Here is a 72,089-nt window from a genome sequence, read left to right as displayed (position 1 = left end):
ATTCATATTATTGTAGAGAACTATAGTGCAAACATATTAATTAGAACTTAAATAAGAAGAAGCGACTGTGGGGCTCCTCACTTGATACACCCCATCATCCCACACCAACGAACTTGGCAGCACAATTTTTTCTATGGTGCCACTGATTGTCATGATGAAGCATTGCTTTTGCCCTAGAGCTTTGAATGTAAGGACACTCGGCTCAACCCCAACCTCAAGTCCTGGTGGAGTCACCACAGTTGCCTTGTAAGTGGACACCAGTGAGCCAACATCGGTGACAAACCTATGGAACACACGAGTGATGGCTTTACCACTTTGGGTAGATAGTGCAAAAGAAGGTGTGTAAGTGATTTTCCGATCACACTGCCAACTTAGTTATTCAGCTGGAGAATACTGGCAGAATAGATGACACCTGGCTGACCTGCAACAGAAAGAGAAGATTCCAGCGGTGGTTCGTCCACCCGGGGGCACTCCGACGATCAAGTCAGTATATCTCTCAAAGATAATCAATAATGCTAAATTCACTGTTCAGAATATCCATTGCGCACCTTAGACCCATGGGGGTGCCTTTCTTTTATAGTTAACCCAGTCCTAGTCCCAATAGGAGCCTAGCTCTAATGGACTTAAGATTACTGCTAATTTTGGACTCCTAGTAAGATTAGGATAAACTCTCTAAGAGTCTTATCTTTACCCAAACTGAAGTCTTCTCCCATTCTAGGACTCTTGTCCCTTATCCGCTTATCTCAGATTTCGATATCCTCGAAGATAACCCCGGCCTTGCCGAGATCACCTCGGCGTCATAACCTGGTTACATGGCACCTCGGCTGACACGTCGGCGTCACCTTGGCCACGTGTTGGGACTCAGAAAATATATCCCCACAACTGCCCCTAGGTTCTATTACCTCAGCATTCTGAGGTGATGGAACCTATATCGGTACTTCTTGCCAGTACATCGGCTTAAGCCGAGTTCATCACTATAGGCTGACATGTCTTGTTAAAGATCAAGAATTCCAAGAGATTCTTCACGCATATGAGCTGTCATGCATCACAATTCAACCATTTCAGCCACGTGTCCTTCTTTTACTGGATCGTACTCGGTATGCGTTTTGCAAGTCGTCTTGCGCTTTTATGCGTCGTCTGATGCACTCGTTGTTCCAGGCGCATTAATGGCCTTTTTTTGCCGTTGTTTCAAGTTTTGACAAAACTTGTTTCCCCCTCTTCCATCTTTTCACTTTTTCCTATCGTTTCTGAGGCTCTCTCTCTCTAGCTTTTTCAAATCTTCCATTCTTTCAAGCTTTCAAGCTCTGCCACCGTTGTTGTTCACCTCCTCCGGCGAGACTTTTGCCACTCTTTTTCCGTTGCCGTCGTTCGCCTGACTTCGGCGAACTCAACACCGGCTTCCTTTGTTCTGGTAAGTCACTGTTCCTCTCAGTCTTAGTCTCTTGTTACCTTACTGATTTTTACTGTTTTACCTACTGTCTTTGCAATCTTGTTCATATTTATGATATTTCATCTTGCATTTTGTATTCCACCATATATTTGAACTTGTTTGCTTCATGATTTTGTTTTTGCCCAAATCATCTTCTTGAATATACACTGTTCACACTCTTGTTAATTTCTGCCACTATTCTTGGCCTATTGCCCTTCGTATTTGCAATGTGCTTGATAGTCCATCTTTGTTCTTAATTCTGAAGTGCGTTCTTACTTTTCTGTTTTCTAGATTTGTGCCTTCAATCTCTGTTTCCATAGATCTAGGCTTGGGATTTTGTTTGTAGAACTCAAAACAATTGTTAGGGAAAATCGAAACGATTCCCCAAAGATTTTGTGTATCTTCTAGTTGTAGCCGAGGTCCATAAAGCCCTTCAGGAACACACCCTTTTGAAATCCAACCCGTTCAGTTAAGCCGATATCATGGGTATGTGGAAGCATAGGGTAGACACCTCGACAAAATTAGAATACTTTAGGCGAGAGTTTCCATCCCTGCCGACATCCATCTGAGGTTGGCTGGGGATGACGACTCCATCATGCCCACCACTGATTCTATGCCCTTCCCTGTAGTGGCCTTTATCGAGTGCGGACTTCGGTTCCCACTGGACACCATTTTTCGTGAAATACTTCATTACTATAAGTTGAACCCTATGCAACTTGCCATCAATTCCTATCGAGTTATCAACGGTATAATTGCCTTAGCGAAACAAGAAAATACTAGGATTACCTTAGCCGACATCCAATATTGCTACACCATGTGTGGCCTCAAAAAAGATACGGGCTATATTTACTACCTTAAGCTGAGGTCCACAGAATACAAAATCGTAGTTGACCTTCCAGACTCCAACAAGGGAGCTGGGGATGATTACTTCATTACCTCGGGGAACTGGAAATTCGCTCCAGACAAGGACCTCCATCTTTACCCTCTTCCTCGATCAGTTTTTGTAAAGGGCAATGGTAAGAGCCCTGTGTCCATATTACTTGTTTGTTTCAAAGTCTTCGATACTCTATTTGTTTCTAATGTCTATTTTTCTTGCAGCTCTTCCTCAGCCACCAAAGGGCTTCCGTCAGTCTTTCTTTCCCAACAAAGACTTGAAGAAACTACTGAATTTGCCAGTCCACAAGCGGAAGGCCCCTTTGCTTCTCAACTTCATCCCCACTTATAAGTCGGCTCTTCCTGACATCCCAAAAAAAAAGAAGAAAAGCCTTTCCCCCCCTTTTGCCACAATTCCACAAGTCGTGTCCACATCTTGGACAGACCAAGGATCAACCTCTGATCCAGCCGAGCAGCCGTCAACCTCGGTTCCTTATCTGATCCCAATATCCCAGCGCCAACATCGGCGACGAACTGTTTTTCCTGCCGAGATGGGTCGCCAGAAAGCAGTTGTAAAAGACCTCTTAACCAGCATCCCTTCTGATGTTGACGCTCAGCTAACGCAAACCTAACCTCCACTAAAGCAAAAAAGAATAAAAAAGGCTTAACCAAAGGCAAAGGTGACTCAGGTTGATACTGAGGACACCTTGCCAATTTCCAAATTGGCTGAAAGCGAGAAGACTGCCTTTGTCCCCGAAAAGAGGTTTGCTGAAACACACCCATCTAAATCCATCAGATCAAAAAGGTCGAGGTCATCTTCTGCAATGACCACGGGGTCTCAAAAGCATGATGTCCCCTGGGCCCCCAAAATCACACTGGAGGATAAACCAGTTATGGCTAGCAACAGTACCGACGACATTCATGTCGCCGTTGCCCTTAGTACCGCTCTGCTCCTTCCCGGCGATCTCGACCGAAACGTCGAGGTGAGCAAATATGAGAACTATGCTCTGATGCTCCAACACTCTGTTCAGGTAAGTCTCTTTATTAGGAGATTGTTCTTTCTTTCTTGTACTTAGAAATTTTTCTAATATCTTTTGTCTTGTTCAGTTTCAGGCCGTTCAGCATGCGCATTCCTTCTCAGTTCAATCTTTCCAGAACCGGGAGAAGCCGGCGGAGAAGAAGAGGGAGGTCTCCAGTCTTCAGAAAACTAATAAAAACTTGCAGTCAAAGATGAAGACCTTGGAGGATTAGGCCCAGGTCGCTATCAAAGAAAAGGACGATGCCGAAGAAAAGGTTGGTGCTATTGAGGCGATAAACAAAGTCCTTCAAGCCCAGCTGAAAGAGGCCGAGGACAAAATGGCTGAGGCCCAAAAGGAGCTTCAAGACACCCTGGCCACCAAAGAGGCCGAAGTCGAGGCCGCTAACGAGAAGGCATATGCTGAGGGGGTGGCCGATGTTACGGCAGACTACAAAAAGCAGGTGAAGTAGGCATGCAACAGGGGCTTCACCCTTGGCTGGAAGACCTTGCTGAAAAGGCTTGATGTCCCCAAGGACTCCCCCCTCAGGAATGCCGATGTCCTTCCTTTGCCTTTCCCCCTAACTCCAAGCCAACCCGCCGACAATGACGACTCTGAGTCCGAGAAGGAGGTTTTGGTGAGGAAGTCAAAAGACGTTGCTGGGGCCAAGTCTCTTCCTCAAAATGAGCAAGTCCTAGACTTGACTCAAGACGAGGAGGTTGAGGAGGTCCCCAAGGAGGCTACCCCTGAGCAGGCATCATTGGACGTGCCTCTCGCCGACAAGAGCCTTGACCAGACCCTTCAAGAGATTGATGTTGAGCTTGCGACCGAGAAGGTGGCCGAGATGTCCTCCCAGCAGTCTTTCGAGATCCAGACCCAGCCTGCTAATGATGCTAAGGAATCGTAGTTTTGATGTCTTTTTCCTTTGTTTTTTACACTTTGTACTTCTTTGTTTTTGGGACAATGTAAACTGTTTGTATGGTCGATGTGCCTTCTAATGAATACAACTTCCTTCTTTCTTGAATGTTTGCATGTTTGTCTTCCCTTTATTGCTTCTTGTATGACTTTCATACTTAGAATATATCTTTAATATATACTTCAATCTTGTGCAATCTTCTCGGGGTGACATACCTCGGTTATACAAACTGACGATTTACTTCGGCAAGTACCTTTCTTGGAGCGACCTTGGTTTCAACTTGTAAATTTTGTATAAAATTTCAACAAGTGTTTAACCTCAATCTAACTTCAACTTCAAATTTCAACAAGTGTTAAATATCATCTCGGTTTAACTTCAACTTGTAAACTTTTCTCAAGTTTCAACAAGTGTTTAACGTCATTTCGGTTTAACTTCAACTTGTAAACTTTTCTCAAGTTTCAACAAGTGTTAAACATCATTTCGGTTTAACTTCAACTTGTAAACTTTTCTCAAGTTTCAACAAGTATTAAACATCATTTCGGTTTAACTTCAACTTGTAAACTTTTCTCAAGTTTCAACAAGTGTTAAACATCATTTCTTCTCTCTGCCCCCTAATGTGAACCTAAGTTCCACTTGGGGTCTCATTATGCATGTATTCCAGAAACAACATTATGTATCTTTATCAGTCACAAGTATAGAAGAATTCTGCTAAAATTTCATTCATTACGCCGGCAATCAACAAGGAACATCTAATGATAGAAAAACTTCAGATTACAAGTATTCCAAGGTCTTGGCAACTCTTTGCTCTCATTATCTTCAAGCCGATATGCCCCATTGCCCAATACCGAAGTGATTCTGTAGGGTTCTTCCCAGTTTGGGCCAAGCTTGCCCTCCCTGGGATCCTTCTTGTTACCGATGACTTTTCTCAAGACTAGGTCGCCGATTTGGAACTCCCTTGGGTTGACTTTTTTATTATAAGCTCTGGCAAGCTGCTGCTGGTAGGTTGCGAGCTGAATTGCAGCTCTCTCCCTTCTTTCTTCTAGTAGGTCCAGATCTCGGGCTAAGAGTACATTATTAGTCCCGTTCTCTACTCCCTAGGTTCTGATCCCAGGGATGCCGACTTCAAGCGGAATGACAGCTTCAGTGCCATAGGTCATGGCAAAGGGGGATTCCCCCATTGATCTTCTCGGCGTAGTCCGATATGCCCAGAGCACACTTGGTAGTTCATCCACCCACTTTCCTTTTGCTGTCTGCAGCCTTTTCTTTATCCCATCTAGGATAACTTTGTTGGATGCTTCTGCTTGTCCATTGCTTTGAGGAAAGCTTGGGGTTGAAAAGTAGTTCTTGATCTTGAACTTTGCACAAAAGTTCTTGATTAATTTGCTATCAAATTATGTTCCATTATCAGCAACTATTGCTCTCGAAATCCCAAATCTGGTGATGATGTTCCTCTATAAGAAGTTATTCACGTCTACATCTCGGATCTTGGCTAGGGGCTCAGCTTCTATCCACTTGGTGAAGTAATCTGTTGCTACCAACAGGTACTTCCTTTGTCCAGTTGCTTGGGCCAGTTGCCCAACGAGATCCATGCCCCATTCGGCAAACGGCCAAGGGCTGGATACTGGGTTCAGGTCTGCTACTGGTTGGTGTATTAGAGGTGCAAACCTTTGACATTTTTCATACTTCTTGACATAGGCCTCTGCATCTTTCTGCATGTAGGGCCACCAATACCCCTGGGTAATGGCCCTATGGGCAAGTGATCTGCCCCCAGCGTGGCTTCCACAAATTCCTTCATGAATTTCATATAAAAAAATTTCAACTTGTATAGGATGTACGCACCTCAAAAGGTGTCCAGTGAAGGATCTTCTGTAGAGATGTCCTTCCGCTGTCAGACTGAATCTTGCCGACTTCAGTCTGATCTTGTGTGCTTCTTTGTGGTTATTTGGCAGCTTCCCTTATTTTAGGAATGCTACAATTGCATCCATCCAGCTTGGTCCCATGTCCACACACATTGCTTCACGCTCTGTAGTCAGTGGTTTGACTCGACAAGAAGTCAACCATTATTGTCCTCGCTTTTCCAGGTTGTACTGTGCTAGCTAGGTTGGCCAATGCATCAGCGTGACAGTTATCATCTCGGCTTACCTGAAGTAGTCGGCAGTTCTGAAACAAGGCCGACAACCTGATGACCTCCTTTGCGTAGGCCGATATCCTTTCATCTCGGGCTGCAAACTCGCCTGTTGTTTGGTTAACTATGATTTGTGAGTCACAAAAGACTATTACCTCATCTGCTTGTACTGCTGTTGCTAGTTTCAGTCCTGCAATGAGTGCTTCATACTCTGCATCATTATTTGAGGCCTTGAACCCTAAACGAATCGATTGTTCTATTATCTGCCCATCTGGAGATATTAGAACTACTCATGCCCCCGCTCTCTGTCGGTTTGAACTCCCATCAACGAACAGTCGAAATGAGTCACCAATATAAATGCTGTAGGGTCTGAGTTTTTCCTCTTTGCTTTGTTCTGTTGCATTTGGATGGGATTCTCCTTGCTTGCTTGGACATCGTTCACCTCTGCTCAACGGAGCCCGATGTACGATGGATTCTGGTGTAAACTCAGCCACGAAGTCGGTCAAAACTTGGCCTTTGATTGCTGTTCTAGGTCTGTACTCCAAGTCATACTGTCCCAAGGCCACTGCCCATCTAGCTATTCTTCCTGTCAAGTCTCCTTGTTGTAGCAAAGACTTCAAGGGGTGTTCTGTCAGCACCACAATTTTATAGGCCTGGAAGTAATGGTTCAATTTCTTTGAAGCCATTACTAAGGCCAGCGCCAATTTCTCTAAGGGTAAATACCTTGTTTCTGCATCGGCTAGGGTTTTACTTACATAGTAAACAGCCCTTTCCTCCCCTTTTTCTTCTTAGATTACCACTGCGCTTACTGCGTGTTCTAAGGATGCTAAGTACAAAAACAACTCCTCCCTCGGTTCTGGAATTGAAAGCACTGGAGCTGTGGTCAAATACTTCTTTAGGTCGGCCAGGGCGGCCTCGCATTCTTCTGTCCATAAAAAATTTGTGGCTTTCTTCACTAAGTTGAAGAAAGGTTTGCACTTGTCTGAGCTTCTGCTAATGAACCTATTCAGGGCTGCGGCCCTTCCAGTCAGCATTTGCACCTGTTTTGCTGACGTCGAGCTCTTCAACTCTAGGATGGCCTTGATCTGATCTGGCCTGGCCTCAATGCCCCTTCTGGTCACCAGGTATCCTAGAAACTTGCCAGATCCAACTCCAAATGCACACTTCGATGCATTGAGTCGGAGCCGATATGTCTTAAGGATTTCAAATACTTCTTTGAGGTCGGCCAGATGTCCTTCAGGTTCCTTGGTCTTAACGACAATGTTATCGATGTAAACTTCCACCGTTCTGCCAATCAGGTGTTTGAACATCTTGGTTACCAATCTTTGGTAAGTTGCTCCTGCGTTTTTCAACCCAAAAGGCATCACTCTGTAGCAGTACAGACCTTTTGGGGTGATAAATGCAGTCTTCTCCTCATCTGGGGGATACATGGCTATCTGATGGTATCCCCTGTAGGCATCCAGGAAGCTCATCTTTCCATGCCCGAAGTGGCGTCTACCAGCTGGTCAATCTTGGGTAGAGAAAAACTGTCTTTGGGACAAACTTTGTTCAAGCTGGTAAAGTCCACGCAGACCCTCCATTTACCATTCTTCTTCTTCACCACCACTGTGTTTGACAGCCATGTCGGGTAATTTACCTCTCAAATGGCCCTAGCCTCCAGAAGTCTGTCTACTTCCTCTTCCACTGCTTCGACGTGTATCAACGTTGGTCTTCTTGCTCGTTGGATTACAGGTTTTGCCGACCTATCAACATTTAGTTTATGGCAAGTAACCTCGGGGTCAATACCAGGCATCTCATAAGATGTCCATGCAAACACCTCAATATTTGCTTTAAAAAAAGCTTCCAACTCTTTTTCCTCTTCTTCGGCTAAGCCCAAGCCGAGAAGAAAGAAGCGTTCTTCATCCCCCTCCTAGACGAGGATTTTCTTCAGTGCTTCTTCACTCTTCTCGGCTGGCTCCTTGCCGACATCCTCCAAGACCTCCACGTCTTCGTCTTCGATCTCTGCCTTCTCTGGTTCTCTTATGCTGTAGGTGGATTTCATTGCTGCCATGGAGCAATTCTTTGCCTGCAGCTGATCTCCTCTGACCTCCTCAATCTCATGCTCTGTTGGGAACCGCAATAGTTGATGCAAAGTTGAGGGAACAACCCTCATTGCATGCAACCATGGTCTTCCCAAAATGATGTTGTAAGGGGATGGTGTGTCAATTACGGTGAACTATGTTGTTATCTTCCTTGTGCCTGCCTGCACCTCTAAGCTGGTTGTTCCTAGTGGCCATGTCGGCGTTCCATTGAACTCGACTATTGGGCTATTGGATTGCTCCATATCGTCTGGATGAAGGCCAAGCTCCTTGTAACATCGGACGTACATGATGTCGCAAGAGCTGCCTTGGTCAGTCAGGATGCGCCTTACTTGGCATTCCCTAACCTGGAGGGATACTACCAGGGCATCATTACGCGGGTGCTGCACCATCTCGAGGTCAGCTTCAGAAAAGGATACTACTGGCCCTTGGCACTCCTCTGCCCGATGTCTCTTCTCCCCGACTTGGTAGACATGCTGCAAGTGCTTCACCTTCTGGGTATCCCCCCTGATCTCGTTTTCGCTGACTTTTGAGTGAATTACATTAATTACCCGAGGTTCTCCTGCTTGAGGTTGCTGTGCTGGGGGAGGTGGAGCTACTGTCGCTTGAGGCAATCTTGCCTGTTCTTCCTTTGTTCTGGCCTTATCGACAAGATCTCTCAGATGGCCTTGCCTCACCAAGTCTTCCAAGTGTGTTTTCAGGGCTCTGCAGCCTTGAGTCATATGTCCGTTTTCATTGTGGTATGCACAATGTCTGCCAAGGTTTCTTCCCATGTATTCTCTTGGTGCTTTTGCTGCTGTTCTAAAATAGGGTTGATTCCGAATTTGATTCAGGACTTTGTAAATTGGGATTCGAAACACAGTTGTCACTGCCTGCGCAGCCCTCAGTTTTGTTTCTTGCTTGCTCAATCCATTGTTACCTCAGTCTCATTTTGGCGAGCCATTTCCTTTCTCTTGCTTTGCTTCCTTAGTCCCCGATGTATCTTCCTTGGCTCTGGCATACTTCTCGATTCTCGCCATAAGCTCTTCCATACTTTTTGGCAATGTCTTTGCCAAAGATTTTCGTAGTGGACAGTCGTCTTTTAGGCCATTCTTGAAAGATACGACCGCCACCTCTTGATTACAATCTGGTATTCGGTTGAACACCTCATAGTACCTTTTTGCATAGGCCCTAAGGCCTTCATCCTTACTGATCTTTAGGGCCATCAATGCATCCACCCTTAATGGCTACAGCTTGTTTGTCACGAACCTGGCCACAAGCATCTCGGCCAGGCCTTCCCAGGTCTTCACGTTTCCCTTCAGAAGTTTGTGAAACCAATCTGATGCAATCTCCTCGAACATTGAGGGGAACACTTTACAGAGCAACAACTCATTCCCACTATACAATGCCATCGCGTTCAGGTATAATCCAATGTGGAAGTTGGGGTCTGACTTACCATCGTATATTTGGAACCTCGGCATACTGAATCTCTTCGGTGCCTCAAATTTGTCCAACTCCACTGAGAACGGTGTTCTCGGTTTATCAGGGGAGTTTACCTCGGCATCGGCATTCTGCTGCTTCCTCTTGAGGTAATCTCTCAAGTCTTCTTTGCTCCGCCCAAGAGCTCGGCTATCTCCTAACTTCTATCTTTTCGGCATACTACTTTCAGCTTCATGGTGGGTCCTTTTCGATCTCTCTCCGTGAGTTGTGTCGAAACAGAGCACCTACCTCTGAACATGTCGATGTTCTTTGGGGTCTGCCTCCTTTGCGTTATGTGTCCTCCGTGATTCTTCTCTCTTTGACTCTCCTCGCCCGACCTCCCTGGAAGGTCGGTGAGAGTGTTTTTTGCTTCTGGTGTGTTGAGGGGCTATTGGGCTTGGCTTCTGCCCTCCCTTCTGGGCATTGGCCACTGGAATTGGTATGTCCTGCAGAGGGTATGATGGCTGCATGACATTGTTTTGCATCATGAAATTGACGACCGATTGCAGGTCTGCCAATTTATTTGCCATCTCTTTTACCTCTTCGTTCCACCGCAGGCATCTATCCTTCCATACTTGGAGGTCATCCTCATTGTAGTACCCACTTCGATCTGGCTTCTTTGGTACGTCGCCATCCTGGCCGACGTCTTTCTTGCTGTGATTCTGGTCACGAGTTTCTATGTTGCGGTTGTCTCCTTCGACGTCAAGGTCGATAGGTCTGCCACTCCCAGCGGGAGTATCGTCTCCAATCTTTTCCTTCTGTCCGTTGCTGGCCATCTATTCTCCTTTCCTTCTCACAGACAGCGCCAAATTGTGTGAGTGATTTTCCAATCACAGTGCCAACTTAGTTATTCAGCTGGAGAATACTGGCAGAATATATGACACCTGGCTGACCTGCAACAGAAAGAGAAGATTCCGGCGGTGGTTCGTCCACCCGGGGGCACTCCGACAATCAAGTCAGTATATCTCTCAAAAATAATCAATAATGCTAAATTCACTGTTCAGAATATCAATTGCGTACCTTAGACCCATGAGGGTGCCTTTCTTTTATAGTTAACTCAGTCCTAGTCCCAATAGGAACCTAGTTCTAATGGACTCAGGATTACTGCTAATCTTGGACTCCCAGTAGGATTAGGATAAACTCTCTAAGAGTCTTATCCTTACCCAAACTGAAGTCTTCTCCCATTCTAGGACTTTTGTTCCTTATCCGCTTATCTCGGATTCCGATATCCTCGGAGATAACCCTGGCCTTGCCGAGATCACCTCGGCATCATAACCTGGTCACATGGCACCTCGGCTGACACGTCGGCGTCACCTTGGCCACGTGTTGGGACACAGAAAATATATCCCCACAGAAGGCATATTAAGATCCCAACGGTTGTTATAAAAATGGTGTAATTAAAAAAAACAAATAGATTCATATATTCAACAATCTGAATTTTATGTTGAAAATTATAAGTAAATTGAACAGAAATACATAATAAAATAAACATAGCAAAAGAAAGTAAACCGAAACCTGCACTAGATAGTCTCCTTAAAATAAATTCGCCACCTCACCGGTTGGGTGTTGGAGGTTGTTCGACGTCTGTCTCCCAGGATACGACGGTTGGATCAGCTACAACAAGGCACCTACTAAGTAGATTTGGCAAATGAAACTAAAGAAGCACTCTCTCACACTACTAGAAATATGACTTTTTACGTCTATTTTTTTTTGCGACTGATTATTTAACTGTCGCAAAAAATTATTTTTTACATCAAAGTCTCATTTTACTTACCCTAATCGTGTTCTTAACTTTTAAAAAAAAAAAAAAAAAAAAACCAAATCAATAAAACTTGACCTATGTTCCCTTTTTTTGTTATTTCTCAAATTTGAACTCTTTCTAACTCTCTCTCTCAAAATTTGTCTCTCGCTCGATTCTCGCTCGAATCTCACTGTTTTTCTCACTCGAATCTCATTGTTTTTCTTGCTCGAATCTTAGGTTGATAAAGATTTGAAGATTTTAATCTGCTATTGATGAAGATTTTGATCGATTCTTAATTGAGATTCATAATCGGTAAGCCTAAACACTTCTCTTTGTCTCTCTCCCTCTGTAATGATTCGAGTTATGTACTACGCAGAAATGGAATCTGTCTCAAGAAGAATCTGTAAACCGAGTTATGTACTTCTCTATAATCAATTCAAAAGAATTTGTCTTTGTAATGGAATCTATCTTCTCTGTAATGTACATTACTTGAATGGAACCTAATACTTGGTGTTGTGGATCCCGAAACAGCCCTTTACACAGAGCTATGGCGCGCTTGTGCTGGTCCGCTCGTGATAGTGCCTCGTGAAGGCGATCTTATTCAAAGTTCTTTGTTTCTCTTAGAGGTTAGACTCATGAGGATTTCTCATAATGCTCTATAATTTTATCGGTTTTGTCTCTCTTGGTTTTGCATCTCCAATTTTTCCTCTTGCCATTTTAATATTTAACTTTACTATCCAAAGCAGTGAGTGCAGAAGCACAGGTATTCACATTGTTCCACTTCAATTTGCCAGCCTCAATCACATTAGCTTTACATGTTCTCTTGTAAGTCATTTACATAGACTTCTTAAGTTTGATGGACACTGATAATATATGGCCACAAAATATTTTCCATGATTAGAAATGTGAAACCTTTTCCAGTGAACCATGTGTAATTTTCTTTAAATCACAGTTTTTGAAGTAATAAATGCTGATAAAATGATTACTTCTCAATTTTAGGACACTTCATTTCAGTTAATACTCAAGGAAGACACACATTGTCAACAATATATATATATACATATATAGGCTCTCTAAAACTTCTTAGAAGCATCTAAGAACCATTCGTTTAATTTTCACAAACAGTAGGGCACGACACTTATCTTATCAAATTACTTCAACCATGATTTGATTTTTATTTTTTTTAAGTCCAAAAAATCCCTTGTGGTTATTATCCATGCTTGCATTTAACTAAATTCAAACCCAATTGTGAAATCAACTAGAGTCCAACGATAGTCAAAGAAACACAAGATGGTCCTTAGTCCCTTGTGTTGGTCATAACCTACTATGAAGCACGGATATTTCAAAAAGGTTGACATATTCATATCGTATCCGTATCAGATACCGATACTCTTTAGATACTCGCAGATACGTATTAAATACTTATTAGAAGTATCGAATACTTCTTAATTAATTTTGAAGTATCGGATACTCCAAGTCACGTTTTACTTCTCTTACGAAATTGGAATTGTAACACTTCTTGCATGACATTATAATATATTATAATTGCAAGGATAAATACAATAATATTTTTCTAATACTTTGTTTAATTATTTGATAAAAACATAGTGAATTTGTAATACCTAAATCTTAAAGGTTAGTATTTTATATTATAAAATTATAGTGTCCTTTCTCAACATTCTTTAGCTTATGTGTAACTCATTACTATTAATTTTATTATTATTTTTATTATATTTATTTATTTATTTATTTTGACAAACACATCCTAACCGTACCACTATGCTATTTTTTAAAATATTATCATATCATTGTATCATATCGTATCCATACCTATGCTTCCTAGATGACCTACAATATCAGGATGTGGAGAGAGAAGTGAGGCAATTTAGTGCAGCTTTGTATATATCTACCAGAGTAGCATGAATGTTCATATGAGATACGCATCACATATTTTATACTCTCATTTTAATACTGTTCGAAGTTTGATCTTGACATTCACTTATAGCGGGCAAAAAAGGTAGGTGATCAAATCCATGAACCGCTTGGTCATTGAGAGGGTAATTGATATGAAAATTGGGCCGAGCTGGGCAATGGGCCGTTATGGGCCACAATACAAAGGGCTGAGTAAAGAGGCTTTGAAGTTAGTCCGGTCCTAGAGCCTTGATGATTAGTCCGGTCCCAGAGAGCCTATTATTATTATCGGTCCAGGAGAGTACTGCGGATTGTTCGGTCGCCCGAGTTAGCTCGGTCGTGGCATGGTGCAGCTAGCTCGATCAGACCTAGCTAATTGTTAAGCACGGTCTAAACTAACACTATGGTTAGCACGGTTTGTGCAGGTAGAACCGAGGTAAGAGCAGTGAAAGGAATAATCGAACTAAGTATAGTTTGGTCTAGTCTGCGACTTAGCATAGCCATGTTTACCTCGGTCACAGAATTCCGACCATGGTAAAACCATCTCACTTGGTTTGTGCAGTGAGGGGGGGTGTTGAAGGATAAGCATTATCTTTCAGGAATATGAATCCTAGGAGGACTCTACATGGAGGAGTAAAAGTCCTACTAGGATTATGCCACACGGAACCTACAAAAGCTCACAAACATCACCTATGGAGAGGTAACACAACTTTGATTCTCGAATACACAGAACTTTTGTCTATTTGTCTATTTTGCTGACTTAGGCATCAGAGAGGTATCCGGCACACACCCGCCGGCTAGCTCACATTTGTGTTTTCAGGGAGTAAAGTGACGTCGTACGGAAGAGCGCAGACTTGATCAACAGGATTATACGATAAGGTTTATTTCTTTCCTGTACAATTGGCACTGTCTGTGGGAATATCAGACTAGAACAAAACCTCTTGATCAAGCTTTTCCTCTTTAGAAGCAATGGCGCACAACGAAGATTTTCCGCAGTCTGCCATCGACGGACAAACACCAGAGGGGGGGTGCAAGGCACGAAAGCCTACCTTCTATCCCTCCCATGGCGGACTTGGAGCCACAGCGGCAGAATCCCAGGAGGGATACAAGGGGGAGGAGGCGGACTAACAGCCCCCGTTACTCTCGTTCACAAAGTCCTGATAGACAAAGGCGGAGGATTGATCCTTAAGTTCTGGATGACCGCGTGAACGAGCAAGATGAATTGATAAGGAAGATGGCAGCGGACATGGAGGCCATAATGCGCCAGATCAAGGGAAAAGGGGTAGCGACAGGAGAGGGGCGCAAAGGCAATGCGCCTCCTCACCACTCAGAAAATCGTAGTAGGCATACCACGACATCGCGAACAGAGAGTAGAAGCCTCAGGACGAGCGACACTCAATCAAGGACTTCCAGAACTCATTACTCCAGGTTTGAGAGAACGAGATCACTAAGGTCTTACACAGAGGGAAGTACCTATCGGCCCTCACACGCACCAAACATCATCCAAGCAAACGGAGTTGCCTAAATCGTCTGAATTACGGACCGTGCTTGAAAAAAAGGCGCGACAGAAGGAAGATGCTAGGACATGCAATCCACACAGAGTTTCAGCCCTTCGGCGGTTGGCTCCTCGGACGCATGGAAGCGTCGAGGTTGGAATGCCAGTACCACACCTTGCCTACGAACCAACAGATAAAGCATTGGCAAGACTACATAGCTCGCCATTCGTTCCAGCGATTGAGAACGCATCATTACCCTCAGGCTTCATCCAGCCTAAATTTACCACGTACGAAGGGAAGACAGACCCTTATATGCACCTAAGCCACTTCCGCCAGGTTATGGCGGTATATCGACAAAACGAGGCTTTAATGTGCATCCTCTTCCTATCAAGCCTTGGTGACCTAGGCTTGACTTGGTTCGAAAAACTTCCAGAAGGCAGCATAGCCTCCCGGGCGCAATTGGCGGAGGCGTTCGTAACAAGGTTCAGAACGAACACCAAAACCCTGGTGAAAATTGATTAACTGCTCTCCGTCGACATGGGCGAAAAAGAGTCATTAAGATCCTACAATAGCCGCTACTGGGAGACCTTCAACCAGATTGGGAACTGCCCTACCAATCTCGCCATCGCACAGTACAAAAGAGGCCTTCCAGTCGGGAACAGACTAAGGGACTCAATCACTATGACACCGCCTCTCACGATGGAAGCCTTAATGGAGAGAGTGCACCAGCACATTCGGGTTGAAGAAGATGGCACCCGTCCTAAAGCAACGTCTAGCACGACCGCAGTACCAGATAAAAAGACCGCGGCAAAGGTCAATACGGTAGAACGTCCGAACAAAAACGGACGAGGCAGGCGGGACAACGGAAAAGACCAGGATAAAAGATGGTTGAGAATCCGCACTACCATTACCACGGTATTCAAAAAGCCAATCTACCAGATTCTAAGCGAGATACGCGATGAACCTTTCGTCAGATAGCCTGCCAAGCTAGGAGAGGCTCAGAAGGACTACGATGAAAGATCACGGTGTACCTTCCATAAAGAAAAGGGGCACCGCACTGAAAATTGTACACCATTGAGACAACATTTAGAGGAGTTGGTGGCGGCCGGTCACTTGGACAAATACATTGAAGGAGGGGTGCAGCCAGCCCTCCAGAATGACAACCACCCGAACAGAATGCCAATCGACGCCCCACCTCAAGGCTTGATAAACATAATACATGGGATATGTGAACCTGAGCGTGTATGTGAGCTCAGGGGTATGATCAAAAAGGCTAAGAACATAAGAGAGGTACTACGCGCCCAACCTACCATCAAAAAGGGGAGAACAGAGGCCACGAACGTATGTCTTTTTCAGACAAGGACTTGGAAAGAATATACTGCCCTCACAATGATGCACTGGTCGTCACTCTCCGAGTCAAGGATTTCGACGTCAAGCGGATTTTGATTAACCAAGGGAGCTCATGTGAGATAATGTACTACGACACCTTCAAACAACTAAAATTGGATGACAAAGACTTGGCACCAGCTGTGTCCCCCCTGATCGGATTCAACTCAATGCCAGAGTGGCCAGTCGGCAAGATCATCCTTCCAGTCAAGGCAGGAAACGTGACAAAACAAGTGGAATTTTGGGTGTTGAAGGTCCCTTCCACTTACAAGATAATCTTGGGAAGAACATGGCTCCATGCCATGAAATCAGTAGCATCATCCTACCATCAAGTAACGCGGTCCCCCAACGAAGCCGGAGTAATTGAAGAGGTCTTTGGAGACCAAATTATGTCCAAGCAATGCTTTGTCACGGTTAATGGCAGTCGCGCTGCCAAGGGATATGTTCATTCAATGGAAGAACCTGAGAGCAATGAACTGTTCGCAGATATCGGCAAAGCAGATGATCAAAAAGCGGTGGAAGACTTGGTAGAGGTAAGAATAGATGAAAATAACCCGGATAAGTTCTTTTTGCTCAGTTTGTCGTTATCCAGCACTGAGAGATTAGAGGTCTTGGAATTCTTGACCTCTAACATCGAAATGTTCGCCTGGACACCCTACGACATGCCAGGCATTGATCCAACCTTCATATGTCACCAACTCAATGTCCACCCATCCGCCAGACCAATCATTCAGCGCACTCGCAGATCGGCACTCCACCACGCCGAAATAGTGGCGGAAGAAGTGGGAAATCTGCTAGAGGCAGGAGCTATCAGAGAGGTGCACTACCCCAGATGGATTTCCAACACAATCGTGGTGCCAAAAAAGAATGACAAATGGCATGTCTGCGTCGACTATAAGACAGTCAACAAAGCATGCCCAAAGGACAGCTTCCCCCTACCACGGATAGATCAATTTGTAGACCTAACGGCGGGCACAATCGACTTAGCTTTCTAGATGCGTACAGAGGCTACCATCAATCGCCATGTACGAACCAGACCAGGAGGTCACGTCCTTTATAACTCCAAGAGGACTGTATTGCTACAAGGTCATGCCCTTTGGCCTAAAGAACGCAGGGGCAACATTCCAAAGAATGGTCACCAAGATGTTTGAGCCGTTGTTAGGCAGAACAATGGAAGCTTACATCGACGATATGGTGGTCAAAAGCAAGGATGAGAACGACCATCTAAGGGACCTAGGTGAGATGTTCCAGATTCTGAAGAGACACAGGTTGCGCCTTAATGCATCTAAGTGCGCGCTTGGTGTAAGATCTGGCAAATTCCTGGGCTTCCTGGTGACCAACCGGGGTAAAGAGGCAGATCCCTCCCAGATCAAAGCTATTCAGGACCTGGAGAGGCCTAACTCAGTAAAAGAAGTGCAGCATCTCACCGGCATGGCAGCCGCACTCAACCGATTCATTAGCTGGTCGTCAGACAGACTACGACCATTTTTTCTAGCATTGAAAGCCAAGTTCGAGTGGGACGAAGAATGCGACCGCGCTCTGGAAAACTTGAAGGAATACATGTCTTCTCCACCACTGCTTGTCACCCCAATACTTGGAGAAAAACTCTTCCTGTACCTGACAGTCTCTCAGCACGTAATTAGCGCAGTATTGGTCCGTGCAGAAGGAATCCAACATCTGCCCGTTTATTATGTCAGCAAAACATTGCTGGGCGCCGAAATGAAGTACTTGCCACTGGAAAAACTGGCCTTGGCCTTAATGATGGCCTCAAGGAAGTTGTCGTACTACTTCCACGCCCACACCATAGTCGTCCTCACAGCTTTCCCATTAAAAGCTTTGTTTGAGAGGGCAAACTTTTCTGGGCGAATCTTGAAGTGGGCAGTAGAGTTGGGACAATTCGACATCAAGTTCCAACCCTGAACCGCAATAAAGGCCCAAGCTTTGGCAGACTTTGTCGCAGAATTTACTCCTGGAAGTCATCATATCTGCCTAGTTGACCTGACTAATACAACCAAACTAAGGATGGAAGTTGACGCCGGAATAGCACAACCCCTGGTGCAGGATACTCAGTCGGACCCCAAGGCAGACCAGAGTAAAGAGAGCAAGGTAGAAGCGAACCATGCTACACCAAGCCAAGTCTCACCAACAAATAAAGGCTTGGTTCAATCAGCTAGCGAGGGGCAGACAGCAAGTATGGACCTTGAAGAAAACACTGGCGACATTCTTGACCCCACGGCATCATCTGATCCCTCCACTTGCTGGAAATTGTTCGTCAGAGAGATGTGAAAGCTCTTTGTAGATGGAGCATCCAACCGGCATGGTGCAGGACTTGGCATAGTCCTCATCTCACCAGACGGCGTGGTTGTGGATGGAGCATCCAACCTTGGATTCCCAGCATCAAACAACGAAGCGGAGTATGAAACGCTTCTTGCAGGTCTCAAATTAGCATCCTACATGAAGGCCACCGAACTAATGGTTTACAGCGACTCACAGCTGGTGGTAAACCAAATTTCAGGCGACTACGAGGCAAAGGATGACAGGATGACTAAGTATCAAGACTTAGTCAGAAAAGAGATCAAGAAATTTGAAGTAGTTAGGATAGAACAGATTGGCAGGGAGGAAAACAGCAGAGCAGACGAACTAGCAGGCTTTGCTTCAATGGCAGATACATCCATCCCTCATCCGTTGTTAATTGACTACTTACCAAGACCAAGCATTGAAGACCCCGAAGCAGAAGAGGTATGTTGCGCCGAACTAGACCCCTCATGGATGGATCTCATCATACTATTCTTAAAAGATGGCATCTTACCAGAAGAAAAGAAAGAAGCCAACAAAATTAGGGCAAAGTCACAGTGATTTTGGCTCTCCCCATCTATGGTATTGTACAAAAAGTCATTCACAGGACCTTATCTAAAGTGTGTCCACCCCAATAAAGTGGAAGCATTCTTGTTTAAGATACACGAAGGCATGTGCGGAACCCACCAAGGAGGAAGCTCGTTAGCCTACAGAGCCATTTCACAAGGATACTGGTGGCTATACATGCAAGCAGACTCGGAGAAATATGTGAAGAAGTGCGAGAAATGTCAGAAGTTCGCACACCAAATACATCAGCCGGCCAGAGAACTCCTACCATTGACCAGCCCATGGCCCTTTGCAATGTGGGGCTTGGACATAGTAGGACCACTTCCAACAGCACCCGAAAACAAGAAGTTCTTTCTCGCAACAACAGACTACTTCACAAAGTGGGTGAAAGCAGAAGCATTGGCATCAATCAAGGAAAAAGATGTGAAGAAGTTCGTCTGGTAGAATATCATTACTCGATTCGGCATACCTAAAGCCCTAATATCAGACAACGGCACCCAGTTTGATGGTAGAATCTTTAGAGGCTTTTGTGAAGAATACAAGATAGAATTCTATAATTCTACACCGGCATATCCCCAAGCCAACGGCCAGGCGGAAGCGTCAAACAAGGTCATCTTGGATGGACTGAAGAAAAGGTTAGAAAGAGCAAAAGGAAAATGGGCTGAAGAGCTTCCTCATGTTTTATGGGCTTACCGCACCACACCTCGACGATCAACAAGAGAAACACCATTCTCCTTAGCCTATGGCATGGAAGCAGTAATCTCGCTGGAAGTTGGCCTCCCCATAATTAGAAGCAAAAATTTTGATCCAGACTTGAATGGAGAAGCCATAGCATTGAAGCTCGACCTCGCCGAAGAAAGAAGAGAAAAAGCACTGGTTCACATTGCCTTATACCAACAAGAGTTATCTAGGAAATACAACAAGACCATACATCCAAGACAATTCATAATCGGAGATTGGGTATTGCGCAAAGTAATGGGAAACACCTTGGTCCCAGGAGATAGCAAATTAGGGCCTAATTGGGAAGGACCTTACAAAGTGGTCGGATTAGCAGGAAAAGGTGCTTACCACTTGGAAGACGAAGATAGCAAAGCAATTCCCAGACCATGGAACACTGCCAATCTCAAACTATTTTATTTTTAGCTTTACTTTAAAATACTTGTAATTTTTCTTTTCCCCAATAAAGCAAGTAGTTTTCTTTTCAGCATCAGTGTTTTTGTTCTGTAAAAATTGTTTTAGTAGGCTAGGGGCATTGAAAGAATGGTTGGCTAGAAAAATCAACACCCTTCCTAAGCCCAGGATAAGGATCCAGGCTGCAGGACGTTTGGTCGGAATAACCAAACACTTTACTTTAGGTTGGCCGGAAAAACCAATCTAAAGGTTGGCTAGAAAAACCAATACCCCTCCTAAGCCCAGAATAAGGATCCAGGCTGCAGGACGTTTGGTCGGAATAACCAAACACTTTACTCTGGATTGGCTGGAAAAAACCAATCTAAAGGTTGGCTGGAAAAACCAACACCCCTCCTAAGCCCAGGATAAGGATCCAGGCTGCAGGACGTTTGGTCAGAATAACCAAACACTTTACTCCGGGTTGGCTGGAAAAAACCAATCTAGAGATTGGCTGGATTAAACCAACTCTTAGTACTCTTCAGCCGAGGTAAGGATCTCGGCTAAAGAGTAGTTGGCTGGATTAAACCAACTCTTAGTACTCTTCAGCCGAAGTAAGGATCTCGGCTAAAGAGTAGTTGGCTGGATTAAACCAACTCTTGGTACTCTTCAGCCGAAGTAAGGATCTCGGCTAAAGAGTGGTTGGCTGGATTAAACCAACTCTTAGTACTCTTCAGCCGAGGTAAGGATCTCGGCTAAAGAGTGGTTGGCTGGATTAAACCAACTCTTAGCACTCTTCAGCCGAAGTAAGGATCTTGGCTAAAGAGTGGTTGGCTGGATTAAACCAACTCTTAGTACACTTCAGCCGAGGTAAGGATCTCAGCTAAAGAGTGGTTAGCTGGATTAAACCAACTCTTAGTACTCTTCAGCCGAAGTAAGGATCTCGGCTAAAGAGTGGTTGGCTAGATTAAACCAACTCTTAGTACTCTTCAGCCGAGGTAAGGATCTCGGCTAAAGAGTGGTTGGCAGGTATATCCAGTTAGTCTGCAAAGTTAAGACCGGGATAAATAAATCTCGGCTAGAGAATGGTCTACTTCATTCAAATTGTAATAAGAAAGCAAGTACAAGCAGGGAAGTAAACCGAAAAAAAAAAAAGTTAGAACAAAAGAAGATTTTCATTGGCAAGTTCAATGCAAATACAAAGGAGGGGCCGCAGCCCGGTTACAATTTGTGTCCAACAAAGAAAAGAAGAAAATACTGAAATCAAGCAACAAAAGGAGAAACAGTCAAGCAAACAGATCATCAAGATCAGCATCAAGTTCAACCCGGAGCCCGGTTTCATTCGGGAGCACGGTCTCGGTTGGGAGTGCGGTTTCAGTAGGCAGCTCATCAGTTAGATCTTCCATCACTGGCTCCAACCGAGCTGACTGATTGACAGGCTCATTGACGACCGGGGTATCATTAGGCATGGTCTCTTCTTCGTCATCAGAATCTTCAAGAAATTGTTGCTGTAGGGCAGCAGCATATTCCGTCATGGAGCTCGATATAAAGTATGCAGGAGCGTTGAAGACCTCAGTCTCTGGATCGTGACCGTGCTGCACTACAACCGCCCTCCAACCGCATTTGAAGAAGAGATCCTTGGCAGCTTCATATTGTTTAATGTAAGTCGCCTCCCCCTCCTTGTAACCCCAGAGCTCGGCGTCATCCACACTCTTCTTTAGCTTTTCGATCTCGACGTTCTTTTTGCCTTCAAGCTTCGCCAGCTCCCGCAGATATTTGTCTTTCATCTCGGCTGCAGCCTTTTGTTTGTCTGCTTCAGCCGAGTTAACAAGACCAGTCAGACGACCGTTCTTAGTTTTTAGCTCGGCTATTTGCTTCCTGGCTTCTTCTAGCTCGGTTGTTTTCTCGGTTACTTCGGTCATGGCTTGCCTTGCTGTCTTACGAAGCTCCAGCACGCCCTTATGAGCAATGTGGTTCTTTTGCATGGCCTGAAAAAGAATGGGAAGAGACTTGTAGTAAAACCGAATAGAAAGTCGCGCAACTTAGAAAAAACAGCAAAGGAAGCTACTTACAAGCACCATGGATTTTGTGGCCGAACGGATGGCCTTTAGCTCGGTCAAATTTTTATGATGCTCCATGTCTGCTGGTAGGCAAACACTCTTGGCAAGATTGAATGCCATTAAGTGATCTTTTTCAGCGACCACTGAGTCAGTGTCCTGAATAGCTCGGTTCTGAAAAGTGATTTTGGGTACCCACTTGGAGGAGCTAGCCCGGTCGGAATGCTCCGGTTGCGAGCTCGGTGGAGGGCTTGGTGGAAGAAGGGTTTTGTCTTCATCAACTAGACGTTGCTCGGTTTGGGTAGTCCGGGCACGCTTGCTTGGGCGAGATGAGGAAGGTTGTTGAGATGGAAGGGCCACCATGGTCTCCTGAGCCTGGTTGGACGGTGGTACCTCGGCTCGGTTGGTTTCGGTTAGGAGGGCCCTTACTCTGTTCCTCTTTGCCATCTCTTTTTCGACAGTAGTTTGGACCAAGTTGATCTCAGGCAAGGATGGATCCGGTTCTGGAGAGGCTTCCAGCAAGAAATCGATTACTCTGACTTTTCATCGGTTGCTATATCTATACGTCGACTCAAAATTCAGTAGTTTGGCCCAACTTCTTTCAAGGTATCGTAGTGCGGCGCGAAGAGTGTTTAGATTAGGGTAACTGTATAGAGACTTAAGGTAGGCCGAATCTGCATAAAGAGTACAAACTGTCAGTTCGGTTCAGGAACAGAAAACTGAAATAAAGAGAGGTATACAAAGAAGCCGAGGTAATTATACCAGGGGTTCCTTTCTTCCAGTTTATACTACGGCCTGGAATCTGGGCTTGGAGGTCTTCAAAATTCCCAGATACCCAGAAAAAATCATCATCGTTCAAATCTTTATCCGATGTGTCCTTTATTATTTTCTCTCGACGGCGGCGTATTCTTAGATAATAGACCCAACCATCTTCTTTTGATCCTATGGAATATTTATGGAAGAGTTCGGCTAAGCCGAGGTTAATGCCAGCTCGGCGGTTTAGTTCGGTTATACCATTAATTATGCAGTATGAATTTGTGGAAAGTTGGGTGGGGCATATCCTAGTTTGCCTAAGGAATTTACAAAGTAAAGGCTGTACAGGGAAACGTAAACCGCACTCCACAATGGAAATAACGTTAAAGTGGACAAAACCTTGTTTTCCCCAGGGGATGGTGTCTAGCTCGGCTAAAGAAAGGTGGCATCATCTGGGATTTGGTAGTCCTTGCGAAATTCAGCTATTGCACCAAGAGAGTTAACTAAAAACCTATACTTTCCCATTTATGGTCTAAGTTATGAATAAATTATACTTGAATGTTAGCTCGGTCGAAGGATGATGCCGAGTAGCTCGGTTGAGTGCTCAAAGGAGTACCTAGGCAACTTAAGTCTGCAAAGTGAAGAACAAAGGTGTTAAGCACAGATCATTGGACCGTGCTAAAAGAAACACAAGCAAGTTAAATGAAGTCCTAGCTCGGCTGTGAGAATTACTTCGTGTCTTAGCACGGTTAAAGGAAGGGGTCTGTTAGCTCGGTGTGATCAAGGGTTTTGTTAGCCCGGTTGAGCCTATAGGGGCAGCATTCTTAGTACGGTCTGAACTAAGAAAGCTGGTTTAGCCCCAAGTTGTAGCTCAGTCGTGGTTGAGACTTTCAAGCACACTTGCGCAGACTTAGTACGGTTTGTTAGCCCGGCTAAGTTGAAACAAAAGATGGTTTGACTTGTTGAAACTACGGGTATGTGAAATGTTAGTTGGGTTGGATAGTCTGGCTAGATGGACAGCAACTACAAACAACTTCCTAGTTCGATTACATGTGATTTTGGGATCAAACCCAGTGTTTCTACAGATTGTTTCGTGAGTTCAAGTTGTTCTATTGCTAAGTTTTTTCCAGAAAAATGCATGACCAAGCAGAAAATGTGTTTTACAAAAAGACAAAACAATATGCTGTGGATTGTAAAAAAAACAAAAACAAAACAGATTTGAGTAGCTTACCAGGTCAAGAGGAGGAAACTGAAGATGGAAGCAAAGACAGAGAAGAACACGAACTCAACAAGCTCAGGGTCGAGGAATGTCAGAGACTCGCAAGAGAGAGAAGTTGAATAGTAAAGTGAATGATTCAAAGCATTAGGGCTTGTTTTGTGAAAAGAGAAGGGAAAAAGGCGGGAACTGTTCAAAAAACACGAGGTACAAAGACGGCGTGACAGCTACCTTTAGCCAATAAGACCATGCCGCGTGTCCTTGGAATAAGAAGCGATTCAGTCTCTGTGATTGAAGAGACGTTTTGACCGGGCAGGTAAATCCGGCGTAAATTTAGCTCGGCTAGAAAAGCTAAAAGAGTTTTTTAGCTTGGTCGGAAAGGCTAAAGAAGTTTTTAGCTCGGATGGTAGACAAGGTAATCCCTATCATGCTGCGCAGATGGAATTAAGGGCAATTGAAAGGGTAATTTATATGAAAATTGGGCCGAGCTGGGCAATGGGCCGTTATGGGCCACAATACAAAGGGCTGAGTAAAGAGGCTTTGAAGTTAGTCCGGTCCTAGAGCCTTGATGATTAGTCCGGTCCCAGAGAGCCTATTGTTATTATCGGTCCAGGAGAGTACTGTGGATTGTTCGATCGCCCGAGTTAGCTCGGTCGTGGCATGGTGCAGCTAGCTCGGTCAGACCTAGCTAATTGTTAAGCATGGTCTAAACTAACATTATGGTTAGCACGGTTTGTGCAGGTAGAACCGAGGTAAGAGCAGTGAAAGGAAGAATCGAACTAAGTATAGTTCGGTCTAGTCTGCGACTTAGCATAGCCATGTTTACCTCGGTCACAGAATTCCGACCATGGTAAAACCATCTCACTTGGTTTGTGCAGTGAAGGGGGTGTTGAAAGATAAGCATTATCTTTCAGGAATATGAATCCTAGGAGGACTCTATATGGAGGAGTAAAAGTCCTACTAGGATTATGCCACACGGAACCTACAAAAGCTCATAAACATCACCTACGGAGAGGTAACACAACTTTGATTCTCGAATACACAGAGCTTTTGTCTATTTGTCTATTTTGCTGACTTAGGCATCAGAGAGGTATCCGGCACACACCTCCCGGCTAGCTCACATTTGTGTTTTCAGGGAGTAAAGCGACGTCGTACGGAGGAGCGCAGATTTGATCAACAGGATTATACGAGAAGGTTTATTTCTTTCCCATACAGTCATATTATTCCCCATTACAAAGCTCTTCTGCTTTTTGTTTGAGGCTGACAAATATTTTTGTGACCATATATTATCAGTTCTTTGTTTCTCTCAGAGCTAAGGCTCGATTTCTCATGTTGCCCTTGTCTGATTCATCTTCCTCCACTTTGTCCACCTTCTCAGGTGGCGTCTCTTTGTTATGTTGCTCTTCTTTTACAACTTTTTCATCTTGCTGAGGTGGCAGTCTCATTGGGCACCGGTGGTCGGGACAGTGCATCAGGCCCTGCCAGCTCGAGATCTGACATCAACAGTGATTTATTCCCTACGTCATCATTTTCTGGTTTTATCTCATCAATCTCTACTTTGTCTTTTTGCTCCGAGTTTTCCATATTGTCTTTATCCAGAACAGCTATCTCCACATCTGCCATTTCTAATTCCGTAGCAACTGCCACTCCTTTACTTGTCACGACTCAATCCTAGGGACTTAAAGTTGGAATCACAACTTACTAATTAATTCTAATCTTAAAAAATTAAGTGACACAGGCAAAGGCAAAATAAAAGTAAAAAAAAAAGTTAAATGCAAAAAATTAATTCCATTCTATTATTTGATAAAAGAAAATACATATACAGGACTTTTATTTATGTTTTTATTATGCAGTGACTGGCCCTCAGTAAAAAAATAAAAAATAAAAAAAATATAACAAAATAATGGATCAACATCAATTCTTGTTCAGGTTCCACTACATGAGGTTACGGGTCTTCCTTACATCTCGTCACCTAAAAGGGTAACTGCTATAAGCACACAGTAGAGTGAGAAATATTATGCCGAGAGTATAGGGAATACAAAATAACCATGGATAGTTAGTTAGGTTAAAATATTTACGTAACTCAATTTGAATAAACAAATTATTCAAAGTGGCAGACACTAGAATACAAAAATTACGTAAATAAATAACCATAACTACGATACAGAACAAAACAGAATAGCGGTCACAGAAGTGACGGTCAGAATAGAGGTCAATGGATCCATGACAAACAAAAGGCCACAAAGTAGCCAAATAAGGCCAATGGTTATTTAAGTCCCCCAAAGCGTGGGACTCCCGTGATAGTACTTACAAAATATAATTGTTTATAAGGTCATAGTCAAATATTTTTAAAAATTTTATCAAATATATCAATGGGTTTCATTTTAAACAAATAGAGTTCAGAAATTAATTCACGAAATTGAAATATTAATATATTTTATAAAATATAACTTGTATAAAATAAATTATAGTAAGTCAAAACATACGTAAAATATATTATGGTGACTCAAGGTATGATGTAACTCACCTTAAGATTAAGTCTTACTAATTCCTTCCTATTTCCGTTGGTTTTCGGCCCTTCCCTTGCTCTCTATTTTTTTTTTTTTTTGCTGATTATTTCTTTTTTTCTTTTTCTTTTTTCTTCCTTGTTTTTCCGTTTGTACTCACTTCACATTACCTCCCCCATTTTTATACACATAACTTAGGTGATGACTCATCCTATCTAATGGCCCTAAGGTGATGAATCACCTCCCCTCCCTAATCCTAGGTGGTGCAGATGGCTCCCACTCCTTCATCTCAGCAGATTTGCAATATTTGTAATTAATGGTACTTAATTTGCTTAATTATATCTACACATGCCAATCTTCTCACATTAATTAGTGATTAACTTAGCCCCCAAATAAATCTCTTCATCATATATTTGATAACCACAATGGCAAATTAATTTACATAGCTCATATAACTTGTTTATTTTATTATTTCCATTATTATTGTTCTTCTTATTATTATTATCATTAATTGTGGTTGGTTGTGGTATTAATTAAATATTTAGGGTGTCACATTTCTCCCCTCTTAAATAGAAGTTTGCCCCCAAACTTGACGTACCTTAATTTTCGAAGAGGTATGGGTATTTAGCTCACATTTGACTTTCCGTTTCCTACGTAGCTTCTTTGATATGATGATTTCACCATAAAACTTTTACCAACGGTATGGTCTTGTTTTGGAGAACTTGATTACGACGATCGAGAATCAACACTGGTTGCTCTTCATAAGAGAGATCCTCTCTAACTTCCAGGTTTTCATAATCAATAATATGTTCTGGATCTCGAAGATACCGCTGAAGCATTGAAACATGAAACACATTGTGGACATTGGATAGTTCAAGTGGTAGTGCAAGGCGATAGGCTATAGGACCAATCCTTTCCAGTATCTCGAATGGCCCGATGTAACGTGGGTTTAACTTTCCTTACTTTCCAAATCAGGTAACTCCTCTTGTTGGTGAGATCTTAAGGAACACATGATCTCCTATTTGAAATTCCAAGTTCCGTCTCCATGTATCTGTATAGCTTTTCTGGCAACTCTAAGCAGTGCAAATTCACTGTTGGATGAGTTGGATTTTCTCACTTGTGACTTGCACGATCTCGGGTCCTAACAGTTTCCTATCCCCGACTTTCGTCCAACACAGAGGTGATCGACATCTCCTTCCATACAGAGCTTCGTACAGTGCTATTCCAATGCTTGCTTGGTAGCTATTGTTATAGGTGAATTTCACTAAAGGTAAGTGCTCATCCCAGTTACCTTTGAAGTCCAACACGCATACACGTAACATGTCTTCCAACGTTTGGATTTTTCTTTCGGATTGCTCATCAGTTTGTGGGTGATAAGTAGTGCTAAACTTTAGTGTGGTTCCCAAAGCTTCTTGAAATTTGTTCCAAAAATGAGACACGAAACGGGGGTCTCGGTCAGACGCGATTGAAACTAGGGTACCATGCAAACGAATAATTTCCTTGATGTATAAAGTGGCAAACTTATTAAGGGAGTACATGATTTTGATTGGCAGAAAATGTACTGACTTCGTTAATCGGTCTACTATAACCTTTATTGCATCATTCTTCAAAAATAACTGTGGTAGCCCGGCCACGAAGTCCATAGTAATGTGCTCCTATTTTTATTCAGGAATAGAGAGTGGTTGCAGCATTCCTGCAAGTCTCTGATGTTCTGCTTTAACACGCTAACAATGTAGACATTTGGAGACATGGCTTGCTATGTCTTTTTTCATTCTTGTCCACCAGTAGTATTCCTTTAGATCATGGTACATCTTTGTGTTGCCAGGGTGGACTGCAAATCTCGAGCTGTGAGCTTCCACCAATATCTTCTTCTTAAGTTCCGAAATGTCAGGTACACAAATGCGATTCCAAAATTTTAGTATCCCATTGCTTATAGTGAAATCAAGATTAGGCGTACTCCTTTGCTTCTCATACTTTCTCTTCAAAAGTTTATCTTCACATTGGTGCACTTTAATTTCTTTAATCAATGCGGGTTCCATGGTTATATTGGCAAGCAGTCCATTGATCTTGCGGGAATTGATCTTGCGGGAAATGAGAGTACACGCCAAATTTTTGGTCATCTTTCGGCTCAGTGCGTCTACCGCCACGTTAGCTTTGCCTAGATGGTAACGGATTTCTACATCATAGTCTTTCATAAATTCTAGCTACCGTCATTGCCTCATATTCAGTTCCTTCTGTGTGAACAGATATTTAAGACTCTGGTGATCAATGTAAATTTCGCAAGTTGCACCGTAGAGATAATGACGCCAGATCTTGAAGGCGAAGACCACCGCAGCTAATTCTAGATCATGAGTTGGGTAGTTTTTCTCATGAGTCTTTAGTTGGCATGAGGCATAAGCAATGACTTTTCCATTTTGCATAAGAACACAACCCAAACCATTGTATGAGGCATCATTATAAATTACAAACCCATCTACTCCTATAGGGAGTGCTATTATAGGAGCAGACACAAGTTAACTTTTTAATTCTTGAAAGCAACGCTCCTGTTTGTCAATCCATTCAAAGGGTGTGTTCTTCTGAGTTAGCTGGGTCAAGGGTGATGTTATCTTTGAGAAATCTTGCACGAAACATCGGTAATAGCCAGCTAGACCCAAGAAACTTTGAATTTCTGACACATTAATAGGTCGTGACCAATCTACAATTGATGTAACTTTCTGGAGGTCAACTGAGATGCCATCTTTGTTAATGACGTAACCGAGGAAGTGTACACTAGTGATCCAGAATTCACATTTCTACAACTTGGCATAAAGTTTGTGATCACGTAGTGTTTGTAGAACCGTTCGTAAGTGCTGCTCATGGTCTTTCGGTGACTTAGAGTATATGAGAATGTCGTCAATGAAGACGATGACGAACTCATCAAGATAGGGTTTGAACACTCGATTCATGAGGTCAATGATGGCTGTTGGGGCATTTGTGATGCCAAAATGGCATGATGAGAAACTCGTAGTGCCCATAACGGGTTCTGAAGGTAGTCTTTTCGATGCTTTCCGTTTTGACTTTTAGTTGATGGTAGCCAGAACGCAAGTCAATTTTCAAGAATACTTGGGAGCTTTGTAGTTAATCGAACAAGTCATCAATTCATGGCAAGGGGTACCGATTCTTGATGGTGACTTTGTTCAGCTTTCGGTAATCAACACATAACCTCATCGTGCCATTTTTTTTCTTTACGAATAGTACTGGAGCTCCCCAGGGTAAGGTACTAGGTCGAATGAAACCTTTGTCCAAGATTTCCTGGAGTTAAGTCTTCAATTCTTTAAATTCCATCATTGACATGCGGTAAAGGGCTTTTGATACTGGTTGGGTACCAGGTTGAGTTTCAATGATGAATTCGATTTCCTGGTCAACCGGGGTACCAGGTAGATATTCAAGAAAGACATCCGGGAATTCTCGTACTACGGGGATTGCATCAACGGTGGGCGCCTCTTTTTGTGTATCAATCACATAACAAATATAACTACCACAACCCTTTCTTAGAAGTCATTGGGCTATCATGGAGGATATAATATAGGGAGGGTTGGAAACTCCAGTCCCATCAAAGACAAGCTCGGGTTGGTTTGGTAACCTGAAGGAGACCTTTTTGGCTTTACAATCAATAGAGGCGTGGTTGACAGCCAGCCAATCCATACCTAAGATCACATCAAAGTTCCCAATGTGGAGGGGAATCAAGTCTACGTATAAGGTTTTGCCTTTTAAGGATATAGCATAAGATTTGTATACATCAGCACTAAGGGCGGAATTACCTGAAGGAAAAGACACAGACAATATATATTCTAAGGGTTTGGGTGTTGATACCAACTTGGCAGCAAAGTGTGGTGCAACAAAAGAATAAGTTAATCTAGAGTCAATGACGACATGATCTAAATGATTACAGACAGAAAGTGTACCTGACACAATGTTTATGGTATCTTCTGGTTTTCCAAGTACCAAGGCAAAAACCTTTCCTTGGCATTTTTGGTCCTTCCTCTCTCCTTCAGGTCCTGCGGGTTTTCTAACTGGACCAGAGGGGCTGGCTATAGGATTGGTCAGCTTTGGACAATCCCTTAGCAAGTGGCCAACTTGACCGCATTTAAAGCATGCTCCCGTGTCTCGATGGCATTGTCCCCAATGAGCCTTCCCACAAGTAGTACAAGTTAGAATAGTGCCACCTCGGGGGATGGTAGCACCTTGATTGCCTAAACTGGTTGTTCCTGTATTCACCTTTTTGGGAGGCACAACACCAGGCCTTCTGTTGTCTCTTTCCCAGAATCACTTCTTTTGGATTGGTTCCTCGAAACGCGAGGCTTTAATCCCCCTTTCTATAATATACGCCTGGTCTACCACTTCCGCACAGGTTGGCAGTTGCAAAACCTCAAGCCTATCTTTGATTTCAACATCCAATCCTGCTTCAAATTTCTTGGCTTTTGAGCTTCGGTGGGGATGACATATGTCGCAAACCGAGGGAGTTATGTAAACTTTCTCTCGCATTCGGCCACTGTCATGGTTCATTGCTTTAGATGTATGAATTCTAACGCCTTCTGTTCCCGCAACGAATCTGGGAAGTATTTTGCATAGAACACTTCCAAAAATCTTGCTCAAGTCACAATTTCTTCTTTTTCTAGGGTGAGAAGCCACCAGCCCTGTACATTATCTTTAAAGGTGAAAGTAACAAAAGTAACCTTCTGACTTTCAGTGCAAGGTAGGACGCGAAAAATATTTTCCATGCCTTTAACCTAAGCATCTGCTACCATTGGGTCTGGTTCGCCGATAAATATTGTGGGTTTCAGATCTTGGAATAGTTTTATGGTAACCAGCTTTTCTCGTCGTTCTGGCATCCCATTGTTGATGTTAGTTTGCAAGGCTTGCAAAAAGCTAGTAACCACTCTTTCTATGATTCTTTCCATCGATTCGGTGCCACTGACTGATGACTCGCTTCTGTTACCATTATTAGCCATTCTACAAAGTAATAAATGAGGCATTACATCCATAATGCAGCATATATATAAGGATATATAGCGCAATATAGATATATATATATATATATAATACCAACTTTACTATTTTTACAATTGATATTACATCCTTGTTCAAAAGTCAAAATATGTTAGTGTCTCATCCTTGCGGTACCAAAAAAAAAAAAAAAAAAAAAAAAATTACAACAACAACAACAACAAAAAAGGGATTAGAACACATCATGGTTAGCGTACAAAAAAGGTTTTCTTCTACCAAATCTAGAGTGGTGGGTCAAACGAGCCAAACAACCATGGGAAGTAGTGTTGCATAAAAAGCTCAAATTCCTATCCTAACTGAACCACACCAAAACACATGCACACTGCCTAGACTGTGAAAATGGGGACGGACTATATGTATCCCAAAAATGCTCGATCAACAATCCAACCGGGTGTCTCGATATATGATAGGTCATTACTAAAATTAACATTTTGAATATTAATAATTTCCAGCGGGTTAGGAACAGTGGTAAAAATGTAGTCCTCGGGGTACACATTTCCTATTCTTGCCACAAAATCTGAGGGCAAAGGGCCTACGATGTAGTGCGAGCGGTCATATCCCGAGGCAATACCGAGGACACGAGTGGGTCCGAGAAAGCGTTCGCGCGTATAGGCACGGCTCTGCCTCCATAGTAAGTATGGGACATCAATAGGATCAGTCTGTATATAGATTGGCCGACCTATCAATTGGGTAAGGCTTGGATGCAGTCTCCTAATTATATCCTCTGAGTCTCCCCATCCTTCAAGTGAGGTAGGGGCGGGGTGCTCTACTAAAATATCATCCAAATTAATGGCCTCGAGCTCCTCCCAAAATGCCTCATCAAGGTTAATCTCGGACATTTCTACATCACCAGAATAAACGTGAGATTTTACATAAAAGGACTAACGTCGCAAATAAATATTTATTATTTATTTTATTATGTGTATCTAGCTATATAGTTTTATTTATAACTTTTCAAACTCTGATAAAATTAAAATAGCTTTTTTTTTTTTTTTGGAATGAACCATTGCTTTGATACCACATTTGTCACAATCCAACCCCAGGGGCTTAGGGCTGGAATCGCAACTTACTAATTAATTCTAATCTTAATAAATTAAGTGGCGTAGGCGGAGGCAAAATGGAAGTAAGAAAAAATTAAATGCTAAAATTAATTCCATTCTATTATTTGATAAAAGAAAATACATCTATAGGGCTTTTATTTATTTTTTTATTATGTAGTGATCGGCCCTCAGTAAAAATAAATAAATAAAAGGAAGAAAAGAAAAAAAATAAAAATAAAATAATGGATCAGCATCAATTCTTGTTCAGGTTCCACTACATGAGGTTACGGGTCTTCCTTATATCTTGTCACCTGAAAGGGTAACGGCTATAAGCACACCGCAGAGTAAGAAATATTATATTGAGAGTATAGGGAACGCAAAATAATCATGGATAGTTAATTAAGCTAAAATATTTACATAACTCAATTTGAATAAACAAATTATTCAAAGTGATAGAAACTGGAATACAGAAATTATGTAAATAAATAACCATAATCACAGTACAGAACAAAACAGAACAGAGATCACAGGAGTGACAGTCATAACAGAGGTCAATGGATCTATGACAAATAGAAGATCACAAAGTGGCCAAACAGAGGCCAATAGTTATTTAAGTCCCCCAATGCGTGGGACTCTTGTGGTGGTACTTACAAAATATAATTGTTTATAAGGTCATAGTCAAATATTTTCTAAAATTTAAATAAACATATCCATGGGTTTTATTTTAAACAAATAGAGTTCAGAAATTAATCCAAGTAATTGAAATATTAATATATTTTATAAAATATAACTTGTATAAAATAAATTATGGTAAGTCAAAACATATGTAAAATATATTATGGTGACTCAAAGTATAATATAACTCACCGTAAGATTGAGTCTTACTAATTCCTTCCTATTTCCGTTGGTTTTTAGCCTTTCCTTTGCTCTCAAATTTTATTTTATTTTTATTTTTTTCTGATTCTTTTTTTTTTTCCTTCTTTGTTTTTCCGTTTGTACTCACTTCACATCACCTCCTCCCCCTTTTTATACACATAACTTAGGTGATGACTCATCCTATCTAATGGCCCTTAGGTGATGAATCACCTCCCCTCCCTAATCCTAGGTGGGCCAGATGGCTCCCACTCCTTTATCTCAGCAGATTTGCAATCTTTGTAATTAATGGTACTTAATTTTCTTAATTATATCTATACATGCCAATCTTCTCACATTAATTAGTGATTAACTTAGGCCCCAAATAAATCTCTTCATCATATATTTGATAACCACAATGGCAAATTAATTTACATAGCGCGTATAGCTTATTTATTTTATTATTTCCATTATTATTGTTCTTCTTCTTATTATTATTATTGATTGTGGTTGGGTGTGGTATTAATTAAATATTTAGGGTGTCACATTACTATGGCCTCCCACGTCCTCCATTACATCTTTCAATTCCATGTCAACACTTTCTTTGATTTCTTCTTCAGTTACTTCTTTCTCTTCAACAATCTCATTGTCTTCATCAATATCGTCCTTCTCTTTTTCTCCTTTCTTTGAGCTTGATTTCTTCTGTACTTTCTTGGTGGGCTAAGAGTGTCACCTACTGACAGGAGTATAGCAGCAGATTTAACTTGACCAAGTTATAGGCAATTGTTTAAAAGTTTAAATCCTTGCTACCTAGGTGATGCCGAATGGTTAATAAAAAATCTGTTCAACTATTTTTATGGAGAGCAAAACTCTTACGATTATTAAAAATTGTATATAAATGTGAGAGTGAACAATTTTGGTGATGGAGATTTTCGGTGTTGGTATATATTTTTTTTAGTCATTGGTCTGCTTAGATACGAAGAAGAAAAGAAAAAGAAGAAAAAAACATTTTCAACAATATGATTCCTTGTTGTGGCGTAGAAGATGATAAGTAGAGCATTGAATTTATCAATTTAGCAAGCAGGGCACTATCATATTGAGTAATCTCATGTCTAATCTTTTTGTATATGTTGTTGTATGTTGCATTTCTAGCTCACTCATATGTGATTGATGAACCGTAATGTGCTTAAAATATGAAACTGGCTACATGATAACAAATTGAAAGAGCATTTCTCCCAATTAGTCAGGACTGAACTGCGTTTGAAAGTTCTTGTTTTTTAATTTGTGTTGAAAATGCTTTTATTGGAAGAAGATGGTTTATTTTAGTTTTGTGCTAGTGTATAGGCAGGCAACATTAGAATGGTTTTTCTAAGTGATTTACTAGTTTTTCTAAGTGGGTTTTTTAGGTGGTTTTTCTAAGTGGTTTTTCTAGGTGGTTTTTCTGTGCTAGTTATTTACTGGTATCTTGAAGCCAAATGCTCTCCATAGAAGCAGTAGCTGCTCTGAGTTATTTGTTTAATTTATAGAATGTACAAAATGAAAACTAGAAGAAGGTGAATATTGGCCCCGGGGTGGGAAAGTAAATGTGTATGACATGTAGATGATTTTGGTTGAAAAATTCATATTTAACGTATTAAAGTGAACATTGATTTTGGTTTTGATTCTTTTGAGAGTTATAGTAGATTGTTGACATCTATCTTATACCTCAAACACCACTGGCTTGTGGCAAATTCAGTTGTGCTCAAAATCTCTCTCTTTCTCTCTCTTTTCTCTAATTTTTTATGACATTTTCTCTATTATAGTAGATTGTTAACGTAAATCACTCTTTTGTTTATAGCTTAACACTTTCTCTCTATTTTGCTTATAATCATATTGCTCATGTTGCTTTGTATGCTTGGGCTTATGAATTTTGGTTGTTTAGCACCTAACTATCATCTGTCAGAATTTAAAATGAATTTATAGATATTATATAGATCATTGTTATTATTTTAAAGCATTCTTGAGCTCCATTTTTTCCCCAGATTAATACTTGAGCTACTTTGCTTTTTTTCTTTCTCTCTCCCCCCCTCTCTCTCTCTCTCTCTTAAAGCAAATGACAAAATCAGAAGATGTCTGTGTAGACACCCCATTTTTGACCGCCCTTAAGACTTGGGCATTACTGATGGTTTACTTGGTGGAGACAGGTATGCAGGGGAAATGTTCAGTTTCTTTGGCAAGGAGAGAGGCAAATCCTTCAAAACAGTTTGTTTAGGAGTTTGGAGTTGAAGAAGAGAGGAAAGGAGAGGAGAAAACTAATTTGGGAGAAGTTCGGCATGAACCCGGGTAGAAGCGAGTCGCGCAGCCCTCGCTGAATCGGGCTTATCTGTCTGTACGCTTGGACATTAGCTATGGGGCCACCACCATCGGAAAGCTTACTTCCGGGGCTTCATTTTGCACTCAAGAATCTCCTAGAGCCAAGTCCGGGTGGGGGAGATATGATCAGTTGAAGTCGGGCATCATCCCGATTGGATTGAATCTGCGCGGCTTCACGAAAAAGGGCATAACTTTTTGCACAGAAGGAATTTTAATGCAAGGTTTGCGCCATTGGAAAGCTAACTTCCGGGGCTTCAATTTGGACACCAACCGGCACTTTTTTGACCTCACCGGCCACCCATCGGCACTATGTTTATCCGACCGGCAATTTATTGTGCCGACCGGCAGGTTAAAGTAGCCGACCGGCCTTTTTTGCTAGCCGACGACCTTCCGGAGCATTCTGCAGATTGAGTGTATGCCAGCTGTGCCAGCTGGAGGGCACAGACTGGATCCTCCATACACGTGTATGGAGGATATGCACCCTTGTTTAGCTTCCTCAAGAAGCTTTACACTTTGTTTTGCCTATATAGGAAGCTCTCCTCTTCCTTATACTAGGTTAGAAGAAGAAAACCAGCTGGAGCATTATACATACAACCCTATATCTATACATTCAACCCTCTCTTCCAAGCTCCAAAGTCCATTATCCTTGGCCATTTACACACCAAGCCATAGCACAACACCACCACTTCCATTTCCAGCAGCTGGAGGCTGTTCTTCAAAGCCTAAGGAGCCACAAACTCAAGCCAAGAAGCCATCAAAGTTTGGTCTTCAAGGGTGAGTAGCATTTCCTCTCTTTTGAGCTTTTTCTTATATCATTTCTTAGCCATATTTTCTTACGGTTTTAGGCTCCGACCTTAACTGAAACTAGGTCTATTTTGAGCTATTCTACATGTTTGTTGAAGGGCTCAACCCTCTTTGAGAACCCTATCTCACACTTTCTTCATTACCCCTTTGTATGCCATTATTTTGCATGATTCTTTTAGCCTATGTGTGATCTGTTTTCGAGCCTGAGATAAACTGAAAATAGGCTTATTTTGAGCCCCTCTTCAACATTGAAGAAGGGCTCATCCTTGTTTGGGATCTCCATGTACCACTTGCCATTGTAGCCCTCTTTGGCCCCCTTTTTTGCATAATTTATTAGCCTGTTTTTCTTCTGTTTTTGTGGCTTGGTCCGAACTTAAAGTGGCCATATTTTGACCCCCTTGTCATGTTTCATTAAGGGTCTTTGGCTATTTGATGAATATTTTGTGTACTTCATGTTATAGCCCTCTTGTGGCCTTAATCTTGCATAAATTGTTTGCCATGCTTGTATCTGTTTTCGAGCCTTTTCATATACTGAAAAACATCATATTTTTAGTCCCTCTTCAATGTTGTAGAAGGGAATTTTTCAGTTTGGGCATTGCATATGCCACTTGCCTCTTTGGCCACCTTTTGGTCCGTTTTCTTGCATGTTTTGTTAGCCTACCATGCTTTTGTTTTTGAGGTTTTTAAAGTTCTGTGAAAGTGCTTATTTTTGGTCCCTCTTCAATGTTGTTGAAGGGTCCTAACCCATTTGGGGTTTGCAGCTGTGAGTTGCTTCATAATCTCATGTTTAGGGCCATTTTCGCATACTAATTTTGCCCCGTCTTTGCTTGCTGTTTGGCCATGTTTTGTACTAGAAAAATGCTAATTTTGAGGCTGCCTTGCTTCTGTCTTCATGCTCCATGTCCATATTGTGCATGCTTTGTATAGCTGTAGGCCATTGTGTATGCCTAATTTTGCATTTCGGGTCGCATGTCATGCATCGGGTGCCATTTTGCCATGATTCGGGGCTGTTTCGGGTCATGTTTAGCTTCTGAAATTTGCATGCTAGCATATCATCTTGCCATGTCTTGTTAGAGTGGCATTCCGTGCCGTAGGTTCGGTCCTCGGTTTGCGTGCACGTGTGCACGCATTTCGAGGCACTCCATTTTCATCCATCGGCCTCTTATGTGAGTGTGGCTGAGGCTCTCTCATGTTAGTGTAAGCCCATATCACATTTTCATGTCATTTGCATTGCGTATGCCATTGCCTCGGTTTGCGTGCCCGTGTGCACGCATTTCGAGGCACTCCATTTTCATTCACCGGCCTCTCATGTGAGTGTGGCTGAGGCTCTCTCATGTTAGTATAAGTCCATGTTGCATTCTATATGCCGTTTTAGCCATTGCATTGCATATGCCATTGCCTCGGTTTGCGTGCCCGTGTGCACGCATTTCGAGGCACTTCATTTTCATATTATGGCCACTGTTTTGGGCCTAACTAGAGCTGCCTAATTCATGTTTAAGACCATCCTTGGCTTATTTGCATGCATCATCTTGCATGTTTGCTTGTATCGGCATGTTGCATCCTTAGCTCGTATGCCTAGGTTGCATTGCATTGGCATGCATGCCTTGCCTCTTGATCATGTGATAAAGGTTGGGCTTTAGTTTGTTTGATTGGTTTGCATTTCATTTGACATGAAAGTTGCATACTTCATTCCTTGGGCCATCATGCATGGAAATGCGCGATTGGTGGTCCGAGAATTGAGGCACATGCCCCTTTGAGTCATTACCATGATAAGGGACATGAATGGTGCTGTCATGCTTTGCTTTGCACTCTGTTGCTGTTAATTGCAGGTTCTGCAGACATTCCTTGCCGACCGGCAGTATATATTGCCGACCGGCAGTAAACAAGCAGCCGATGGATTCATCTTGTGCCGGTGACTACACCACACTGCCGGTGGCAATTCTACTCAGCCGGTGGCACTCCTCAGTGTCCAAGGAAGCAGTCCTGAGGTTTTGGTAGCCTTCAGAGGAGCAGAGGATAGAAAACAGAGGCAGCCTATGCATGGCGGCGCATTTCCCGAGGCGGTTTACCTGTTTTCCTAGATTAGTTAATTTGTTAATTAATTAATTAATTTGTAATATTTAATTAGCTTGCGTAGTTAATTAATTTGTAATATTTATTTGGTCCCTCCGAGTGAGGGCATATTTGTAATAAGTGTGCGTGCGTGTGATGTATGCCTTCCAATCCCACTTCTTTCTTCCCTTTTATTTACCTGCTTATGATGGTACATTAGGGCACATTTATTTTAGCATACCTTATGCTATGCATGCGTGCATTCATGCATTTGTTGACATGCATCAGGCTCGGAACATCATGCTAACTGCATTTGTACTTTAATTTCAAGATTGAATATGTGCATCAATTGATTGCATCTCACATGCCATGCTTAGGTTAGCCGAGCCTACTTCAATTGCATCCTGTATGTGTTGCATTAGTCAATCTAACATGAACTAGGACATGCATGTTTGCTAACTAGTTTATTATTTTGGCACGGAGTACTAGGTAAGCTTTTATGCTTTAGCATATCGCATGCGTGTGAGTGTTGCCATGACAGTATGATTACCATGAGGCTAGCTGCTTATGTGGTATAACTGCTTGAATGCCTGTGGATGGAGGTTGAATTACCTAAATTGGAATAATGCATTAAAACTGTGAGTTTTAAGCCCACTAAATAGTGGCAAAATCATCTTTTCTAAAAGCCCACTTGAGGGTGGCAAAATCTGCATTTTAGCCTACTTGCGAGTAGCAAACCATTTTCAAAACAAACATGAAATGTTTTGTTCCAATTTGGGCGATTTGGTCTATACTTGTTTGCTGCGCGCATAAAATAGTAATTCTAGGCTAACAATTGGTTTAAGAACACATAAAGTTTTCAAAAACGGATATCACGGTTAGTAGAGGCCGGTCTTCGGACCGGGCAAAAGGGGGTGCTCATAGCTGACGTTCCCCGATCGTACCCAAGCTCCCGAGCCGAGACAACTCCGGTGATGACGGACATGTGGCCTTCGGCACCGAGTCAGGGTTTCCTAAATTTCCCCATTTTAAAAATATTTAGGTGGCGACTCTGTATCTGGCAAAGCAGTCCACGTTTGGCACTACTTTTTCAAAAAATCTGTTTTCTCAAACGATTTGCCAGATTTAGACTCTTTGGTTCAGATTAAGAACCGTGACACAAATCGAGTCCGAACTGTAGCATGAGGCCCACGCGGGCGCGTCTACAGTTTCTGGCGACTCTGCTGGGGATTTTAGAGAGCTTGACTCGAACTCATGATATCCTGTTCTGATTTCGTTTATGTGTTTCTTTGCATTGCATGTGCATTGGTGCGCCTAGGAACACCGTGTTTGCCATCTGCCATTCCTGAACGGTTTGCCGGAGGCTTGTCTTTTCAAGACATGTCCATAAGGCTGACCGGCTATGGGCTCTGACAGTATGGGAACACAAACCCCGGTTTTTACCGGGGCACCCTTTTTGACCATTCGACCTAGTGCATATTCAGAATCCATAGTGACCATTCCAAACTAGGACAGGTTGCTTACCCGATGCTAAGTTGTTTGAAACTACTGTGTGCATAGTGAAACCCTAGTTCCTGACAAAATAGGACAGGGAAACCCTACCCCAACATAGGGGTGTTTTGGCTCTCTCTTACTTGCTATGTGCTTTTAGAGTGTATCTTTATAGGAATGCATATATCAGTTTGCAAGTTTGGGCATCAGGCCTGCGGGCACCAGTTCAGTATTTTGGGAATCAGTTTTACCTGAGGGTATCAATTTTGGGACAAATATTTGGGGGAACAGTGATCAGTGTTGAGCACAGTCATTCCACTATGATCATATCCGAGCTGAGATGCTGTCTGTTTTCTCTTTTGCAAGGTAGTCCTGGAACTATAGCTTCAGAAGGCTCCGATATCCCCCGGGTACATTGGACTAGTGCTGATAGACTTTGTTAGGTCAGAAATTCAATTCAAGGGCAACCAGTGTTCTTTTGCCGAGGCAAGGTAAAGAAGGGCCAAACAGGACTCATTGGTTCATCTGATCCGACAGTCACCAGCCACATCACCTTTGTTCGGACTCAGCAGACCATGATGGCACAGGGTTCAGAAGAATTTGTGGCCGTGGTAGCAGCGTTAAATCAGGGAACTGCCATGCAGGCTGAGACCAGTATTGAAACGCAGCGCCCACCTGGGGTATCTGCCTCACATCCAGCTTTGGAACCCCAGCCAAACTTTGACCCACTTCCGCCGGTTGAAGATTTGCAGTGTCTGAATTCTCGGGAAAGGTTGACTCAAGCTCAGGTGCTCAGACCCCTGGTGCAGCCTACTGAGAGGCTTCGACCCTTTCATGTTAATGAGCTCAACCCGACTACAGTGAAGATTGCGAACCTTGAGAAGCAATTCAAAAAGGCCCAGGGCCTTAACTCCATTCCCGACATTGAGGATGGGCACACCGAGGCTTCCATCCGGCTCCCAGACAGATTCAAAATGCCATATATCGACCGTTTCGACGGGTCTGGAGATCCAATGGTGCATATCCGACTTTTCTTAGATGTCCTGAAGCCGATGGGTCTGACTAAGCCACAGAAACTCTCTTTGTATGGAAGAACCCTGTCGGGTGTGGCAGCCACTTGGTATACCAAATTGGAGGATACAGTGAAGCAAAACTGGGAAGAACTGGCTGAGGCCTTTGTCGATCAGTATTCCTACAATACCCAAGTTGAAATGACCATCCAAGAGCTTGAAGCAACTTGCCAAAACCCAACAGAGCCTTTTGTGGAATTCATTGCAAGGTGGAGAGCAAAGGCAGCACAAATGACAGATCGTCGCCCTTCTGAGAAGGATCAGGTGCAGATGATGGTCCGAAACCTCGAGCATGATATGTTGCAAAAGTTGATAGTCGCTCCACTATTCACTTTCAAAAGTTTGCATGAACTGAGGGTTCAGGTCGAGAATGCGTTCAACAGTGGGATCATCCCCAGAGCAAGTGAACCGACAAGGAGGGTGATTTCAAGGAGTACCAATGCTGGTAATAGCACTATTCCCAAACCCACCGAAATCAATGCAGTCGCCACAGCCAACCCTTTTGCCAAACCAAGCCTACAAACAGCCGGCCCAGCCCGAGCTCAGGGCAGAACTTTCACTCCCCTCTATATGAGCCTGACTAGCGCACTAAAAGCCTTGATGGAAAGAGGGCATCTCAAACCCCTCGATCCTCAACCTCTGCCTAACCCACTTCCAGCCAGACATAATCCCTCCAAGTACTGTATGTACCATCAGCAGCGCGGTCATGGCACCGACCGTTGCTACCGCCTTCGTCATGAGGTCCAAAATCTCATCGACAACCGGACGATAGCTCCACCTTCAGCCCCCGATGACCAAGTACCTCATCCACATCTCAATCTGATCCACACACTGGCCGTCCCTTACGACCCCAGCGTATACATCACCCCGGCCCATCTACCTAAGCCTGAGGTGTTTATCCCGGAAAGCATGGACTTATGCATGATGGGTGCATCTAAACCCCAATTATCTCAAACCCATGAACCCACTATTTCTGAGCTGATGAAGATGATCGAAGATCTTCAGAGAACTGTGGCAGATCTGGCCTTTGGAGTTTTGGCCCCGTCATTAACCGCATCACATACCAGGGAGTTCATGTCAAAAGGCTCCTCAGGACGGGCTGCATTGGGAGAAGGCCACTCCTTTGACAAAATGGAGGCAAGTGGTAAGAGCAAGGTAGGAGCAGGAAATGGTCACCATGAACACCTTCGCTGGGATATTGAGGCTTTGAAAGCTGAGGGACTGAACAAAGAGCAAGTCCTCGCAGTTGTCGCAAAAACTGTGGATGACACTTTCGCCACTCAGAATGAGAGCAGTCTGAATCAAGGGGCAAGCCGGGAGAAGGGCCTTCGTACTAGGAATGTTCCCTTCAACCCTAATCCCATGCTCGGAAACGATCAGCAAACCCAGTCAACGCCTGCCAATCCCTTTGCTGGTGCGCCCAGTAAAAATCCACAAACCTCAAAATATCCACCTCGAGGCCAGAGGGTGTTCGCACCACTGTACATGTCTCTATCAACGGCCTTTAGGATCTTGATTAGAGAGGGGAATTTGAAACCCTTGGAGCCGCGACCACTGCCAGATAGACTTCCTTCCTCCCATGATCCGACCAAGTACTGTGCCTTTCATCAGCAAGTCGGCCATGTCACTGATGATTGTTTCCGTCTTCGCCACGAAATACAAGATTTGATTGACAATAAGGTCATCATCGCACCAATTCAACAAAGTCTATCGTCATTGGATCAGTGAACCTGGGGGATAATGCGGTGTGATCGGGGGATGAACCACCTGCGGGCGGCGCTCAGTTTACTTCAGATGTGGCGTTTGACATGCACAGTTTTGAGCAATGTGCGAACACTAGCTTTGGTACTTTCTGACTTGGGTATTGGGTCAGTCTTGTTGTGTTGTTTTGAGTCTGTTTTGAGTCAGTCTTTTTGTTTCAGGTCTGTCTTGTTGTATCGAGTCAGTCCTGTTTTGTTAAGAGTCGGGTGATTCCGGGGGTGTTACCTCGGACATCACTATCTTGTTTTGCGTTTGTCTTTTTGCCTTTTTTTGAGTCTGTTTCTGCCTTGGAGCCAGTTATGCCAACAGATTTGAATGAAACAGCAACAATTTTCATACTCTTGTGTTTGCTTCTGCCGTGTGCCAGTTGTGCCAGAAGTATTGAATGGAATGACAGTGTTCTTCGCCTGCCTTTTCTGTGCCTTGAAATCATTGTATCGACCTAAGTTTTTTTCAAAACTTTTTTTGAACACTGCGGTGAAAACGAAGAGGAAGGAATTCCTTGGGATTTGCAAAATTTTGATCATTTGAGAGAAAGAGAGGCATGCTAAGCCCTTAATGATTGAGATCATGCTTGTTAATGTGAGTACTGAGAAGGATCCTGGCTTGATCCAGATTGGTCCCACACTGTCTTCAGCGCGAGCGATTTGTCGCTTTCTTAAAAACTTTCGAAAAATGTTTTGCGCAGTCCTGTGAAGACTTGTGTGGAATCGCTCTTGAGATTGTGCAGCCTAGGATCGCTCTCAGCCTCAAGATTCTGTCCATTTGTTTTCAAACCTCGGACTTAAATTCAGAATGTTTAATGGTCAACCGCCATATGAGGCCTGTGTGGCCAGATTCGAAGCAGCCCTTGAACAAGAGGCCAGGGAAGTCAGACCAAGAAGATCAGATGTCATCAAAAGAAGCTTGCAAAGCTAGAACAGAAGTACCCTTCAAACTAGGGGCAAAAATGTCAGATGTGCTCGAAGAGTCGAAGATGAGTCCTCTTGCAAATCAGCAGCCACTCTCCTGGATACGGATGGCTTCAAAATCCTACAACCATTTGGCGTGGACCAAATTACACTTTTACTCTTTGAGAGGCTCGCTGGGCCAAAAACCCGGAAGGGCGACCCAGGCAAAAGTTAGAGCAAGAGAAAAATACAAAAAAGAAAAAATGCAAAGAAAAGAACAAAAAAAAAGAAAATGAAAAAAAAAAGAAAATGAAATGAAAAGAAATGAAATGAAAAGACACGAAAAGAAAAGAAATGAAAAGAATTGAAAAGAAAAGAAAAACAAAGCTCGCAAGGTTGAAAACCCGCATTGGGCGCCTTGGCAAAAGTTAGAGCCTAAAAAGGAGAGGTTAAATACCCGAGTGTACCTTACCCCGAACTACGTAAGGCTTGATTCCCATCTTTGGGATACGTAGGCAATTTCATTCTGAAGTCCAGCCCTGAAACACTTCAAATTCAACTGTGTCCATGTGATGGTTCTAGTCATCTTTGTCTTTTCTGTATCCGGGAGTTCGATTGCAATCATCGCTCTGAGGACTGATTACAATGCGCTACGGTGCCATTCAGACAAGGGGCAACTTTCCGTTGCCATTCAACGCGCTGCGGTGCCGTGCAAACAAGGGGCAACTTTCCGTTGCCATGTAGCTCTCTTCGAGAAAGGGGCCAATTTTCCTCCAAATCCGAGGTTGTGCGTCTCAAGAGTGGGTTCCGTGCTTGTTAAGCATTGGCTGTTTGCAAGAATAGTTTTTGAGAATTTTTACTGAAGTTGACTACTTTTCTCGAAAATTGTTCCATCTTTTCCAAAAACTGGACCATTTCTTGGACCCAAAAAAGGAAAATTTTCAGTGCTCATAGCCTGACTTGCATGATTTTCAAATCAAAAATCGAACAAGTGTGTTAATCTAACTCTCATATTGGTCAAAATTGTTTTCGTAGAAAACAAAATAAAAAAATGGTCAAAATGATGAACTAGGGGCACAATTGAGTCAGGCTTCCTGTCTTTTCCCCATTTTCAACATACTTGCCAAGAAGGGCACTCTACCTGCCAGAAAAGGGCACCACTGAAGCTGACCGCAAAAGGGCAGAAGGCTCTCACATCCTCCACGCAACGAGGTATCAAGCCAAGTGCGAAGCACGAACGGGAACGGATCAAGATATTCCACTCCTTTGTTTGGACAGATCTAATCACGTCCAAACTCCCCAGTAAGAGCATCGTCGCTGCACATCCATCCGCATCGCATCCCCTCTGTGGGAGAAAGTTCATTATTATGAGCAGAAGAAGAGAATCTAGCAGAATGCTTGGAGCCAGAACCCGCAACTTCCTGTTTATTCATCAACCACCCTGGGGAGGGATGAAAAATGAGAGATTGAAGAATAGAGAGATGTGCGATGAGAGAAAAAGTGAGAAAAGGGATTTTTCAGAAAAACAGAGCCTGAGGGCCGAGCGATGCGAGAATCACAAATGAGAAAGGGTGGGAAACAATACCCGGGGAAACAGGCTCCATGTGCACATTTGAGTCTTGTGTTTTATTTTGTCTGTCTCGATTCTTGTTTTGAGTCGCTTCGAGCGTGTCTCGATGTGTTTAGGTTGTTTACCTTTGTTTTTTCCCTTGTCGAGTCGTTTTGGCTGTCGCCAGTCGTCGGCTCAATACCCGGTTAAGAACTCAATTCTCAATTTCCAAAAAAATCATCTTGTGCTCAGAGTGCTGTGCCATTCTCCACATTTGTGCAAAACAGTATTCGTTCTTTCATAAAACTGCAGGGTCCACCCCCGATAAGTGTGAACAGTAGAACAAGGACCTATCTGAAGCTATGTATGTTCCAGACTGCAAAGCAAAAGAAAAAAAGGAAAATTCGGAGCATCTTAGGGTGTTCCAGCTTTGGCAAGATCCGAGACTGCATTTCAGGTGCACCTTTCCAAACCTCACCATTTCTCTGGAGTATGAGTGTATCTTGACCCCAAGTGTAAGCCTGCTTCAAGTCAGAATGGCAATTAAAGCAGCAGCAGATGTTATCTCTCGTCAATATAAACAGGGTGTCCCTTTTTGAGCTGAGCGTATTGCCAAGTCCTCGGAAAGGTAAATCGGAGGCACCAGAGTACGTGTTTGATACCCTTCCATTGCATAGAATGTGCACTTTCGTATACACTTCTGTGACATATGTGCCGCACATCGTTATGATTCATGCATAGAATATGCTTGCTTTCGATTCTGCATAGAATTTGCTTTCAATATTGCGTAGAATATGCTCCTGTTTCTTGCATAGAAAATGCTCGTATCTTTTGCATAGAAAATGCACTCTTCCATACTTGCATAGAAAATGCACCTCATTTGCATAGAACATGCATTCACTCGCACTGTCTTGTGCACTTACACTTTGTATCTCACTCGCACTATTTTGTGCATTGCATTTCAATCGCGCTGTTTAGCGTATCGCACTGTTTAGTGCATTTCAAATCAATCGCGCTGTCTAGCGTATCGCACTGTTTAGTGCATTTCAATCGCGCTGTTTAGCGTATCGCACTGTTTAGTGCATTTCAAATCAATCGCGCTGTCTAGCGTATCGCACTGTTTAGTGCATTTCAATCGCGCTATTTTGCGCATCGCACTGTTTTGTGCAGTTTACATTCGCGCTATGTTGCGCACCTCAATCGCATTGTTTTGTGCAGTTTATCATTCGCGCTATTTTGCGCATCGCACTGTTTTGTGCAGCTACATTCGCGCTATTTTGCGCACCTCAACCGCATTGCACTGTTTTGTGCAGTTTACATTCGCGCTATTTTGCGCACCTCAATCGCACTATTTTGGGCAGTTTATCATTCGCGCTATTTTGCGCATTGCATTGTTTTGTGCAGTTTACATTCGTGCTATTTTGCGTACCTCAATCGCACTGTTTTGTGCAGTTTATCATTCGCGCTATTTTGCGCATCGCACTATTTTGTGCAGTTTACATTTCGCGCTATTTCGCGCATCTCAATCGCACTTTCTTGTGCATTTCATCTCACTCGCACTGTTTTGTGCATTTCAAATCACTCGCGCTTTCTTGCGCATCGCACTGTTTTGTGCACCTTACTTGCATTTTGCATGCATTCTATCGCGCTATCTTGCGCACCTCACTTGTACTTGTTAGTACATTGCATTGTTTTGAATACAAATCGGCTTCGCGTAGCGTATAAGTCCAATTATCAAAATCTTCTTTCATATCATTTGCATCCTGCCCCTGAACTACGCTGGTTTGATTCCTTGCAAAGGGATACGTAGGCAGCCTGTGGGCACAACCATTTATTTATCGGTATTTTGTTTGTTTGTCCAAGTCTTCGGCCTTGTCAAAAATGGGTCGTCTCTGGGCTTTAACATTCACTCCCGTCATTGTTATGACTTTCGAGTTCTGTCAAAAAGGGGCAACTGTAGACACCCCATTTTTGACCGCCCTTAAGACTTGGGCATTACTGATGGTTTACTTGGTGGAGACAGGTATGCAGGGGAAATGTTCAGTTTCTTTGGCAAGGAGAGAGGCAAATCCTTCAAAACACTTTGTTTAGGAGTTTGGAGTTGAAGAAGAGAGGAAAGGAGAGGAGAAAACTAATTTGGGAGAAGTTCGGCATGAACCCGGGTAGAAGCGAGTCGCGCAGCCCTCGCTGAATCGGGCTTATCTGTCTGTACGCTTGGAGATTAGCTATGGGGCCACCACCATCGGAAAGCTTACTTCCGGGGCTTCATTTTGCACTCAAGAATCTCCTAGAGCCAAGTCCGGGTGGGGGAGATATGATCAGTTGAAGTCGGGCATCATCCCGGTTAGATTGAATCTGCGCGGCTTCACGAAAAAGGGCATAACTTTTTGCACAGAAGGAATTTTAATGCAAGGTTTGCGCCATTGGAAAGCTAACTTCCGGGGCTTCAATTTGGACACCAACCGGCACTTTTTTGACCTCACCGGCCACCCATCGGCACTATGTTTATCCGACCGGCAATTTATTGTGCCGACCGGCAGGTTAAAGTAGCCGACCGGCCTTTTTTGCTAGCCGACGACCTTCCGGAGCATTCTGCAGATTGAGTGTATGCCAGCTGTGCCAGCTGGAGGGCACAGACTGGATCCTCCATACACGTGTATGGAGGATATGCACCCTTGTTTAGCTTCCTCAAGAAGCTTTACACTTTGTTTTGCCTATATAGGAAGCTCTCCTCTTCCTTATACTAGGTTAGAAGAAGAAAACCAGCTGGAGCATTATACATACAACCCTATATCTATACATTCAACCCTCTCTTCCAAGCTCCAAAGTCCATTATCCTTGGCCATTTACACACCAAGCCATAGCACAACACCACCACTTCCATTTCCAGCAGCTGGAGGCTGTTCTTCAAAGCCTAAGGAGCCACAAACTCAAGCCAAGAAGCCATCAAAGTTTGGTCTTCAAGGGTGAGTAGCATTTCCTCTCTTTTGAGCTTTTTCTTATATCATTTCTTAGCCATATTTGCTTACGGTTTTAGGCTCCGACCTTAACTGAAACTAGGTCTATTTTGAGCTATTCTACATGTTTGTTGAAGGGCTCAACCCTCTTTGAGAACCCTATCTCACACTTTCTTCATTACCCCCTTTGTATGCCATTATTTTGCATGATTCTTTTAGCCTATGTGTGATCTGTTGTCGAGCCTGAGATAAACTGAAAATAGGCTTATTTTGAGCCCCTCTTCAACATTGAAGAAGGGCTCATCCTTGTTTGGGATCTCCATGTACCACTTGCCATTGTAGCCCTCTTTGGCCCCCTTTTTTGCATAATTTATTAGCCTGTTTTTCTTCTGTTTTTGTGGCTTGGTCCGAACTTAAAGTGGCCATATTTTGACCCCCTTGTCATGTTTCATTAAGGGTCTTTGGCTATTTGATGAATATTTTGTGTACTTCATGTTATAGCCCTCTTGTGGCCTTAATCTTGCATAAATTGTTTGCCATGCTTGTATCTGTTTTCGAGCCTTGTCATCTACTGAAAAACATCATATTTTGGGTCCCTCTTCAATGTTGTAGAAGGGAATTTTTCAGTTTGGGCATTGCATATGCCACTTGCCTCTTTGGCCACCTTTTGGTCCGTTTTCTTGCATGTTTTGTTAGCCTACCATGCTTTTGTTTTTGAGGTTTTTACAGTTCTGTGAAAGTGCTTATTTTTGGTCCCTCTTCAATGTTGTTGAAGGGTCCTAACCCATTTGGGGTTTGCAGCTGTGAGTTGCTTCATAATCTCATGTTTAGGGCCATTTTCGCATACTAATTTTGCCCCGTCTTTGCTTGCTGTTTGGCCATGTTTTGTACTAGAAAAATGCTAATTTTGAGGCTGCCTTGCTTCTGTCTTCATGCTCCATGTCCATATTGTGCATGCTTTGTATAGCTGTAGGCCATTGTGTATGCCTAATTTTGCATTTCGGGTCGCATGTCATGCATCGGGTGCCATTTTGCCATGATTCGGGGCTGTTTCGGGTCATGTTTAGCTTCTGAAATTTGCATGCTAGCATATCATCTTGCCATGTCTTGTTAGAGTGGCATTCCGTGCCGTAGGTTCGGTCCTCGGTTTGCGTGCACGTGTGCACGCATTTCGAGGCACTCCATTTTCATCCATCGGCCTCTTATGTGAGTGTGGCTGAGGCTCTCTAATGTTAGTGTAAGCCTATATCACATTTTCATGTCATTTGCATTGCGTATGCCATTGCCTCGGTTTGCGTGCCCGTGTGCACGCATTTCGAGGCACTCCATTTTCATTCACCGGCCTCTCATGTGAGTGTGGCTGAGGCTCTCTCATGTTAGTATAAGTCCATGTTGCATTCTACATGCCGTTTTAGCCATTGCATTGCATATGCCATTGCCTCGGTTTGCGTGCCCGTGTGCACGCATTTCGAGGCACTTCATTTTCATATTATGGCCACTGTTTTGGGCCTAACTAGAGCTGCCTAATTCATGTTTAAGACCATCCTTGGCTTATTTGCATGCATCATCTTGCATGTTTGCTTGTATCGGCATGTTGCATCCTTAGCTCGTATGCCTAGGTTGCATTGCATTGGCATGCATGCCTTGCCTCTTGATCATGTGATAGAGGTTGGGCTTTAGTTTGTTTGATTGGTTTGCATTTCATTTGACATGAAAGTTGCATACTTGATTCCTTGGGCCATCATGCATGGAAATGCGCGATTGGTGGTCCGAGAATTGAGGCACATGCCCCTTTGAGTCATTACCATGATAAGGGACATGAATGGTGCATATATGCCTTGAATTGTGCTGCCATGCTTTGCTTTGCACTCTATTGCTGTCAATTGCAGGTTCTGCAGACATTCCTTGCCGACCGGCAGTATATATTGCCGACCGGCAGTAAACAAGCAGCCGATGGATTCATCTTGTGCCGGTGACTACACCACACTGCCGGTGGCAATTCTACTCAGCCGGTGGCACTCCTCAGTGTCCAAGGAAGCAGCCCTGAGGTTTTGGTAGCCTTCAGAGGAGCGGAGGAAAGAAAACAGAGGCAACCTATGCATGGCGGCGCATTTCCCGAGGCGGTTTACCTGTTTTCCTAGATTAGTTAATTTGTTAATTAATTAGTTAATTTGTAATATTTAATTAGCTTGCGTAGTTAATTAATTTGTAATATTTATTTGGTCCCTCCGAGTGAGGGCATATTTGTAATAAGTGTGCGTGCGTGTGATGTATGCCTTCCAATCCCACTTCTTTCTTCCCTTTTATTTACCTGCTTATGATGGTAGATTAGGGCACATTTATTTTAGCATACCTTATGCTATGCATGCGTGCATTCATGCATTTGTTGACATGCATCAGGCTCGGAACATCATGCTAACTGCATTTGTACTTTAATTTCAAGATTGAATATGTGCATCAATTGATTGCATCTCACATGCCATGCTTAGGTTAGCCGAGCCTACTTCAATTGCATCCCGTATGTGTTGCATTAGTCAATCTAACATGAACTAGGACATGCATGTTTGCTAACTAGTTTATTATTTTGGCACGGAGTACTAGGTAAGCTTTTATGCTTTAGCATATCGCATGTGTGTGAGTGTTGCCATGACAGTATGATTACCATGAGGCTAGCTGCTTATGTGGTATAACTGCTTGAATGCCTGTGGATGGAGGTTGAATTACCTAAATTGGAATAATGCATTAAAACTGTGAGTTTTAAGCCCACTAGATAGTGGCAAAATCATCTTTTCTAAAAGCCCACTTGAGGGTGGCAAAATCTGCATTTTAGCCTACTTGCGAGTAGCAAACCATTTTCAAAACAAACATGAAATGTTTTGTTCCAATTTGGGCGATTTGGTCTATACTTGTTTGCTGCGCGCATAACATAGTAATTCTAGGCTAACAATTGGTTTAAGAACACATAAAGTTTTCAAAAACGGATATCACGGTTAGTAGAGGCCGGTCTTCGGACCGGGCGAAAGGGGGTGCTCATAGCTGACCTTCCCCGATCGTACCCAAGCTCCCGAGCCGAGACAACTCCGGTGATGACGGACATGTGGCCTTCGGCACCGAGTCAGGGTTTCCTAAATTTTCCCATTTTAAAAATATTTAGGTGGCGACTCTGTATCTGGCAAAGCAGTCCACGTTTGGCACTACTTTTTCAAAAAATCTGTTTTCTCAAACGATTTGCCAGATTTAGACTCTTTGGTTCAGATTAAGAACCGTGACACAAATCTCAAGAGTTGCTGCTCTTCTTCTGCTCTGTAACAAGACTGTGAAGGATTCTTAGAATCAGAAGAAGTTGCACTTATTGAATTAATTAGTCGATTAGATGATCCAGAATTAAAAAAGAAGTACACTGATAAATTAAAATCTTTATTGACCAATTGTGATCCAACACCGAAGTTTGATAAACCCATAATTAGTTTATCTAAAACTTTAGAAAGATTTAAAAATAAACACAAAGAAATTACTCTCCAAGATTTACAACATAAAATCAATCAGATTAAACAAACTATTAAAGAATTACAAAATAAAGATCGCATATTAGAAGATGAAATTATTACCCTAGAACTTAATCAAAGTCTCAACAATTTCCAAGAAAACAGATTACCCATTGTCTAAATTTATCATGTTTTCACATACCCGCATCCATACATACCCTATTCGGAAGACCCCTAAGTCCAACACTGCCTAACTCTAAGGACTTACTCAGGACAGGGACGAAGGTGGGTGACTTAGCTAGGTGGAAAGACACAGATAGAATTATAGACAGATTAAGATGACTAAAACCAGAGTAATCAAATCAACAATGGAATTGATTAATCAGAAGTAGCAAAGCAGTTAGAAACAGATAACAACATAACTTGGCTCTGATACCATAAAGGCGGAAGCAGCAAGTAGAATGAAGAAAATGGATTACGAAATCAGATATGATCAAAATTTAACAACAAAATTGGAATGCACTAAATAACCAAAATCATTTAATAAAACTTTGTAATCTATACCATAGTTAGACATTTCATCGGTATCCCTACTATTATATATTCTCGCATACATGATCAACTTAGTAATCTTACCTGTCCAACCTTAAGTGATTTTAGATGGTATAAAGATGTTTTTACCTCTAGAGTAATGTTAAGAGAAGACTGTACTAAATCATTTTGGAAAGAAAAATTTATTAATGGCTTACCTAATCTTTTTGCTCACAAAATTAGAGATGTTCTTAGTCAACCTACTAGTGTTATTGAATATGATAATTTAAAAGAAATTAAATCTACTAAAGATCGCACATTAGAAGATGATATTTTATTGAAATTAAAATGTTATATATATATATATATATTTTAATTTAATTATGTGAATCCGTGGTCCTAAACCAATCTGATCCATGTTTAAATGGATTGGTTCGGATTGGTTCCACGATTTAAATGGATTGGATTGGTTCCAATTTTTCAGGAACCATAGATAACGGATTGGTCCTGGTTTTACCCTAATCCAGACCATGCCCACTCCTAATCCACAGATCACGGACTCGGACTAGGCCTTGTCCAGGCGAACAGGCGGGCGGCGCGCGCGTGTGTAGAAATTTTTGCATAACCAACTTGGGCTATAGTCTCGACCCAAGTCCATCCTTGAAGCATCCATAATTCCCTTCCGTCAAAAAATTTGGATGCCCCAAAGGGCTCACACCCTTAGGAAAAAAATGATATTTAAATACCCATCAATGCTCTCCTCTATAATCAGTGTGGTATAGAAGGTTTTACACCTTTCCCAACACCTCTTTCATGAGGCCAACTTAATGAGTCAATTTCTCATTCAAATCTTAATGGTTTTTGGTCATGCTTTTCGTGGTGTAAAGATTTCAGTACAAAGAATCTAAACCCACTTTAATCCACCTCACTTGAGAATTGGCACCCACTTTAATATTGCATTAAAGTCAACACAAAATCATTGTTTTCCAACAATGGTTCCATTATTGACTTCATTGCAAGGACTGCTATTATCTCTGGTAACAAGACGTAATGACTTGTTGCTATATCCTTATCCACATAAATATCTCACATAATTTGCCTCTTCGATATCGTAGACTAAACTAGGATTTGCAGCTTTTACAGGGTTTATATAGCTGTAACCAGCCCGCGGGGGACCTCGCTACAGCTCGGACTCGATTTGTGTCACGATTCTAAGTCTGAACCAAAGAGTCCAAATCCGGCAAATCGTTTTGAGAAAAACAAATTTTTTTGAAAGAAGTGCCAAACATGGACTGCTTTGCCAGATACAGAGTCGCCACCTAAATATTTTTTAATGGGAAATTTAGGAAACCCTGACTCGGTGCCAAAGGCCACGTGTCCGTCATCACCAAAGTTGCCTCGGCTCGGGAGCTTGGGTACGATTGGGGAAGGTCACTTCGTGAGCACCCCCGCTCGCCCGATCAAAGATCGGCCTCTACTAACCATGATATCTATTTTTGAAAACATTGTGTGTTCTTATTCCGGTTATTAGCCTAGGTTACTATGTGATGCGCACAGCATACAAGTATAGACTGGGTTGCCTGAATTGGAACAAAACATTTCATGTTTGTTTTTGAAAGATGGTTTGCTACTCGCAAGTAGGCTTAAAATGCAGATTTTGCCACCCTCGGGTGGGCTTAGAAAAGATGGTTTTGCCACTATCTAGTGGGCTTAAAACAAATATTTGATGAATTGTTCCAATCCAAGTAACCTAACCTTCACCCACAGGCATTCAGGCAGATATATCACATAAGCAAATAGCCTCATGGTAAGTATGCTATTCATGGCAGTCACTCACACGCATGCAAGGATGCTAAAGCATAAAACTCACCGAGTACTCCAAGCCAAAACAAAAACTCATTAGAAATCATGCCTGAATCCTAAGTATACAGAAATGCCTAATGCAACACATGTAAGAATGCAAACTATAGCAGGCTCGGCTATTCTAAACATGACATATGGAATGCTATAGCTAACATGTATTCAACTTGAAATTCAAATACAAATGCAGTTAGTATGATGCGCCGAGCTCGGTGCATGCAAAACAGATGAATGAATGCAAACATGCTATCATACTGTATGCTAATTGAAATATGCCCTAATCTAACCATCATAAGCAGGTAAATAAAAGGGAGAAAGATGTGGGGTTGGAAGGCATACAACACACACACGCACACTTATTACAGTTGTGCCCTCGCGCAGAGGGTCCGAATAAATAGTACAGTCCCGAATAAAAGAATATTACAGTCCAAATATTACAGTCCGAATAATATACAAATTCCTAATTAATTATCAAATTAACTAAGAAAGCTGTAAAACTGGCGTGCAAGCCAGGGACTGCCTTGCTCCTGATGAATGATGCATGTCTGGGCTGCCTTGCGCGGAAATCCACTGGGATGCCCCAATTAGCCTCTGCTTTGTGATTTTTCTTGGAAAGCGCGCCAAACTCCGGAAGTTTGCTGATTCTTCATTTGTTGCAACAGAGAGCAGGAAAGAGGCATAGCAATGTATTTTCACAGATATATGCATGCCTCGATCCTCGTGCCACCAATCACGCATATCGAGGCATGATGGCCGAGGAGTCGAATTGCACAATTTAATATAGGATGAATGCACATGAAAACACAACAATGCCTAACTCCATCATGGATGATCCGGAGTGTCGGTGACTGGGGAATTGAGATACATTCCGTCACTCGGAGTACGAAATGCACCTCGTTTCCCGTGCCCGGGCTAACTCTTATCCCGAACACGATGCAAAATGCATGATATGCATGAATGCAAATAAGATACAGCCTAGTATGCACAATGCTATGAAAATGAGATGTCTCGAAATGCATGCACATGGGCACGCAAACCGAGAAAAATGACTGAATGCGATCTAAGATACAACCTAGTATGCACTATGCTGTAAAAAAGAGATGCCTCGAAATGCGTGCACACGGGCACGCAAACCGAGAAAATGACATACGCAATGCAAATGACATGGAAATGTGATATGGGCTTATACTAACATGAGAGAGCCTCAGCCACACTCACATAAGTAGCCGATGGATGAAAATGAAGTGCCTCGAAATGCGTGCACACGGGCACGCAAACCGAGGCAATGACATATGTAATGCAATGGCATGGAAATGGCATATAGAATGCAAACATGCTAATGGAATTCAGCACTGAAATATGGGGGAAAACAGCCCCGAAATGAGGCGAAAGGAACCCCGATGCATGGAATTTCTTCCGAAATGCAAGATTAAGTACGTGAAATGGCCTACTGCTATACAAAGCATGCACAATGTGGACATGCAATGAATAGACAGTAGCAAGGCATCCCCAAAATAAGCATTTTACCAGTACAAATCGAGGCCAAACAGCAAGCAAAGATAGGGCAACAATGGCATGCAAAAATAGGGGCCAAGAGAGGGCGATGAAACAAGTGGTATATGAAAAACCCAAACTGAAAAATTCCCTTCTACAACACTGAAGAGGGACCAAAAATATGCACATTTACAGTTTATGGCAGCCCCAAAATCAGTATACAAACATGCTAGAAATGTAATGCAAAATGAGGCTCAAAAGTGGCTATAACACAAAGTATGCAAAATATTCAACAAACAGCCAAAGACCCTTGATGAAACATGAATAATGGGCCAAAATAAGACTATTTTTAGTTCTGTAAAATGACTAAAAACCGAAGCACAATAGGCTGCCAAGACATGCAAGAAAAGGGGACCAAGGAGGGATATAACATGAAGTAGCATATGGAGGTCCCAAACCATGAAAGGCCCTTAATAAAACATGAAGAATGGACCAAAATAAGACTATTTTTAGTACTGTAAAAAGGCCAAAAACCGAAGCATAATAGGCTGCCAAAACATGCAAAAATGGGACCCAAAAGAGAATATAAAGGCAAGTATAGCATGGAGGTCCCAAACCATGAAAGGCCCTTAATAAAACATGAATAATGGACCAAAATAAGACTATTTTTAGTTCTGTAAAACGCCCAAAAATGGAAGCATAATGGGCTGCCAAAGCATGCAAGAAAATAGCATTCAAGGAAGATATTGAAGCAAGTGCAAGATGGGGGGCTCAAACAGGGTTGAACCCTTAAGAAAAAGCGAAAAAGAGCTCAAAATAAGGCCACTTTCAGTTAGGGCCGGAGCTCAAAACAGTAAGCATATATGGCTAAAGAATGTTACAAAAATAGGCTTAAAAAGAAGGAAATGGCAACTCACCCTTATAGACCAATCTTTGGTTGCTTCTTGGACCAAGTTGCAGCACCTTTAGCCTCTGAGAAGCCCTCCTTGATGCTGGAAATGGAGTGGTGGTGATGGTGTTAGGTGGTAGTGAAGAAAAGGGGATGAAACTTGGGTGTTTTAGGGTAGAAATGAGAGAAGGAGAGGGGATCTAATGCAAGAGGCTCAAAGGTTTTTTTTCTAACGCCTAATACAAATGCTGGACCTTGGTTATATGGAACAAAAAGAGGGAGTAAAGGTGGGGGAAAAGGAGGCAAGTTTTCCCCCAAAAAATATCCCCCGGATTGAGATCTTTTCTGGGGGATACAACTATACAGCTGTAAAGTGTGTATTGCAAGGAACATGGCCGGCCACCTTTTGGAGCTGCAGGTGGCCGGCCGGCCACCCCCCCTAGCCGGCCGGCTAGGGGTCAAAAAGGTCAAGTTGAGTTAGTGGCCGGCCACCACAAAAAGATGGCCTCCCAGGTCCCCTCATCACAACCCTGTGGTTCGAATTTGGAAACTCTAAAACAGGAGAGAGAACAAGCCATTTTTAGGAGGGGTTCAAAAGGTTCAATTGGATTTTCTGGCCGGCCATGAACTTTTAGGGTCCTCCCATGTGTGTACAACACAAATATGTGGTTCAAAGTTCAAGAAAGTGGCCCAAGGGTGTTCAACATTGGCTCGGAAGGAGGGGTTCAAAAGGGTCAAGCAACATTAGTGGCCGACCACCAACTTTTAGGGTCCTCCCATGTGTGTACATCACAAATATGTGGTTCAAAGTTCAAGAAAAAGGGCCCAGGTTGTTCAACATTAGCTCGGAAGTGAGAAAAACGGGCGTCGGAGGGCGCCGGAGGAGCAAAAACTGGTTGTTGAAACAATTGCTGGCCTCCCACCCTTCTACGGCCTTCCCGGTGATAAAACAGAGGTACCTGCCAAAAATGAACAAAAATCGATGCAAAACGAATGCTCGGGGGCCAAAACGCGCAGTTCGAGGCCCCGAAAATTGCCTATTAAGCACCGGAAGTGGCATTCGGGCACGAAGTGGGTCTCTCAGACCCCAGTGTCCCTCAAAAGGGAGTAAATAAGAAGTATGCCGAAAATCAGAGCAAACGGAGATGGTTAGGCGGTCCCGAACCGAGGCACATGGCCAACGGTCCCGAAAAACCGGAAATCGGGCTCCGAAATGGGCAAAATGGCCTATGGCCACAAAATGTAGCCCACGGCCACTAAGAGATGGTCTACAGGACCTCTCCCTCCCCACAGGAAAAGAAACAGAGAAAACCGAGTCTGGTTCGCAAACCGAGGCAAGGCACAGAAGAGGGTTCGGAAGTCCGGAGGCAAGGCTCACGGCCGCGACTCTGAAACTTCTGAACGAGCACATTATGCAACATCACCAAGCGCTCAATCGGTGACGTCTGAGCCTTAAGGTCGGTCAAAAATGGGGTGTCTACAATAGCCTGCCCCATATGCGAACTCAGCATCATTGTTAGTCTCTGCACTCATACGAGAAGCTATGAAGAACAAAAAGAGAAAGGTAAGTTCTTTTAGTTGCAATATTAATAGATGTATAATAGAACAATTTGTCAAGGGTGTGCGAAACTAAGTTCATAAAGAAAATAAAACAAAACTTGTATCTTCTTTTTATGTAAATTGATGAGTCCCAAATATTTCGAGAGAACTTTATAACGTGATGGTTATTTTGGAGGCCAATCAGTGTAGGCACATAATTTTTCTTTTAGAGAAATGCATAGCATCAAGACAAATGTAATGTTGTTAGCTCCACTTTATGTGGAACTTTTCTATTTTTTTTCTTTCTATATAGAATTATTTTTTTGAACATTAAAAAGGAAAATTTTCTCTTTCGCACACCTGAACAAAGGATTCTAAATTTGATCAAAGAAGGTTTCTCATATAAGAAAATACCTTTTATCTTTCAGAATAATTCAATTTGTGGTTTTGAGCAACTTTCTCTTTCTTTCAGTTGCTTATTATAAGATATCCATGATCACAAGTTCTTTCAAGGGTATGGCATAGATTATTTCATTTTCCAATCACTTTTCAAATAAAGTTTTTGAGATTCACAAATTGTTGTATATATTTACCAGTTGCCATTAGAACGGGCTTAATAGCTGTAGAAGACCATTTCAGGTGGAATGACTTCACGTAAGCAGCTGCGCCAATAGCATGTGGGTAAGACATGGATGTTCCTAAGTCGATATTGTATTGAACTAGTCTTGTATCTCCTTCTAGCCTTGACATAGTCATAGCTTTTGACCATGCAACTAGAATCTCCACTGCACAATTAAATCAGGCTACACATTGGAATAAAACGTGTCAAAAAAACTTTAAATTAACGATGAAGAAAATGATGTGTTGATGATCATAAAGAAGAAGAAAAAGTGTACGTTCAAATAATTCAATCATAGAATCATAGGGTTTAAGGTTTAATATTCTGTACACTACAAGAAATTAAGATTTTAGAGACAAATTTTTGGGGACAAATAATTTGTCTGCAAAAATTATACTTTTAAGGACAAAATGAAGGAATTTTAAAAAAGTATATTTAACCATATTATTACATTTTTTAGACAAATCTATTTAGTTATAAAAGGATTAGTGACTTTTTACCTATAATCTTTGTTGGTCCCCAATAAACTCAACTAATACATTATCTTATTTTATTTTCATTCTTTGAACTTCAATAGTCGGGATCTCATTCAAAGGCTCTCTCTCTCTCTGTCTCTCTCTGTCTCTCGATCGAATCCCTAATTTCCTTCTCTATAGAATCGGTGGTTTTTTGATTTTGATCCCTAATCTGATCTCGGAGACTCCATATCTACACTTTTAATCGATGGTTTGTTGATTTCGTCCCCGAGGAGTCTCATAGCGTCTCTCTTGATAGCGATTTCAGTATCCAAGTTTGATCAATTAATCAATTTCAGTCTCATTGATTTGGTTTTCGATCTATTGTTCGCATTTGTTCTTCGAAAATGCTTATTTATCGGTGTAATGTTTGTGTTGATTATGTAGTATAACGGCCTCTTCAACACTGACTCTATCTTCGAGGAACAACACCAATGGCAACAAGAGCAAGAACGCTGTAGCATCGTCTACATCTTTTCATCAGAAAACCCTAAGTCTGTTCTTAAAACTGAAGGAATTGGCCTCTTCACTCTTGGACTCCGCCAACTGCCATCTCGAACGCTTGCATTAGGAGATCCTCAAGGACCTCAAAGCCTCTCTCTCTCTCTCTTTCTCTCCATAAACGATTAAAGGTCCCTCTCTCTCTCTAAAATTTTATTGTGATGTGCTCTAATTGCTTGATCAAAATTTCACCATAGAACTACAGGTTGAGTTTTGATTGTTCTATCTATGTCTCTGTGAGAGCACGCACGAGTGTGTGCTCCTCCGCATTGTTATTATTATTATTTGTAATCTCGAGTTTATTTCCAAAAATAAAAAAAAAAGAATTGCAGAATAAGAGGTTGAAATGTTAGATTAAATTTTGTGAGATGAACTGAATTGTCATTGAAAAGGAAAAGTGTCATGGTAAGAAACTTGGTATAGTTTAAACTTATAGATGCTTCTTGCTTGCTCTTACTTTTGCTTTAAATACCATATCAGCAAGGCCTTAATTGCATAGTTTTGTTATGGGACAATGATTAAAGTTTGTTTGTGAAGAATGGAGGAAAGAATTAGGCAGCTAGCAATGAGAATATATTTGGAAAATATTAACAAGAGTTATAATAGTTTTATCTAAGTAATTAAATTTTCATGGAAGAGTGTTGTTTGCGTTGAAATATCAAAAAGATTACTTACTTTGGCTTTTTTGTCGAGGTAAATATAAAACTTGTTGACCATGTTACTTTAAAAACATGCTTTCCAATGAAGTCTTGTGATTTCATGGTCTTAGCTTCACAAAATGAGATGTGAACCCCAAAATATTTAGGAAGTGATTGGGGTTCTTGGATTGGTGTACTGATCATTTGACTGTTATGATCTTTCTATTTATGGATCAATATCTCCATGTTATAGGGCCAAGACCATGAGATTATCTCTTTATCAACAGATTATTGTGTTTCAATAGTTGACCCAATACCCAAATGTAGGTAGAAAGAGTACCTACACTAATTCACCCGACACAAGACCATGCATCATATTTTAGAGTTGGTAAGGTATTTGAGTTTACTAACCAATTAGAATTGTGAATAATATAGAATAGAATTGTGATAAATAAATTGAAATTCTATATCATAATATATCATATTGCTATATTTATTGTTATGTTCTATAATATTCAAGTTCTTGTGAAACTCTTTTTGGTTACAAATCGTGGAGGCAAAAGTTCACCAGTTGGATTTTTCACCTGAACGTATTTTTTTTGTCATTAAAGGAAACAATGGTAATCTATGTCAAAATTTGTTTGCATTTAAATATCATTTTCAGAATTGGGAAAGTTTTTTTTTTTTTTTTAACTATTTTAAATATTTTGCTTTCCTCTCCTATGGAAGCCAAATCCATTAATTAAGGCCTTGGAAGCTATTTGGTGATCATGATTCCTTTGATACTCTTCTAAATTTGTAAAGTATCTGTGTTGGACACTTGACGTTTGGATAAGGGTATAAGATATGTATCCGGCATGCCTAGTTGGAGATTCACCCAAGAAGTATGTATAAATAGTCGAGTTTATTACATAACTACGCATAAAACTTTCATTTTGTACATACATTAAATGGTATATTTTAGTTTGTAAACATCATTTTATTCTTAAAAAATAAAAGATATTATTAAGAAATATGAAATATAGCCTTTTGTGGTGTCCTTGCCAGAATGAGATGAATCCGACACACATACCTGCACTCGACATTTGTACCCGAGTCCACATAACATAGCTCAGCTTATGCTTATGTTTAGCTCCCAAGAAACTTGTTCTTTGTCAGACTTTACTTTAACTGCTGGTAATCAATTTTTTGGCAGGTTTATATGGCATCCATGTTATCGAATGAATACAAGCTACTTGCCTGATCAGGAAACAAAGTGCAAGAGGTAAAATCTCATAATCCTACCAAACTTGGCTTGACTTTCTATCATTATTACATAGTAAAAACTTCATTGTCTTGTCTTTGATCACGGTCTACATTTTCATGGTTATATCTTTTACAAAAATTTCTTAGTTAAAGTGGATCCAGAAAAGAATCGAGTTGATTAGCTATCCACTACTTCTTGGATTGTGTATATATCTTCATCTTCCCAATTGGCCGAGTTGGATGGTGATCTATGTCACGGTCTTGAGATGGAGCCTTGATCTTGACAGACATCTCAGTGAAGGAAACAAATAAGGGAAGTAGTTATTCTTCGCCAATTTTTTTTTTCATTTTTTTGGCTCAAAAACTGTTGGCACCATAAATTATTATTGTTATTATTATTATTATTATTATTGTTGTTGTTGTTGTTGTTGTTGTTGTTGTTGTTGTTGTTATTTTCAGGACACATGGCATCATTTTACTCATTTGGAAGTTAAAAGAAGTTATGGAGATGATGGAGAACATGAAGGACAAAGTGGATGAGTGGAAGGACAAATGGCAAGGCAAGGATGAAGATAGGAGAAATTGGTAGTTACTAAGAAGTTATTGCTGTATATCAATGGCTGCATTATAAAGGGATCCAAAACTTAAATCAAAGACAATTGATTTCTATTTTTCTTGTCTTTATATTTCTTACATTTTATTTTATGCACTTTCTTTTCGAAGTATTTATTTTCAGCACTTCCTTTTTGAACCATTTTATGCACTTCCTTTTCAAAGTATAGGAGTAGAAGTAAGTAATTGTTACTTTGATTGTTCACTCAATCATCTTTGTCGGTCTCCCTCTTTCTTTTAATTTTTCTTTTCTTTAACACTAGGCAATTTTGAAGTCCTCTTCATTGAGGCAAAAGAACCATCAACGTAATTGCTTGATAATTGGCTTGAATTTAATATGTAAGGATTTTTCAATCTTTGCTGGCACGCTCGCATTTATGATATTTTCTTTCATAAGAAAAATAAACCAACAATTTTTGGCATGCCCAGTGAGACGTCAAGTGTAAGAAATGAAAAATGAATTAGATTCATCCATTTCAAATAGCCTAGATGAAATCTATTGGCGTAAACAAAAAATTTTGGATCTTCAAGAAGAGATCCATTTTCTTGGTGAAATAAATTTTCATCCCTTACAATATTATTTGATGAAAAAAAAGACACCATTTAATTGGAGAAATTCATCAACTTCATATGAAAATTCGCCAATGGAATAATGAGTTGTCAACTCTCACCACCAAGTCTTTAACTGAAGCTTTAATGGCCGAAATTGGTGAATTTTTTCAAAATTTTTTCATGGTTGAAAATAGCAAAAGCAAAGAGTTGATTTCATCAACGGCTCGAGGGGTCAAAAAACACATTTTTAAAGAGCCAATTTATGAAAATAACATGGCTAAAAAGCATGTTGTTGAGCCAAGCATGGTTAAAAATAATGTTTCATATAAGACTCAGGAGGTTGAAAAATCCATTCTTAGAGAATCAAACCATGGGCATAAAATGTCTATGAAAGATTTTCATAAGCTATTAATGGCTAAAATGGAACAACCCATTAATGTTCATGAATCTGAATTTTTAAGGCCATCTTGTACTATGGTTCTTGGTGTTCAAAATCCTTTTTGGATTTGTGGTTCACATCAAAATTTAATTTTGATGAAATGACTAATAAAACAACATCTTTAAGCATTGTTTTGATGAGTTGGATGCACTAAAGAACAACTTAGCCATTTGAAATGCTAAACTTGGCTAGGAAAAGCCTATGCATTTAAATCGGTGGTTGAAAATGGCTTATCTTTTCAAATTGATGGCCAATTGTTTATTTTTATGGCACAAAAATGACAATGTGTGCCTGGTTCGGCCTTTCAAAATTCAAGTAAACATCATTTTTAAGGGCCGCATAGGGGTAATGTTGGCAAAATAAAATATTCCTATTATTATTATTGTTATTATTTTTAGAACACATGGCATCCTCTTGTTCATTTAGAAGTTGAAGATGGGAGGAATGGGTAGTTACTAAGTAGTTATTTTTGTATTTTTTTCCCTCTATAAATAGCCATCAATGGCTACATTGTAAAGAGATCCAGAACTTAAATCAAAGACAATTGATTTCTATTTTTCTTGTCATTTAAATTTCCTACATTTTATTTTACACACTTTCTTTTCGAAGCATTTATTTTCAACACTTCCTTTTTGATGCATTTTATGCACTTCCTTTTCAAAGCATATGAGTAGAGGTAAGTAATTGTTACTTTGATTGTTCACTCAATCACCCCGATTTTTCACTCAATCATCTTTCTCGTTCTCCATCATTTTTTTAATTTTTCTTTTCTTTAACACTTGGCAATTTTAAAGTCCTCTTCATTAAAGCAAAAGAACTGTCAACGCAATTGCTTGATAATTGGCTTGAATTTAATATGTAAGGATTTTTCAATCCTTACTGGCATACTCGCATTTATGATATTTTCCTTCGTAGGAAAAATAAGCCAACAAAAACCTATACAACTTTGTTCATATTGTGAGAAATATGCTAATTGTCATGACCCGAACCCGCCCCTATAGATTAAGGTCATAACCGGCTAGTAATCAAGGGATTACCTACGGCCTCAAACCGAATCAAATATATTTTAACAGAGTAAAGGGGCCAAACGGAAGCAATTTCAATCTTTTGTCCATAGAGCCATGCTTACATGGCACAACATAACAATCCATACACATGCATGTTAATAACTCACGTCAAAATATGTAGTAACACCAAGTTCTGTACATACAAGATCATTTAAGTCTAAGTCAGTCAAACCCAAAGTTTATATACAAAAGTGATCCAATGTTTTCGTCAATATAACAAACCACATCAACAGAACAAAAGAAGCGAAGACAAGTCTCGTGCATGAGACATTTGGGCTGACTCTTCAAAACCTTGACTGTTTCACACAAACTTCACTGAGGCTGGGTTTGGACCTCCCTTGGCTCACCTACAGGCACATGAATAAGCGTAAGCGAAAGCCTAGTGACTAATATCAAATAAAGAAGATATACGAACGGTATTTAGAACAACATACATCAGACGACCTTGGGCCCAATTCATATTTCTATCTAGTATATATATATATTGGTCAAGTGACTGCAGTTCCAAACGCATCAAACGGCCTAGGGCCCAACTCATTCATATCCAACGCCCTTTGGCCCAATCATTCGTGTCTGACGGCCTTTGGCCCAATCATTCGTGTCAGACGGCCTTTGGCCCAATCATTCGTGTCAGACGGCCTTTGGCCCATCCATTCATGTCAGACGGCTTTTGGCCCATCCATTCATGTCATACGGCCTTTAGCCCATTCATTCATGTCATACGGCCTCTGGCCAATTCATGCGTGTCATACGGCCTTTGGCCCATTTGTTCAGGTCATACGGCCTCTGGCCCATTCATTCATGCCATACGGCCTCTAGCCCATTCATTCATGTCATACGGCCTCTGGCCCATTCATTCATGTCATACGGCCTCTGGCCCATTCATTCGTGTCATACGGCCTTTGGCCCAACCATATGGCATAGCAAACATTTGTCTACAATTCAAATTAACAAACTTTCAAGACTTATAGGGAAAAAAGCAATTGGACAAATAACATACTTCAAATATCTTTATTAAGATATTACTTACAATGATCGGCTGGATGATTTGCCCTGGAGTTCGACCCTACACATTCCATGAACACAATGGGTCACAAACAATTCAATCTATTCTTAATTCATACGTCCCTCTTAGGCTTCTTTCTTATCCTTTTAATTCATTCATAATGCTCAATCCATGCCTAAGAGTACTTAGAAGTGAAAGAGAACAGAAAATGAAACACAGAACACCTTATAAATTTTCTGAAACAGGGATCCCCACTCGAGCGTGGGTTCCGCCGCTCTAGCGGGCTCTCATGGTCTGCAAAAGTATTGGTTGCCTCATTTTTATGTTCGAGTGTGAACTAGGACGCTCGAGCTGAAAGTCATTCTACATAGCTCCCCACTCGAGCGTGAATGTCCCCGCTCGAGCGGACATCACTGACTGCAAAACTGCTGGGAGCTTGCATTTCACGCTTGAGCGGCACATTCCCTACTCAAGCAGACATGCCAATTTCTGGGTTTTCCAGCAACCATGTTGAGCTTCAAACAAGTATCCAAATCAACATATCTTGCATTCTATGACTCAAACTTCACATACACATTTACTAACATGATACAACACCAAATTCATCACATTATGAAGCTTAATTTCATGAATTAATTACATGCATGCCCTCAAATTACACCAAACTTGTTTCTAATATAACAATTTCATGTATTCAAAACTCATACTCTTATGAATTGTACATGCATGTGGGATATAGCTCTCATTCTCAATTTAAATGATGAAGAGATAATCAAAAGCGTGAACTTCAATCAAAGATTCAACATGGATCATGTATTTCAAGCTCAAACATACAAATTTATGGCAATTTTCTACATGCATGTGTACATTGCCTTCCAATTCAGCAAAACCAACTCATTTTTTATCATAATCAATTCAATTCATGTTCTTGATCACCATTCAACTTTGAATTCACCAAGTTACAAACTAAAATCCATGAATTTACTCACCTAGGAGCTTCAAACACCCAAATTCTAGCCAATTCTTGAGTCTAGCTTTCCAATCTGACAAACCTTGAGCCAAAACACACAATTCTCTCCCTTTCTCTCTCTAGAGCCGGCCTCTCTCTCTCACTAAAGTGTAAAATCTGATTTTGAGCTCAAACAAATGAATGTGAGTGTATAGTGCCCCTTTATATAAGCTCCCTTAATCACTTTTCATTAGCATTAATTAATTGAGCACTAACTCATCAATTTAATCTATTTAATTTGATCCGAATCAATTTTCAATTAAATTTCACCATAGGCTCTAAAAATTACGCTAATCACAATGGCGTAGTCAATTTCGGTTTCCGTGGCCGACAGGGCCTTCAATTTAAATTCTAAAGTAAATAATCAAACAGATTTTCCTACGGTGAACAGATAGAAATTCAAAACCGCATATATTCATATAAATAGCACTCAAAATCATATCAAACACATAATCACATTCATAATAAAGATCAATTAGCATAATACGAAGCATGGTTATCACACTAATAATGTAATCATGATCTGTTTTTTGTTTTTTTTTTTTATTTCCATAGTAATGATGTAATTGTACTGATAAGTTACATCAATTAATAAACTGAATTGTCATTGAAAGTATAAGGTTGAAATGTTAGATTATTAGATGAATTGTATTATGCTTTGTGAGTATGTATGCGAATTCGCAAAGTACTTTGCTTTTGTTAGATGACGATGGAAGCTGGTTTTTGCTTTTACTTTTGCTTTTGAATCATGAGCAATTTTATAAAATCAAGAAGCAAAAAATATATATATATATATATAAAATCAAATTTTTAGAGACTAATTTTAGTTATCTCACAAAAATTATAATTTTAAGAGACCACTTTTAATTGTCTCAAAAATTAAAACTTTTAGAGACTAACTTTTGTTGTCTCAAAAACTATTTTTTTTGCCGTAGAGTTGTAACAGACATTTAGAGACAAATTTTGATTGTCTTAAAACAAAATTTTTTTACAAGTATATATTCTTGTCTCTAAAAATCTATTTATAATGACAAATGTAAAATTTTGTCTCTAATACTCAATTTTTGACTTTTCCAGACGGATCATTTGGGATAAATTTTGCGACGAAAAAAATTAATTCGTTAAATTTTTTCTTAACAAATATTATAATTTTAGGGATGAAATAAATTTATTCATAAAAAACTGATTTCTTGTAGTGGTTATTGAATTATGTGCACGTAGAAAGCTCAAATGAGAAATGGTCTCATCTATATTATATATATAACCAAATGTAGTTGTTAAGTCGAAAAGTTTCAAAACTTGAATTCTAAATTCTCATAATTTTGAAAGAAAAAAAATATTACGTGGCACTATCTTTCACCTCTCTTTTCCCTCTTCAAGCCTTTTCACACTCTCTCTCCCTATATAAAATATAAAATATTAAAATATTCATCCATATCCATCACCAACAATAATATTTATCCCCAAATAATAAAATATTCATCTATATCCATCACCTACAATAATATCTTACGTGACACTATCTTTTACCTCTCTTTTCCCTCTTCAAGCCTTTTCAGACACTCTCTCCCTATATAAAATATAAAATATTAAAATATTCATCCATATCCATCACCAACAATAATATTTATCCCCAAACAATAAAATATTCATCCATATCCATCACCTACAATAATATCTATCTCACTCTCAATCTTAATTTAATAAATAAAAAAAAAATCCGGAACTCCTATAACTTTCACATACACACCTCTATTCAATTTATTTCAATCAAATTCAATCATTTTCTCATCTATCCATATTTTATTTCTCAGAATAACTCATCTTCTCCATTGTTACATTTTGCAAGTTTGATGATCTGAAAAAAAAATCATTACAAGGTCAGTGTAATATTATTTCTTATTTTATATGCATTTTTTTAGTGTTTGTTACTTTGTGTGTATATATTTCTCTTTCTTAATATTTTTCAATTCATCTACACATCTTTTCATATTCTCTATTTTTATGCTCCTAATATTATTTCTTATTTTATATGCATTTTTTTAGTGTTTATTACTTTTGTATGTATATATATATTGCCAATATTTTTCAGTTTATTTACATATCTTTTCATCTTCTCCATTATTACATTCAATCATTCTCTCATCTACCTATCTTTTTTCAAAATAACTCCTCTTCTCGATTGTTATATTTTACAAGTTTGATGATCTGTGAAAATCATTACAAGGTCAGTGCAATATTATTTTTACTTTCTATGTATTTTTTTAGTATTTGTTACTTTGTGTGCATATATATTTTTTCTAATATTTTTCAATTCTTCTACACATCTTTTCATTTTCTCCATTTTTATGATCCTAATATTATTTCCCACTTTATATGTATTTTTTCAATGTCTATTACTTTTATGTGTGTATATTTTTTTGCTAATATTTTTCAATTTATTTACACATCTTTTCATCATCTTCATTATTATATTTTACATGATTTGGGCTTGCTTTTTTTTAAAAAAATAAAAATAAAAAATTGTGAATTGCGTTTGTTCTTCAATTTAATCAGATTTGAAACTCATCAAATCTTGAATTTAATTTTTTTTTATTTTATTTTATCTCATATCTATCACACCATCACACCCGTTAATAGTTTCAGATAAACTCTTGAAATCAAGAAGATCAACTATGCATAGAGTTAATCTCACATTTGCTCCTTCAAGCTCTTTCAATCGTCTACAACCAATATACATCCAGTTAAATACACACACAAAAAACAACTTCAAAACCTTAAACACAATTTCTCAATTTTAAAATTTTTAAAAATAAAAAATATATTTGGCTTAAAGTGATAGGTACATCTAACAATATTTAATTTTAAAATGTTTAAATTCTATCTAAACATACCTAATTTAAATTTTTGAAATTTTTTTAATAATATGAAAAAAAATGGTTCAAATCTATTAGTGTATTATCTAAATTTTGAATTAACTCACATGGCATAATCTTATTGGATTTAACATTTAAATTTTAAAATTAACTAAAATGTCTAATTATATGATTAGAGGAATTTCAATACTTTGTTTTGAATTTTTCATTTTTTTTTTTTTTTTGCAAAATTTAATGCTAAGTGTTGATTTTTTATTGGCTATCCATGATTTTATCCAAAAAATTTTTTGTAGGCTATAATGATAACAATTGACTACCATTAATTTAAAAAATTTCTATCAATGTTTTTTTTTTTTTTTTGAAAAAATCATCATCAAGCATGCAATTTAAAAATTAAATATATTTTATTCTATTACAACTTTATTAAAAAAATAAATTTATTTTGCTACTATTTAATAAAATATATATGCCTTTATTTTGATATAACAAACAAAATTAAATTATCTTTTACTCATACGTAATCTCTCATAAATATTTTATTTTTTAAAAATTTTGATTATCAACAACCGAATTCTCACATTTCTCTCTTCTTTTTTTTTTGTAGGATGTTTATTTTACTTTTATCTTTATTTTTCAAATTAGATTTGATATCTATCTTTTTACCTATGTATATATCTATACTATATATATAAGCAAATATAATGTGTTCTCTAAAATTTTTAAAGTCTCTATACTCAATTCTTAAGCAGAGTTAAGATTCTATTTCCTACATGTTGCTTTCTCAAAGTTATATTTTTAATTTTTCATCCTTATTTTTCTCCAATAAGAAATATTTTTTTTCTCTTACTATTGTTTTTATTTTAAATTTTTAACTTTTAAAATCTTTTTATTATCGAAGACTCCTTATCTTTTTTTTATTGATTTTTTATTTATCTTATTCTTCTCCAATATTTTCATTTTTCTTTATTTCTTATTTCTTCCTTTTTAATTTTTTTTTGTATCCCCAATCCTATCATTATCTCCAACTTTATTTTTATTATATTTTTCGTATGATCTTTTTTTTTTTTTTTTAATTTATTTTAATCTCTAATCTAATAATTATTTTCAAATTCATTTCTATCTTATTTGTCAAATGCTTCACACTTTAGCTATATATTTTAACATGCCATCGAGTTTTTTTAGTGTTTGCATATTGGGTATAAAGTTTTGTTCAAACTCTACGTTTAAGATTCGAGTTACATTCAACCATCGACAACGTCATAATTGGTTAGGCAATTGCAGGATTTTAGGGTTTTGATGAATTTTATTCTCTTTGTATACCTATATGTATATGTAGTGGGGGCATTTTTTTTTTTTGTTGTTTTCTTTAAAGGGGCCTTTGAACATTTTTACATTATTTGTAGTAGTATTCATTTTTACATTTTTATATTATTTGTAATGGTATCCACTTTTACATTATTTGTTTTTAAAGTTAGAATAATGTTCGATATAAATATAGTTCATGCTGCTAAATGACCTACTTGGATTAAGATAATTTATAATCAATGTTTCAAATGACAAATTGATGGAAAAAATGAATGTATGAACTTAGGTATTAGATAGTTATCATATTCAAAATATTTGTTAGTTATAACTCCCTATTATATTTTAAATTTATAAGAATTTTATATTTTATAATACAAAAATGAGTATAATAAATTATTTAACTCATACATTCTCGATTTTCGTGCATAGCACGGGTTACCGCTAGTTAATTACGGAGAGGATGGATATCCTTGTGATTGTGTTTGGTCTCCTTGATGAATACGAAACAACAAAAGGTGCCAATTCGTCTTTACTCTCTATACTCCTTGCAATGTTTGCTATTGACTTACTGTACAATTAGCATTATCAAAAAATACAAGTGTATCTTGATCAATAAATTAATCAACAAGTAGATTTAAAAATAAAAAAAATAAAAAAAAAACTTGTTTGGCAAATTTTTTTTCTTTAAAGTTTACTTGAGAAAATATTCTGAAAACGGTTTTTGTTTTAGGAAACATTTCAAAGTTGTGTGATGAGTTTTTACGAACTTTTTTTGTCATGGAAATAAAAATTGTTCTCAAATTTTAATTACTGTTTGCCCCAGAAAACATGGAAAGAATATGAAAGTTAAAAGGGTAAATTAAAAATATATTTTTTGAAATTTGCTTAAAATATTAATTAATCCCTACAGTTTTAAAAATTATATCTCACCATTTAAAATTTCTAATTACATAAAATAACCCCTTTCATTAAATTACTATTAAGTCAATTAATAATTTGTAATGATGTTAGCAATATATAAATTAATAGTTCTAGTAATTTCATTGTTATACAAAAGGATAATTAGGAATTTTGTTTTTCCGTCAATTTTGTTAAATAATAAAGGGCAAATT

General features: G+C 40.6%; 1 long non-coding RNA gene and 1 pseudogene across 1 annotated transcript; one reads left to right on the top strand and one right to left on the bottom strand.

Annotated features, from left to right (window-relative positions):
* Positions 1 to 18,775: 18,775 nt before the first annotated feature.
* On the bottom strand, positions 18,776 to 59,349 carry LOC145790401 (uncharacterized; annotated as a pseudogene).
* A 364-nt stretch (positions 59,350 to 59,713) lies between these two features.
* Positions 59,714 to 62,788, top strand: LOC114277839 (uncharacterized). The gene is made up of 4 exons (XR_014333796.1): positions 59,714 to 60,002; positions 60,115 to 60,359; positions 62,062 to 62,130; positions 62,259 to 62,788. It is a non-coding gene; the product is annotated as an uncharacterized LOC114277839 (long non-coding RNA).
* The last annotated feature ends 9,301 nt before the right edge of the window (positions 62,789 to 72,089 follow it).

Source organism: Camellia sinensis, chromosome 1, assembly GCF_055761805.1.
Source record: "Camellia sinensis isolate YWXY chromosome 1, ASM5576180v1, whole genome shotgun sequence".
Classification (NCBI taxonomy): Eukaryota; Viridiplantae; Streptophyta; class Magnoliopsida; order Ericales; family Theaceae; genus Camellia; species Camellia sinensis.
Note: the sequence above shows the minus strand (reverse complement) of the source record. Positions and strands in the feature narration are given on the sequence as shown.